The sequence below is a fragment of the Sus scrofa genome, chromosome 1, assembly GCF_000003025.6.
Source record: "Sus scrofa isolate TJ Tabasco breed Duroc chromosome 1, Sscrofa11.1, whole genome shotgun sequence".
Taxonomy (NCBI): domain Eukaryota; kingdom Metazoa; phylum Chordata; class Mammalia; order Artiodactyla; family Suidae; genus Sus; species Sus scrofa.
Window position 1 is genome coordinate 99,257,917 of NC_010443.5, and position 71,400 is coordinate 99,329,316.

The 71,400-nt window shown below is 42.1% G+C and overlaps 1 protein-coding gene and 1 long non-coding RNA gene across 4 annotated transcripts; one reads left to right on the forward strand and one right to left on the reverse strand.

Moving 5' to 3' along the window:
* ACAA2 (acetyl-CoA acyltransferase 2) lies at positions 26,551 to 52,843 on the reverse strand. Its single transcript, NM_001167638.1, has 10 exons — positions 52,828 to 52,843; positions 49,667 to 49,833; positions 46,661 to 46,789; positions 43,715 to 43,831; positions 36,977 to 37,124; positions 34,912 to 35,087; positions 34,235 to 34,364; positions 31,057 to 31,127; positions 28,110 to 28,264; positions 26,551 to 26,635 (listed from the first exon to the last, which is right to left on the reverse strand). The coding sequence occupies exons 1-10, from the start codon at positions 52,841 to 52,843 to the stop codon at positions 26,551 to 26,553; spliced, it is 1,194 nt and encodes a 397-aa protein (NP_001161110.1).
* On the forward strand, positions 53,418 to 56,166 carry LOC102158467. Of its 3 annotated transcripts, none has more exons than XR_002344322.1 (3): positions 53,418 to 53,514; positions 54,915 to 55,136; positions 56,124 to 56,166. It is a non-coding gene; the product is annotated as an uncharacterized LOC102158467 (long non-coding RNA). The 3 variants fall into 3 exon arrangements; XR_300883.3 differs by having other exon boundaries at positions 53,428 to 53,770; XR_001306122.2 differs by lacking the exon at positions 56,124 to 56,166 and adding an exon at positions 55,231 to 55,268 and having other exon boundaries at positions 53,428 to 53,770.

Below are 71,400 nucleotides of genomic sequence, written 5' to 3' on the forward strand. Positions count from 1 at the left end.
TTCCCAGGCTAGGGGTTGAATCAGAGCTGTAGCTGTCGGCCTAGGCCACAGCCACAGCAAACACAGGATCCTTAACCCACTGAGCAAGGCCAGGGATTGAACCTGCGCCCACTTGGATACTAGTCAGGCTTGTTACTGCTGAGCCACAACAGAACTCCAGCTGGCATTTCTAAAGTGTTGATTGCTAGTGCTGTGGTTATGACTGTCGTTATCAACATTATTATGGAGCTGTTCCTCTCCCCTGACTTCAACATGAAAAACTTCAGGAGTTCATTCTGATTGGCCCAGCTTGAGTCATGTGCTCACTCCTGTGGTCAAGGGGGTGGGGAATCATGATGGGTGGCTCCACTGGATACAAATGGATGGTTGGATGTGGGGTGTTGGTGCCTGAATGAAGGAAAGTCTGCTTCTGGAAGAAGGAAGGGTGGGATAATGGGGACTAACAGGAGGTGTCCCCTCCAGGGAATGAGGTCAGTGGATAAAGAAAGGGACTGGAATCTTCACTACCTGTTCCTCTCATTTTGACAGCTGCATACTTTCATACATTCTGCTTAAGTGAATTTGACATGAGGATTTCCTAAAGGCAGGGATCTGGTGTCTGCAGAATCTATTATAGGTCCTATTTGATGACTTAGGTGCCACATGGAGAGGCAGCAGGACCCAGGGTGGCCAGTTGTCAAGGTTGGCTGGCTGGGCAGAGTGCACAGCCAACATCATAGGGTGCCATGTGCTTCTTCTTCTTCTTCATTTTTTTTTTTTTTTTTTTTTTTTTTTTTGCTTTTTAGGGCTGCACCTTTGGCATATGGAGGTTCCCAGGCTAGGGGTCTAATCAGAGCTATAGCGGCCGACCTATGTCACAGCCATAGCAACACCATATTGGAGCCGCATCTGTGACCTACACCACAGCTCACAGCAATGCCAGATCCTTAACCCACTGAGTGAGGCCAGGGTTCGAACGTGCAACCTCATGTTCCTAGTCCTATTTGTTAACCACTGAGCCACGATGGGAACTCCTGCCATGTGCTTCTTAAGCAATTTCTTCAGGCTTTGGCCCACAGTGCCACTCTTCTTCCCAGCACCCACAGAAAAGTCCATGGTCCTCTGGGAGGGATCAGCTGTGCAGGTCTGACGCTGAACCTGTCTTATCCGTGAAAGTGGCACAGTGGAGAGGCCAGTTTCATGCTGTTTCTATTCTAATAATGATTGCACCACCTCTGCTGGAATAAGGCCCATCTGTAGAGCTCTGGCTGACACACGGCATGTTTACTTTCCCTTCCCACCAATCTCAGTCCAGATGTGTATGATTTCACATCTCCGCAGACATCCACATTTACGCGCCACACCTTTGGACAAAGGTCAGATAACAATGGGCAGAGCAAACACCACTATAGCCCTCACCATGTGCCAGGCACTCTGATGCAGAAAGCAGGCACTGAGCCTTGCTGAGTTGGAGTCTGGTGTTTTTCATTCCTGTGGAAGATTTGAGACCCAAAGAGGGGAGATTGTGTGTTTAATATCTAGAAGCCAGGAGCTGAAGAGGAGTGGCTTTTATAGGCAGCTCACAGTAAAGAAGGGAACACAGCGAACAGCTCATTAGAGGGTGTTGTGATAGATGCTGCAAGAGGGAAAGGAGTCGACCCGTGGCTGCTCAGAAGAGGGAGGTGTTCATTTTGTCCCTGGGGAGAGAGCCAGCTGGGATGAGGGGATGGGCTGGAAGGTGTTGACACACTGAAGAAGGTCTGGGGTTTGAGTAGGATTCTACCACATGTTATGGGTTAAACTGTAAATTCATATATTGAAGTCCTCACCCTCAAGACCTCAGAATTTGACTGTATTAGGAGAAAAGGTCTTTCAAGAGTTAACTGGGAGTTTCTGCTCTGGCACAATGGGATTGGCAGCATCTTGGGAGCTCTGGGATATAGGTTTGATCCCTGGCCTGGCACAGTGGATTAAGGATTCAGCATTGCTGCTGAGATATGGCTTAGGTCATGCCTGTGGCTTGGATCTGATCCCTGGCCCAGGAACTCCGTATGCTATGGGGCGGCCAAAAATGAAAAAATAAACAAACAAATAAAAATAATAAAGACGAAACTGAATTGAAATGAGGTCATTAGGGTGGGCCCTGGTTCAATATAACTAGAGTACCAATAGGAAGAAGAAGGTAGAATGTGGACAAACACCAGGGAGATCCTGGAAGACACTGGGAGAAGATGGCTGTCTACATCAAGAGAAGAGGCTTCAGAAGAAACCCACCCTGCTGGCACTTTGACCTTGGGTTTCCAGCCTCAAGCACTGGGAGAAAATAAGTGTATTGTTTGGCCACCCCGTCAGCATTACTTTGCTGTGGCTGCCTAAGCAGATTAATGCAGAGGTTGAAGAGGATGAATCTGGTGGAGGGCTCAGTTCAAATATGGTCCCAGAGAGCAGAGACCCCACGGCTGCTTGGGGGCTCTGCAATGAGACTCAGGTAGTGGGACAGGGAGCCAGGGCTGGAACACCAAGGGGCTTGAGTCCCAGGAGGCAGGCATGTGATATAACTTGACTCATGTTCTAGCAAGTTGGAGGATGGATCAGTGGTGGGTGGGAAGGGGCAGCCTTCATTAAGGAGCACATTCCTGACATCCAGTCTGTCCTCAGCCGAGTTCATCTTTCAAACTGCCTTGGATTCCTTTTCTTTGTACCCCCTCTCCCCTCATGCAGCTCTGGGCCTATCAGCAGCACCTGAGTTGTCACCTCTCTACTCTGGCCCCAGGCTGGTCCCCAGGCTCCAGGTCCTCCTTGCCCAGCTTGGAGAAGGGCCTGGTTCTTGAGCTGGATAGCAGTATGGTTTTGCAACCACTCGGCACTGGGGCCCTGGAGCACTGTGAGGCTGGGGGCCGCTGCTTCTGAGTAAAAATGAATAGTAATGAAAGGAAAATTTTTACAGACTGTGGAAGCCAACTGGGAAGATAATCCCCAAAGTGCAGTTTTGAAATTGCTCTTAGCAGAAACACTGCTATTAGGGAAAAAAAAAAAAAAAAAAAAAAAGAAGTAATCCATCAGGGAGAAAACACACATTTGGGGTAGTAAATCTTCAGATGCTTGTTTCAAAATTCAGTATTGGGAGTTCCTGTTATGGCTCAGTGCTTAACGAACCCGACTAGCATCCATGAGGACACAAGTTTGACCCCTGGCCTCTCTCGGTGGGTTAAGAATCCATCATCGCCTTGAGCTGTGGTGTAGGTTGCAGAGGTGCATCGGATCTGGCATTGCTGTGCTGTGGCATAGGCCAGCGGCTATAGCTCTGATTGGACCCCTAGCCTGGGAACCTCCATATGCTGCAGGTGCGGCCCTAAAAAGACATAAATTCTGTATCATCATAAGTTTATTCTGAGTCTTGTGAAGTGGTCAATAACAGAAAGTCAATTTAAAGAAAGGACAGTGAGCTATGAAGACATTAAAATAGAAAAGACATTTGACTGGTCAGAGACAACTGGATCAATGGAACAGAATAGCAAGTCCAGAAACAAACTCACTTACATATGGGAATTTAATATATGCTGGGTTTCCTAAGAGGTCCTCAGTGTGCATGTATGCCCCGGGGCAGACTGCAGGTACAGCCCAACATCACTACAGCATTCCAGGCCTGGATTAATAAGACACAGGTAGATAAATACTGAGAACACTGCACAAGAATCAGAGGTGGTGGAAGGCTAAGAGCTGGGTGGAACAGTCTCGATGGGTGTCAGGGCGTACCCAGAAGCCAGGGAAGGAGCTAGGAGGCCAGCATTCCAGCTCCATCAGCACCATTATTTACAAGTGAAAATCTGACCCTATGGGTAAAAAATGGGAGCCCCTAAAAAAAGAAAAAAGAAAAAAAGAAAAGAAAAAGACAGGAGTACCAGTTGTGTCTTAGTAGTAAGGAACCCACCTAGTATCCAAGAGGATGCTCAGTAGGTTAAGGATCCAGTAGGTTAAGTAGGTTAAGGATCAGTAGGTTAAGGATCCAGTGTTGCCATGAGCTCTGGTGTAGGTTGCAGACGCGGGTTGGATCCTGCATTGCTGTGGCTGTGGTGTAGGCTGGCAGCTGCAGCTCTGATTCAACCCCTAGCCTGGGAACTTCCATAAGCCCAGCGGGTGCGCCCTAAAAAGAAAAAAAGAAAAAAAAAAAAAGTTGGGAGCCCTTCATAGGTAAAGGGAGGCAGCAGTTCTGACCACCCCTAAGGTTGGCGGGTGATGTTAAGCCTTTGGGGGGACTGACCTGGTTAACTTTCGGGGTTTCTGGTTTCGGCAGCCAGAAGAAGTCAGACAATGAAGCACCTCGGGGGAGGGGGGGGGTGCTGCTGAGGGGAACGAGGGTGGAAGTACAGAGAGGAGCCACTAGGCGGTGTCAGACAGCTGCAGGGCGTGGGGAGGCTGCAGGAGGCCCTGGCTTCAGTCTAGCGCCGCCTCCAGTCCCCGCTGCCTTCCCTGTGACTCAGGTTGCTGGGGGTGAGCGGTGGTCCGAGGCCCGGCGGCTAATCTGTGCTCTGCTCCGCTCCATCTCCTCTCGCGAGCCTCTGGGCCCTCCTCCCTTCTTTCCCCTCCCTGCCCTCGCCAGCCCCTTCTGCACCCGCTTTTCTCCGCATCTCTCTTCCTCCCCCATTTCCAGGAGCTCCAGCAAGGAAACTTAAGACCCAATGTTTTTTTGTCTTTGATCTCTTTTCGCGGAGGGCAGATTTAACCACTTCCCCAGGGGATGGCCTCGGGATATGGGCAACCACTCGCCACTGGGACCCTGGAGCACGGTGGGGCTGGGGACCGCTGCTTCTGAGTGGCTTTTAACCCAGCTCTTCAGGACCCCCCCCCCGCCCCCCACCCCCGGTGACGTGAATGTGACATACCCTGAATGAGCCACCACAAAGAGACATCCACATAAGCTCAGGTTCTGCCGGGCTTTACAGATACAGGGCTGACTTTCTGAGAAGAGCAGGACCCGTCTTGTGCGGAAGTAGACGGACCTAGTTCGAGTTCTTAATGCCATTAAGTCTGGAGTCAGGATGTTTGGGAGAGGGGTGTCCGGTATTGGAACGACTATGGAGGAGAGTCCTGGGAGGTTTTAGGAGTGAGGTCTCTAGATTCCTTTGGAGCTCTATTTCGGCTTATTTTGTTCCGCGATAAAAGGCACTCAGGGAGGTCAGCGGATGAGCTTAGAGAATTTACAAAACAACAAGAGAAAGAGATAAAACGCCACCCGGGTGGGGCTTGACCTCTGCAAAGGCATCCAGTGCCGGACCCCCATGCCTGCAGCCAGCAAGCCAGGGCAACTGCTTTCTGCCATCTCAGCTGTTGATGATCGTGGGCCAACCATTTCCATCTTTGGGTCTCAGAGTTCCATCCAGGTAGGGTGAGGTTAGGCCTTCCTGGCTTCCAGAGATGGGATCTGTGTGCACTGCAAATGGGGGGGGAGGATCTCTACACACCCGTCTTGGCCAATCACAGCCTCTGCATCTGTGTACACTTTTTTTTTTTCCTTTCTTTCTTTGGAATTAACTTAACTCATAGGAATGTTACTGATAAGTATGCCTCTTCTCCCCTTTTTTAAAAATTGTTATTTGAAGATGCTAAGTGCCTGGGGAATGAGGCCTGGATATTCAGGACTTGGAGGGTTGGATTCAGTGTTGGAGAAAAAGCATAGAGTGCCTCCTCCCATCACCTGGCCTGAGTTTTCCAAAAAGTTCTGCCTCCTTCCCTGGTTCTCCCCAGGGCAGGCACCCAAGCCCTGGAAGATGCCCCTGGCTGGGAGGGGGCAGAGAATGGTTGCTAAGACCTGCACCGTCCAGACCCCCTATAAGTGGGGCAGTCTAGAAGCAGAAGAGGTAGGCTCATGCTGGAGGCCTCAGCTGAGAAGCGCAGCTGCCATATTGGGCACAGCATCCCAAGCAGGAGATAAAGCTTTAATGATCGTGGGCAGCAGGTACCACTCTAATTCTTTGAGGTCCATCTCAGAGCCCATGTCCTCCATGCAAACCTCTTTGCAAGCAAAAAAAGAAAAAAGAAAAAGAGAAAACAAACAAAGACAGCATTTCCTCAGTTCTCAGCATGACTGGAACTCTCTTTTCTCTGACGTTTTAGTCCAGATAACCTATGATTCTCTACCTTCTTGCTTTTAATCATTTCAGGGTTTTTTCCATGGGTCCCAGATAGGATAGGATCCCTCTGGGGACCATCATATCCCCTACCTGTAGAAGCAAAGGAGCCCCTTTCAGAAGTGCTGAGGGTTGTGCCCGTGGATTTGATGGTTACAGGAGTGCACTCCCCACCGAGCCACACCCCATGCCAGCTCTGTCCATTCAGTAGACTTGTGTGTTCTGCCCACCTCGAATTTTCTCTCTCCATTCAATTGTTCTCAGTACTTGCATTTTCCTCGTGCCAGTTGCTTTTTCTCACCTCTGCCAGCCTCTGAAAGGAAATTAAACACTTGTTGCTTAATTTCATTGTTGCTTCCTCCCAGCACTGCTGTTCGCTGCTTGTCATAAGGACACTGAGACCCCTGGAAGATCCCAGGGGCTGCTGATGGTCAAACATTCAAACAAGCAAATTTTGTTTTGTTTTGTTTTTTTAGGGCCGCACCCATGGCACATGGGGGTTCTCAGGCTAGGGGTCTAATCAGAGCTGTAGCTGCCGGCCTACGCCACAGCCACAGCCATGTGGGATCCGAGCCCCATCTGTGATCTACACTACAGCTCATGGCAACGCAGGATCCCCAACCCACGCAGGATCCCCAACCCACTGAACGAGACCAGGGATCGAACCCCAACCTCATGGTTCCTAGTCGATTCGTTAACCACTGAGCCACGACGGGAACTCCCAAACAAGCAATTTTAATTTTCAGTACATTTTATTGCTTTCTGGTGCTTAATAAAATTAGAGGCACCCTAGTTCACTGATTGGCAGATGGTTATTCTCCTAGTGTCTCTGAAGCTGGGACGTGCCTTTTTTTTTTTTCTCTTTAGGTGCTCCCAAGGCATGTGGAAGTTCCCTGGGCTAAGGGCCCAGTCAGAGCTGCAGCTGCTGGCCTCTGCCACAGCCACAGCAATGCCAGATCCAAGCAACTCCGGATCCTTAACCCACTGAGTGAGGCCAGGGATTGAACCCGCAAACTCATGGTTCCTAGTTGGATTCGTTAACCACTGAGCAACGATGAAAACTCCTCCTGGGATGCCTCTTATTGAAGGCAGGCTCTTCCAGAGACGGCTGCTCTCACCTCTCTTGGTACCTGGAAACCAATTTTGAGTCTTGGCTTTAGGGTTGTTTTCTGGACCACGAGGGTATGTGAATTCAGACTGCAATCCTGTGTGAAGAGGAGCCTGTGGCTTAATTTTCAGACTTCCTTCTCTTCCCCACTCAGTGCTGAGGTGAACGTGAAGTCTTGCTGTCCCTCTGAGAGATGTGGTTGTCCCTTATCACTGGTACACTGAGCCCTCTAGTGTCTCTAAGAGATTCTTCATCTGGGTTCATTTTCTTTCTTTTTTTTTTTTCTTTCTTTTATTTATTTATTTTTTATTTTTCCACTGTACAGCAAGGGGGTCAGGTTATCCTTACATGTATACATTACAATTACAGTTTTTCCCCCACCCTTTGTTCTGTTGCAACATGAGTATCTAGACATAGTTCTCAATGCTATTCAGCAGGATCTGCTTGTAAATCTATTCTAAGTAGTGTCTGATAAGCCCAAGCTCCCGATCCCTCCCACTCCCTCCCCGTCCCATCAGGCAACCACAAGTCTCTTCTCCAAGTCTATGATTTTCTTTTTTGAGGAGATGTTCATTTGTGCTGGATATTAGATCACAGTTATAAGTGATATCCTATGGTATTTGTCTTTGTCTTTCTGGCTCATTTCACTCAGGATGAGAGTCTCTAGTTCCATCCATGTTGCTGCAAATGGCATTATGTCATTCTTTTTTATGGCTGAGTAGTATTCCATTGTGTATAAATATCACACCTTCCGAATCCAATCATCTGTCGATGGACATTTGGGTTGTTTCCATGTTCTGGCTATTGTGAATAGTGCTGCAATGAACATGCGGGTGCATGTGTCTCTTTTAAGTAGAGTTTTGTCCGGATAGATGCCCAAGAGTGGGATTGTGGGGTCATATGGAAGTTCTATGTATAGATTTCTAAGGTATCTCCAAACTGTTCTTCATAGTGGCTGTACCAGTTTATATTCCCACCAACAGTGCAGGAGGGTTCCCGTTTCTCCACAGCCCCTCCAGCACTTGTTATTTGTGGATTTATTCATGATGGCCATTCTGACTGGTGTGAGGTGGTATCTCATGGTAGTTTTGATTTGCATTTCTCTTATAATCAGCGATGTTGAGCATTTTTTCATGTGTTTGTTGGCCATCTGTATATCTTCTTTGGAGAAATGTCTATTCAGGTCTTTTGCCCATTTTTCCATTGCTTGATTGGTTTTTTTGCTGTTGGGTTGTATAAGTTGCTTATATATTCTAGAGATTACACCCTTGTCAGTTGCATCATTTGAAACTATTTTCTCCCATTCTGAAAGTAGTCTTTTTGTTTTCTTTTTGGTTTCCTTTGCTGTGCAAAAGCTTTTCAGTTTGATGAGGTCCCATGGGTTCATTTTTGCTCTAATTTCTATTGCTTTGGGAGACTGCCCTGAGAAAATATTCATGATGTTGATGTCAGAGAGTGTTTTGCCTATGTTTTCTTCTAGGAGTTTGATGGTGTCCTGTCGTATATTTAAGTCTTTCAGCCATTTGGAGTTTATTTTTGTGCATGGTGTGATGGTGTGTTCTAGTTTCATTGCTTGGCATGCAGCTGTCCAGGTTTCCCAGCAATGCTTGCTGAATAGACTTTCTTTTTCCCATTTTATGTTCTTGCCTCCCTTGTCAAAGATTAATTGACCATAGGTGTCAGGGTTTATTTCCGGATTCTCTATTCTGTTCCATTGGTCTGTCTGTCTGTTTTGGTACCAGTACCACACTGTTTTGATGACTGTGGCTTTGTAGTATTTCTTGAAGTCTGGGAGAGTTATGCCTCCTGCTTGGTTTTTGTTTCTCAGGATTGCTTTGGCAATTCTGGGTCTTTTGTTGTTCCATATAAATGTTTGGATTGTTTGTTCTAGTTCTGTGAACAATGTCCTGGGTAATTTGATAGGGATTGCATTGAATCTGTGGATTGCTTTGGGTAGGATGGCCATTTTTACAATATTGATTTTCCCAATCCAGGAACATGGAATATCTTTGCATTTCTTTACATCTTCTTTGATTTCTTTGATTAAAGTTTTATAGTTCTCGGCATATAGGTCCTTTACCTCTTTGGTCAGGTGTATTCCGAGGTATTTGATTTTGTGAGGTGCCATTTTACAAGGTATCGTATTTTTGTATTCCTTTTCTAATGTTTCATTGCTGGTATACAGAAATGCAACTGACTTCTGAATGTTAATCTTATATCCTGCTACTTTGCTGAATTTATTAATCAGTTCAGGTAGTTTTTGGATTGAGTCCTTAGGGTTTTCTATGTATAGTATCATGTCATCTGCATACAGTGACAGTTTGATCTCTTCTCTTCCTATATGGATGCCTTTTATTTCTTTTTTTTGTCTAATTGCTGTGGCTAGGACTTTCAAAACTATGTTGAAGAGCAGTGGTGAGAGTGGGCATCCCTGTCGTGTTCCAGATTTGAGTGAGAAGGCTTTCAGTTTTTCCCCATTGAGGATTATATTTGCTGTGGGTTTATCATAAATGGCTTTGATTATATTCAGGAGTGTTCCCTCTATACCCACTTTGGCAAGGGTCTTGATCATGAATGGATGTTGAACCTTGTCAAATGCTTTTTCTGTGTCTATTGAGATGATCATATGATTTTTGACTTTTCTTTTGTCAATGTAGTGTATGATGCTGATTGATTTGCGTATGTTGAACCATTCTTGTGAACCTGGGATGAACCCAACCTGGTCATGGTGTATAATTTTTTTGGTATGTTGTTGGATTCGGTTGGCTAAGATGTTGTTGAGAATTTTTGCATCTATATTCATCAATGATATTGGGCGATAGTTTTCTTTTTTGGTGGTATCTCTGTCTGGTTTTGGAATGAGGGTGATGGTGGCCTCATAGAATGTCTTTGGGAGTATTCCTTCTTCTTCAACCTTTTGAAAGAGTTTAAGGAGGATGGGCACCAACTCCTCCTTATATGTTTGATAGAATTCACCTGTGAAGCCATCTGGTCCTGGACTTTTATTTGTAGGGAGGGTTTTTATGACCTCTTCAATTTCATTTCTAGTGATCGGTCTGTTCAGTTGGTCTGTTTCTACTTGATTCAGTTTTGGCAGGCTGTAAGATTCTAGAAAATTGTCCATTTCTTTCAGATTGTCAAACTTGTTGTCATACAGTTGTTCATAGTATTCTCTTATGGTTTTTTGTATTTCTGATGTATCCGTTGTGATTTCTCCTTTTTCATTTATCATTTTGGTTATTTGGGTTCTTTCTCTCCTCTTTTTAGTGAGTCTGGCCAGGGGTTTGTCAATTTTGTTCACCTTTTCAAAGAACCAGCTCTTGGTTTTATTAATTTTCTCTATTGTTTTTGGAGTCTCTATTTTATTGATTTCTTCTTTGATCTTTATAATTTCCTTCCTTCTGCTGACTTTAGGACTTTTTTGTTCTTCTTTTTCTAATTCATCTAGGTGGAGGGTTAAGTTGTCAATTTGGGATCTTTCTTCTTTTTTGAGAAAAGCCTGTATTGCTATAAATTTCCCTCTGAGCACTGCTTTCGCAGCATCCCATAGGTTTTGAGAGGTTGTGTCTTCATTATCATTTGTTTCAAGGTAGTTTTTAATTTCCTTCTTGATTTCCTCATTGACCCATTGGTTTTTTAGTAGCATGTTGTTTAGTCTCCATGTAGTAGGTTTTTTCTCTTTGCTTTTCCCATGGTTGATTTCTAATTTCATGGCCTTGTGGTCAGAGAAGATACTTGAGATAATTTCTACGCTCCTAAATTTATTGAGATTCGCTTTGTGTCCCAATATGTGGTCAATTCTTGAGAATGTTCCATGAGCATTTGAGAAGAATGTGTATTCTGCTTTTTTTGGATGTAGTGTCCTGAAGATATCAATTAAGCCTAACTTTTCTATTGTTTCCTTTAGGATCTCTGTTGCTTTATTGGTTTTCTGTCTAGAGGATCTGTCCATTGATGTGAGGGGGGTATTAAGGTCTCCTACTATGATTGTATTCTCATCAATATCTCCCTTTATGTCTGTTACTATTTGTTGTATGTATCCTTGTGCTCCTATATTTGGGGCATATATGTTGACGGTAGTAACATCCTCTCCTTGGATGGATCCCTTAATCATTAAATAGTGTCCTTCTTTGTCTTTCTTTATGTCTTTTGTTTTAAAGTCTATTTTGTCTGATATGAGCGCTGCGACTCCTGCTTTTCTGTCATGTCTATTGGCATGAAATATTTTTCCCCATCCTTTCACTTTCAATCTATATGTATCTTTTGTCCTGAGGTGAGTTTGTTGTAGGCAGCATATTAAAGGTTTTTGCCTTTTTACCCACTCAGCCACTCTGTGTCTTTTGATTGGGGCATTCAGCCCATTGACATTTAAGATGATAATTGATAGATGATTATTTATTGCCATTTGAACCTCGTGTTCCAGGTGATTCTATGATTCTCCATTCTTCCTTTCTTTTTTCTTTTTTTTTTTTATTTTTGGTTGCATGGTCTCCTGTTATTATCTGCTTGAGTGTATTTTTTTTTTTCATTTTTTGCAGATGCAATATTTGGTTTTGGCTTGTGGTTGCCCTGTTTTTTAAGTATGCTAACCCCGTCCCATAATTGTGTGTTTTAGCCTGATGGTCCTGTAAGTTCAAACACTTCATTACTATATTAAAATTAAGAAGAGAAACGTACAAACAAACAAACAAACAAAAAGGGTTATTTACTTCCTAACATCCCTTGCCCACATTTTATGGTTTTGATGACTCTTTTTTATTTTTTTCTTTTTAATTTTATTTTGTTTGAAGCATGTTCATGATTAAATCTGTATGCTGGCTTATTTGAGTGACTGCTCTCTGATTGCGGTTTCCTCAGTCCTAGTTCTTCCTCTTCTTCTTCTTTTTTTTTCTTTTTTCTTCCCTTTCCTTCCTTTCTTTTTGGTTTAGAGAAGCCCTTTCAATATTTCCTTTAACCTGGGTTTTGTGTTGCTGTATTCTTTAAGTTTTTGTTTGTTGGGAAAAATTTTTATTTCCCCTTCTATTTTAAATGATATTCTTGCTGGATAGAGTATTCTAGGTTGCATATTTTTTCCTTTGAGCACTTTAAATATCTCTTGCCATTCCCTCCTGGCCTGTAGTGTTTCTGTAGAGAAATCGGCTGATATTCTTATGGGGGTTCCCTTGTAGGTAACATTCTGTTTTTCTCTTGCTGCCTTGAGGATCCTCTCTTTATCACTAACTTTTGCCATTTTTATTATGATGTGTCTTGGTGTGGGTCTGTTTGGGTTCAGTTTGTTTGGGGCCCTCTGTGCTTCTTATATCTTGAATCCAGTATCCTTTAGATTTGGGAAGTTTCCAGCGATAATTTCTTCAAATATATTTCCATCCCCTTATCTTTTTCTACTCCTTCTGGAATTCCTATTATGCGTAGATTGGCCCGCTTTATATTATCCCATAGGTCTCTTATATTGCTTTCCAGTTTTTTGATTTGGTTTTCTGTCTGTTGACCGGTTTGAGTGATTTCCATTATTCTATCTTCCATATCACTGATTCGTTCTTCTGCATTATTCATTCTGGTTTTTACTGCCCCTAGTTCAGTTTGCATCTCTGCAAATGAATGTTCTAGTTTTTCTTGGCTCCTCCTTATATTTTCTAGTTCCTTTCTGAGGGCGTCTGCATTACTGTTCATATCTTCTCTTAATTCCTTCAGTATTTTCACTATTTCTCTTTTGAACTCCAGGTCTGTCTGACTGCAGAGATCTGTTTCATTGTTGACTGTTTTAGGTGAGTTCTCCTGTTGGTTTGACTTGGGGTGGTTTCTCAGCTTCTTCCTCTTGCTTGTTGTTTTCTTTCTTCTGAGGGAGTTGTACTCTCCGTGATTGGGCAGTGTTTGCCTTGTCACTGCCATGGACTATTTCCTGAGGGCTGGCGTTGTTGGTCAATCTTTTTTGAGGCAGTGTGGCTTTTCTGGAGTGTTGATGGGGCTAACAGGGTTTCTTTGAAGCAAAGGAGGGCTTCCTGAGGGCAGACAGGACTGGGAGGTCCACACCACGATGGTAGCAGATTTCACTTGGTCATGCAGAGCTTGCTCTGGTGTGTTTAGGCTGTGGGGTTCTTGCAGGGGGTTGGCGGTGTTGGGCAGCTGTTCCTCAGGAATGCAGCACCCCCTGGGGGCTGGAGCAGCTATCTGGGTCACTGAGAACCTAAGAGGCTCTTCCCTAGGGCAGCCCTACTCAGAAGGACAGCCTGAGAATGTAGGCGGATCTTTTCACAGTCCGGCCAAGCTTGTTGCAGCTTTTCTGGGCTGCAGGGGCTCTTCCAGGGGGCTGGTGGTGCTGAGCAGCTATTCTGTGGGAGTGGGGCGCCCCCTGGGGGCTTGGGCGGGTAGCAGGGCCACTGGAAATCCAAGAGGCTCCTCCCCAGGGCAGCCCAACTCAGAAAAACTGTCTGAGATCTTTTCCCCACTCGGCCAGGCTTGTTGCAGCTTTTCTGGGCTGCAGGAGGTCCTGCCTGGAGCTGGCAGTCCTATGCAGCTGATCCACTAGGGCACCCCCTGGGGGTTTGGGCAGGAGCAGGGCCGCTGGAAATCCAAGAGGCTCCTCCCCGGGGCAGCCCGACTCAGAAAAACTGTCTGAGATCTTTTCCCGACTCGGCCAGGCTTGTTGCAGCTTTTCTGGGCTGCAGGAGGTCCTTCTTGGAGCTGGCAGTCCTATGCAGCTGGTCCACTAGAGCATCCCCTGGGGGCTTGGGCGGGTAGCAGGGCCGCTGGAAATCCAAGAGGCTCCTCCCTGGGGCAACCCGACTCAGAAAAACCGTCCGAGAATTAGGCCGATCTATTCATGGCCTGGCTAAGCTTGTTCTAGCTTTTCTGGGCTGCAGGCCTTTTCTCGGAGGCTGGTGGTGTTTGGTGCTGCTCTGGGGAAGTGTAGCCCCTCCAAAGGGCAAGCAGGCCTGTGCAGGGACAGCCCCTGCGGTGGTAGGCTTCAGGCAATTGTTGAGGCCAGCCCTCCTGGATGGCAGGCAGCCCCAGGTCCATTGAGACCGTAGGGGGTGGCGGGGGTGGGGGGTGGGGATGCACTGGGAAGTACAGCTTTCAGCTAGCTAGCGGGCCTGTACACTTGCTGTGGCATGGGGGGTATTCTATGGGGACCCACCCCTTCTTCTTTCCCCTCCCCAGCACGGGCGCAGACCAGGCTCTTCTCCTAGGTTCCCTCTGATGCGGCTTTCCACTTCCCCGCCCCTAGAGTATTGTTTCCTTCCTCTGCGACAGCTTTGTTTTCTAGTCTCCCAGGCAGTCTCTGCCCCGTCAAATGGTTTCTAGACCTCCCAAGCAGTTTCCGCTCTGCCCCGCCCCCCCAGCCCAGGGACTAACCTCTGGAGCCGAGGTCTCGGTGCCCAGGCCCCACCCAGGCGTCCTCCGGCCCTTTCTCAGGGACTAACCTCTGGAGCCGAGGATTCGGTGCCCAGCCCCCACCCAGGCGTCTCAATTTTTGGTGACTGTGCCCGTAGTTTAGATGGTCCGTTGGGTTCTTGATCGGCTTTTCCGTACTCCAACTTACTGCTACACTCTTCTCTGCATCTGGAGATTCTTCTGGTTTGTTTGATCTTTCCCCCGTGTAGGTGACTTTCCAGGGTGCGGGATCCCTTTCTCCTCTGCAGTTCCCTTTCGGGAGCGCCCATCCAGCTCGGATTCACCTTCTCTCACTCTCCTCTTTTCTTGCGTTCTGCCCAGTAATGTCATGAACTTCTTGCCGTTATTGGAGTTTAGGTTCCTCTGCCAGCGATTGGTTGCTGTTCTGTGCGAGTCATTTATTCTGTAGATGTGCTTTTTTTGTTGTGTTTGTGGGAGAGGGCGAGCGTGTCCCCCTACTCCTCCACCATCTTGTCCTCTCTCTCTGGGTTCATTTTCTTTCTCTCTTTTTTTCTTTTTTCTTTGTGTGTGTGTGTGTGTGTGTGTGTGTGTGTGTGTGTGTGTGTGTGTGTGTGTATGTCTTTTTAGGGTCCTACCCCAGGCATTTGGAAGGTCCCAGGCTAGGGGTCAAATTGGAGCTACTGCTGCCGGCCTATACCACAGCCACAGCAATGTAGGATCCCTGCCGCATCTGTGACCTACACCACAGCTCACGGCAATGCTGGATCCTTAACCCACTGAGCAGGAACCCGAGCCCTCATGGATGCTAGTCAGGTTCGTTACTGTGAGCCATGACAGGAACTTCTAGGTTCATTTTCTTTCTCAGGGATACATGAAATAATGTTTATCTTACAGTTCCAGATAGCTTTGGTTTGAAAAAATATGGCCTGTGGTTTCTCTACTAGCCAGCATTCCCCATCCTCTGGCAATTCTGGGGAGCAGGATTGTTACTCTGCTAGTAAACTCCAGCATGGCTGGGGTCACTGAGAATTCTGTGGACTGGCACTCAGGTCCAAAGATTTCAAGGAGCAGCGCCAACCCAGGTATTTCCACTGGTTAAGAGTAAGCCCACCAGATAAGACTCACGAGGACTGGCCAGAGAGCCTGGCTGGGGGTGAGAGGCTGGAATTCCTGTAGCCTCAGTCCCGCCCAGAGGTGGCTCAGGATGAGGTGAACAGGATGGGTGGGGAGGGAATTCTCGTGTGTCAGGGAGTGACAAACAAGAGACTCAGCTTACCTCGGGTGATGGGGTTTGACCAAAATGGTGAGAAAGCTCTGGGAGTGATCGCAATAGCCATGCAGTCATCGGCCCAGAGGTAACCCAGCACCTTATGCTTTCAGTTCTCCTTCTTGGCTTCCACTGTCAGGACCTGCCTCCAGGAATGGCTCACAATCCAGCTCGTCAGAGCAAGAGCTGACTTTCAGGTCACTTAGTCACCATAGATGCAGAGTATCCCCACTGGGCAGGGTTCCTACACCCTACCACCCTGAGGGCACTGACTAGCCTACAGATGGCTACTTGGGCATTGGCACCAATTTTGGGCCAATCAGCTGTGATCTGGGTCACAGGATACTTAGCATGGAACCTCCTGGAACCACTTTTTCTCAGGAAGGGGCAGTATTACTGCTCAGGAAATGTATTCACCCTGAGGTATGTATATGAAACCCTGGCAATTTCACATGTCACCCTCCCTTGGAGTTCTGAATTTTAATTAGAGGTGTGGAGTTCACTGTGCTAACTTTTTGAACATTTATTTTTTCCTTTAAAAAAAATTGAAGGGTTCCTATTGTGGCTCAGCAGTAATGAACCCAACTAGTATTCATGAGGATGTGGGTTTGATCCCTGGCCCTACTCAGTGGGTTAAGGATCCAGTGTTGCCGTGAACAGTGGTGTAGGTCGCAGATATAGCTTGGATCCTGCATCACTGTGGCTGTGGCTGTGGCTGTGGCAGGCAGCTGCAGCTCCAATTCAACCCCTAGCCTGGGAACTTCCATATGTCATGGGTGCAGCCCTAAAAAGAAAAAAAAATTGAGATGCAATTGACACATAATGTAATATTAGTTTCAGACTATAACATAATGATTCAATACTTGTATATATGGTACATGTATGAAACATGATGACTATCCTTGTTCAACTCTCCTTTTCTTAGAGCTCTTAAGCCCTCTCAGCTGTGACCCAACACTTTTGTAAATTCCATGGTGCCCACTGCCAAGAGTATCTTCATCATTTTGAAAAATGACACAAATGGTACTGTCGTGAATCCACTGTATTAGGTGGCCCCTGATCCATGCAGAAATAATTCTGTTCAAAGGAGGGATGCCGAGATATGTGCCAGGAAAGGCCTGGTAAGCCATGGATGTTAACCCACAGTCTCCTCAAATATCACTTCAAGTGCCCTGGGTGATTTTAATCATCTATTCATATTCTATCAGACATACACTTATCTGTATATTTCTTGAACATACATCTCTTAAAATATGATATTTTTTAATAATATGAGAAACAGACATAAACTTTTGGAAAATAGAATAGAAAAATCACCACTTGTATACAACTATTTGACGGTATTTTTTTAAAAAATTAGTATAACAGGGAGTTCCTTTGTGACTCAGCAGGTTAAGAACCCAACATGGTGTCCGTGCAGGTGTGGGTTCAATCCCTGGCCTCATTCATGGGTTAAGGATCTGGCACTGACACAAGCTCTGGCATAGGTTGCAGATGCAGCTCGTATCTGGCATTGCTGTGGTTGTGGCATAGGCCTGCAGCTAAAGCTCTGATTCGACTCCTCGCCTGGAAACTTCCATAAGCTGCAGGTGTGGCCAGAAAAAGAAAAAAAAATGTTAAATAAAATATGTGTGACAAATACAGTGAATTATACAAGCCTTGAAGCATAGAGCTCAGTGACATTTTACGTGTGTATACATCTGTGTTACCACCACCCTGTAGGTAGGATGTTCCTAGCACCCTAGTGTTGGAGACCACTGACACTGCTGAACTTTGCAGTAAACAAATTTGGTGCATGTGCAAAAGCACAACCACTAAGAGGTAGTTTTATCATGACCTGTACTTGATTTTGCTCATTAACCTTCCCTAATAAAAGTCACATGGGCTAAAGCCTAGGAGCCTTTGTTCTGCGGAACAGAGTGCCTCCTGGTTCTCCACTTGTAGATGTCAAAGAGTCTTGTGTGTTTTGCTAGCCATGAGAGCCCTCTTTGAGGATCCCCCGTTGCCCTGCAGTGCTGGCCTTGGCAGAGTGGCGCCCAATGTGGGGCTGGAAGAGAAGGTCTGCCATGAGCGGAGAAAAGAAAAATTAAGGTCTGCCATGAGTGGAGAAAAAGAGAAGGTCTGCCACAAGCAGCAAAAGGTGAAACTATAGATGGTGGAAATGGTAGTCTCTGGCTTGACAGAGTCGTGACTGTGAGTGGGCAAGGAGAAACTTTCAACTAGGATAACAATGGGGCAGAAGAAATCACGAGAAACTAACCATATCCAGTTGCTTAAATGTATGTTGAAACAGCCAGGGGCTTGGGTAACAGAGTCTAAGATAGAGGAATTGTTAGAAGCCATGGTCAAATGTAATCCTTGGTTTCCAGGCGAAGGTACTCTGGACCTGGAATGTTGGGATCATGTAGGAAAAAATTTAAAGCGCGCCCATCAGTCTGGGGCCTCTATTTCTGTTTCTGTTTTTCTATGTGGGGAGTAGTAAGGCATGTTTTGGAACCCTTGCAGGAGCATAAATTTGAATCCAATCTCTCTTGTAACTGACAGGTTTTACACAGATGTACCTTATACATGGCTAAAACTCTGAAGGGGGAAATATGAGGCCTCTGTTTTGCTTGTTTGTATCTTTGTGTGTACTGTGCGTGTATGGCATTGCCAAAATGAATTTATAAAAGAGCTCTACTTAGTTGGCTTAAAGGAACTTAAGCGCTTACATAAATCCTCAGGAGATCTAAGGTGGATTAATTTTTAGTTCACGTGAACTGCAAAGCATTCAGTATTTGATATTTATTATTAGATGTTAAAGTTTGTTGATCTAGCTAATATAGACATATCTTTAGAGTCATGTCTTTAGAGTCGTCAACCTTAAGTACAATACCTTATTGTATTTGGGTTTACTGGAGGAATGTAATTGCAGTTTATTAAGGGAAAAGAAAGTATGCCTGTCTTATAGCTTGTTATTTTGAATGGAAAGATAGGGGACAGAGTAAGACGGATACAGAAAGTGATGGAGAGTTTGTGGGAAGTGGACAATGAGAAAAGAATTTTGTACATGGTTGGGACCGACTAAGTTTAAATTTTCAGTAAACTAATTTTAAAAGTAAGCTAGTGCAAAACTTGAATTTGGATACCGTCTCTGTTAAAAGAAGGTTTTCTTAAGTCAGGGCTATGGGAAATCCAAGACGGCAGCTTGGTTCTTCCCAGCTCCCTGGCAATCCCAATAATGAAAAAGAAAGGGTTAGAAAGGTGTTTTCCATTTGGGGTAAACTTTCTACAGTCCTAATTTGGCTATATTTGGTAAAAATGAGGGCAATTTTAAAGAAAAAGACTGTTTTGATTCATATCCTAGTTTTGCGTATTGAGATGAATGCTTACTGTCTAAAACTCACCTCCCAAAAAATTCTTTGCCACTGTTACATTATTATAAACTTCAACTGAGTTATTAAGAAAAATCATCTAAGCTTTTTCTGAATCTGATGTTGTAATCTGTCTCTGGGCGAATATCAGGTGTCCCTTGATAACCAGGAGAATATACATACATTCTGGAAAAGTATCATTTAAAGGGTTGTCTTCAGCCTAGATAAAAAGTTTCTTGTCAGGAATTCTTAAGTGCCATATGCACAAAGAAAGTGAAGAAAATTAACCCTTAAATTCATATTTCTCACTTAAGAAGGGCCTATACATTGGGCTGGTCTGTAGGGAGAATTACTGACTTCAAACTCACCCTAAAACAAGGCTCTAATAAGAAAAACACCAATGCATGGGCAAAAAGAAAACATCAGAAGTAGACCACTATCCCAAGATGGTCACACCTGACTCATTTGGTTGTTTGTTTTACTTCTGATTTACCCTGATGGGTTTCTCCCCTCCAAGGCTCTTATTATTGATATTACTAGGTGGGATCCCCCTCATCTGGCCACTTAATACCTGCTCTGACCCAGGCCATAAATATGTTTTCTTCTAATGTTACCCAAGGTCAATCAGCAACAATGAAGACTTCAGCCAAGGGATGTAACTTTGCTAGGCTATATTAATTTAAATCTAAAGGCCTTTATATTGGGAACAATTAAACCATCTAGGGATAACCAGCCTAATAATACTAGAGAATTAGGCTGAATGGACAAAGCCAGTATAAAATTTCCTTTAAAGATAAGAAACGACTAAGCCAGCTGAACAGGGTGAAAGCTCTTAACTTAAATTTTTGTTTATGACTTTATTAATACTGCTATATTTTTATTAACTGTTTTCACAACATTGCTATTTCTTGCATTGCCAAATTTGTAACTGAGTCTCTGGTAAAATGATGTACCGTTCCATATGAGGTCAATGATCTCTAGGTATGGGAAAATGCAACAAGAGGGAATATTTTCCTGACCATAACAGACTAGAAAGATAGGTGGTCCAGAGACGTTTGGCTACTGTTAATAAGGCCTAGTCCAATAATAGCCCATTGAGTTGCCCATTGGCAAAATCTTTGCCAGATCTAGGAATATTCATTGGGATGAAATGGTCATGAAATGCCTCTCAAAACTATGGTTGAATTTACGACCATGGGGAAACACTGTTACCTGAGGTTTGGCACTTGCCATCAGCCTCTACATGGAGTAAAACATGAGCCACAGCAGCTGCCAACCCGCAGCACCCCCTGAGCAGAGCTCAGCATGGGGATCAGGAGTGAGGCACTTGGTGCTCTGGGAAAACTGACAGGACAGGCCTTTGGATAGTTAGATTTCAGGTAAGGATTTTAATAGGCCCTAATTCTTGCATCTTCTATCTAGAAAAACAAATCATTAACAGTGGCATCTGCACTGGCCAGTAGAGATAAAAGCCAGAATAGAGTAGCTGTGGGTCAGACATCCAAGGTAATACTAGGAAATATTATGGGAGTAACTTTAGACAGGTCTTTGTATTGCTAAGAACTTTAAGGTTTATGTGCCCTGTCAGACTTGATGCCACTAGCTATTCTCGAAGTAGCATCAGCTGGCATCTGCAACCTTACATTTTCAAGGTCTCCTCTTATAACAACAGAAGAGAGGACTGTCGCCTCTATCCTATATAACAAAAGGCTGGAATGACAAGTTCCCAGGAGGATGAAGACAGACCCCTGCCTCCCAAAAATGACTGTTCAGCCTGAGACCTGCAGCGGAGATGGTCTGCAGAATTGGTTTGATCCATAGAAACCAGGTGAATGCTCCGCAGTCAAAACGTACTGGGACTGCTCTTACGCAAAAAATAAAAATGGGAGATGTTGGAGACCACTGCAACTGCTGAACTTTGCAGTAAACAAACTTGGCGCATGTGCAAAAGCACAACCACTAAAAGGTAGTTTTATCATTACCTCTACCTCATTAACCTTCCCTAATAAAAGTCAAGAGGACTAAAGCCTAGGGGCTTTTGTTCTGCAGAACAGAGTGCCCCTTGGTTCCCCACTTTGTATATGTGAAAGAGTCTTGTGTTTTGTTATGCCTTACTGGCCCTCTTTCAGGATCTCCCATTGCCCTGCAGCGCTGGCCTCAGCATCCTAGCATGCACCCTTGTGTCCCTCTCAGGAGATATCCCCCAAAGGGAACCACATTCTGACCTCCATCATGGATTAGTTTGACCTGTTGTCTGAACATCATATACATGGAATCATATAGGATGTAGTTTGATGTCTTTTTTCAAAAACATACCTGTGAGATTCATCCATGGCTATAGTAGTTTGTTTTCACTGCTGCACAGTATTCTACTGTATATATTTCATAATTCCACTACCTTAATATGAACACATTAGCCTTTTAATGGAATTGTCTTTCTTCTGCATGTGTATTTTTATTTATTTTTTTCTTTTTATAGCTGTACATGTAGCATATGGAAGTTCCCAGGCAAGGGGTCAAATTGGAGCTGTAGCTGCAGGTCTATACCACAGGCACAGCAAAACCAGATCCAAGCTGTATCTTCAACATACACAACAGCTTGTGGCAACACTGGATCCTTAACCCACTGAGCAAAGCCAAGGATTGAACCCACATCCTCATGGACACTGTTGGTTTTTTTTTTTTTTTTTTTTTCCTGCCTTTTTAGGCCCATACCTCTGTTATGAAGGGTCCCAGGCTAGGGTCGAATCAGAGCTGTAGCTGCCAGCCTATGCTGCAGCCACAGCAATGCCAGATCTGAGCCACATCTGTGACCTACACCACAGCTCACAGCAGTGCCAGATCCTTAACCCACTGAGCACGGCCAGGGATTGAACCTGAGTCCTCATGGATACTAGTCAGATTCGTTTCCTCTGAGTCACAATGGGAACTCCCCACTGTTGAGTCTGTAACCCAGTGAGCCACAATGGGAACTCCTGCATGTGTATTTTAAAACATAGTTTTAGGAGTTCCCGTCATGGCTCAGTGGTTAACGAATCAGACTAGGAACCATGAGGTTGTGGGTTCGATCCCTGGCCTTGCTGAGTGGGTTAAGGATCTGGCGTTGCCCTGAGCTGTGGTATAGGTTGCAGACATGGCTTGGATTCCGCATTGCTGTGGCTGTGGCGTAGGCCGGCAGCTACAGCTCCGATTCGACCCCTAGCCTGGGAACCTCCATATGCCATGGAAGTGGCCCTAGAAAAGGCAAAAAGACAAAAACAAACCCCCCAAAACATAGTTTTAAAGCAGTGTACTCCAGTTTACAGTCATTTTTGGTCTCCTTAAGCTTAACATTTCTGGTCTTAAGAATATTTCTCTTCTCACCTCATACTGTGTCTTAAAGAAAAGTTGCTTGAATTACTTTGTATATATGTAAGGACTTGGTCCTATTTCTTCTGAAATCGCCACTTAGAAAGCTCAAAGGGGCTAAACACCATGGTATCCTTCATAACTTGGGGTGTCCTTACTCAGCCATTGCCTTTCCAAATGGAAGTCTTGTTTCGTCCATGCACTGGTGGGCCCAGACCCATATCTGGGAGCTCATGTCCATGATGAACACCCAGAAGCCTGTGGAACAGAGTTTTTCTCACTTGGCAGAATTGCCTCTTCTTAGGGCTGGGCCAATCTGCATGGTCTTAGCCTCTGAGCCACCTTTAGGGACCAGGGAATAAGCTGGAAAATAACCAATGAGTACTGTTGGTCCATGGCAAGGCTGGGAAGCTGCTTAGGTGCCAGATGCTGCTGGTTCTCCGTGAAGATGCAGGCTTAGCGCCCTGGGGAATGGTTTGACTGCAGTTCTAGCTCCCACATCCCCTTGTTTCCTGGCACCAGGCACATGACACACCAGGCACAAATTGAAAGGCTGGCTGGGTTGTGAGTTCTATTTCATCTGCTTGGGCCTCAGCTCCTGAGGACTTGGCTTCAAATGCAACCTGTGTGTGTGTGTGTGGATAGCCAGCATAGCTTGCTCTTTGCTCTTGATATCAGCATGTTCCCTCAGTCTGTAATTTGTGATTTTATCTTGTCCTGTGTTTCTAAAAGGCTCTGGAGGAATGGCATGTTCAAAGCCCAAGTCTGGCTGTCACTTACCCTGCCAGAGCCCCTTATTTCTACAACAGCTTCAGGCCTTTCAAGTGTGTCTGCTTATTGGCTGTGCTAAAATGGGGCCAAAGCATGGCTTTGGAAGACCCCATTTTATTACCTTCCTTTGCTCTCACATGTTGGAATATTGTTGAACTGTGGGGAGAGCGGACATTGCTGAGCACAGGCAGAAGGGGCCTTGTCCTCCCCTGGCCGTGTCCTGAGAAGTATAATATCCATTTTGTTTCCTTACTGAGGCTCCTGCAGCAGAGGCACTGGAATATACGTGGAGTGATCTAAGGCAGTGTGCCTGTCCCTGGGGAATCGAGGCCAAGGCTCAGGACATGGATCTCCCCGCTTGTCTGCTCTATTTCTGAGCTGTGCCCCAAAGCCCTCAGACCTCCCTGGTTATGGCCCCTGAGTCAGCTCCTGTCCATAAATGTATCTCCCAGCAGCCCTCGTTCTTATGGCAAGGAAAGGTTGGGGGCAGATGGGACTTTCAATACAGGGTCCAGAGTGGATGAGGAGCCCCTGGGCTCCATGTGTCCATGACAGTGAAGCCTGTTGCCCTATCTTCTCTGCTGCTCCAGACTGTCCCAGCCTCTCTCCCTATGCCCTCACCTGCAAGGCCTGGGGCTTAGTGCCTGTGGTCTGTTACAAGCAGATCGGAGGCACTTAACTCTGGACTCCTAGGGTCTGGGCCTTTGCATCTGCTGTATTTTCATTTTGGAGAAATAAAGGGCGGTGTCCTTGGTCAGAGGGACCTAGCGCATTAGCCAGCAGGAGGTAGGACAGAACTTCATGGTTCCTAGTTGGATTCGTTTCCACTGCACCACAATGAGAACTCCTGTTATTGTGTTCTTTTTTTTTTTTTTTTTTTTTTTTTTGGCTTTTTGCCTTTTCTTGGGTTGCTTGCCACGGCATATGGAGGTTCCCAGGCTAGGGGTCTAATTGGAGTTGTAGCCCCCAGCCTACGCCACAGCCACAGCAACAAAGGATCTGAGCCGTGTCTGCGACCTACACCACAACTCGTGGCAACTCTGGATCCTTAACCCACTGAGCAATGCCAGGGATCAAACCTGCGACCTCATGGTTCCTCGTCAGATTCATTAACCACTGCGCCACAATGGGAACTCCTATTGTGTTCTTTTTGATGATAGCCATTCTGACAGGTGTGAAGTGGTAGCTCTTTGTGGTTTTGATTTGCATTTCTTTGATGATTAACCATGTTGAGCATTTTTACATGTTTCTGTTGGCTGCTTGAATGTCTTTGGAAAAATGCTCATTCAAGTCTTCTGCTTATTTTTTAACCAGGTTGTAAGGTTGAATTGTCTGAACTATTTATATATTTTGGATATTAACCCTTTATCAGTCGTATCATTTGGAAATATTTTCTGCCTTTAAGTTGACTTTTTTTGTCAATGGTGAGGCCAGTAGTTCTTGATCAAATCCCATTTTTATGCCAATGACTCTCATATCTAGGTCCATTCCAAAGCCAGACCCCTTCCCCAAATGCCTGCTCAGCATGTCTGAACTGAATTACTGAACCGCCCCCCAAAACTGCTTCACCTACAGCCTTCCCATCTCAGTGGCTGAGACGAAAAGCCCAGGAGCCATCCTTGACATTTCGGGCCTGGTAATTCTTTGTTGTGAGGGCTGCCCCGTGTGTTGCAGGATGCTCAGCAGCATCCCTGGCCTCTAGCCCCTAGATGCCAGTAGCACCCCCTTCCTAGTCATGACAACCAACACATCTCCAAATGTTGCCAAGTGTCCCCTGGGTAGGGGTGTGCAGGACAGGGCATAATTTAGGTAAACTGGCAAAGTTAAAGAGGAGGGATGAAATCCAGGCAAAACTTTGATCTCTTCAGTCTGTGGGTTCTCGAAATTTTGGCATAAGCACACTGATTTATAAGAGTAACTTTCGGAGTTCCTGTCGTGGTACAGTGGTTAACGAATCTGACTGGGAACCATGAGGTTGCGGGTTCGATCCCTGTCCTTGCTCAGTGAGTTGAGGAACCGGTGTTGCCGTGAGCTGTGGTGTAGGTCACAGACGCAGCTTGGATCCCACATTGCTGTGGCTCTGGTGTAGGCCGGTGGCTACAGCTCTGATTAGACACCTAGCCTGGGAACCTCCATATGCCGCAGGAAGCGGCCCTAGAAAAGGCTAAAAGACATTTGTGCAATAATAGTGGGAGTGAAAAATGGTACGAATGCTATGGAAAACAGTATGGCAATTCCTTGAAATATTAAAAATAGAATTATATAATTCAGGGATCCCACTTGTTTTTTTTTTTTTTTTAGGGCTGCACCCATAGCATATGGAAGTTCTAGGTTGAATCAGAGCTGCAGCTGCTGGCCTACGTTACAGACACAGCAATGCCAGATCCAAGCTGCGTCTGTGACTTAGACCACAGCTCATGGCAATGCTGGATCCTTAACCCACTGAGTGAAGCTGAGGGATTGAACCCACAACCTCATGCTTCCTAGTCTGCTTCGTTTCTGCTGTGCCACAACGGGAACTCCAGAAAGAAGAAAATTCTGATACATGCTACGATATGGATGAATCTTGAGAACACTATGCTAGGTACAATAAGCCAGTCACAAAAGGACCAATGCTTTATGCTTCCACTTGTATGAAGTACCTATCGGAATCAAATTCATAGAGACAGAAAGTGGAATGGTGGTTGCTTCAGAGAGGGAGGAATTGGGAGTGGTTGTTTAATGGGAGTAAAGTTTCAATTTTACAAGATGAAGAGTTCTGGAGGTGGACTGTGGTGATGGTTGCTCAACAATGTGATGTATTTAGGACCACTGAACTGTACACTTACAAATGGTTGAGATGGTCAATTTTATGTTTTTGTGTATTTTACCTCAATTAAAAATTTTTAAAAATACAAGAAATGACAGGTAAGGATTAGCTGAGATTAAGGCAGTATTTATTCCATTTCCTTACAATATTATCATTTAAGGCATAAGCAGTGGTTATTTGGCAAGGATACAATTCCTTTTAAGGCCTTCTACAGTGGATTTTAGTTCAGCAATGCATCCTACTTGGTACAAATCTGAGAGAATTTATTCTGGCGTGGGCTCTGGTTTACGATAAATGCATCTTTGCCTCATCATCCCTTGATCAAACGCAGTCACTCTCAGTGCAGGGCATGGTTGGTTTCACAGCTGCTCTGAAGGTCACCTTGGCCTGGCCAAGTCAGCTGAGAGGGGGCCAGGACAGATTCCCTGCTCTCCTCAGGCTGTGTTCTCAATGATGATGGCAATTCCTTGGCCCCCTCCAATGCAGGCTGATCCCACAGCATATTTTTTACCCCGGCGCCTAAGAAAGAAAATAGTGGCTGAAACTTACTTGCATGAAGAATTAACAGAATTAATTAGATAATTAATTAAATGGAATTCATAATGGTCACATCTGCATTATTCATTCTCCTGCAGCTCATCAGTTCAATCTTTTCTGTAGTTCTCAATATTGGGGAAAAGAGGAGAAAGAATGTGGAAACTGGAATATTTTTACTAAAACAAGAAAGCAATAACATAGAAGAGGAAGGCTGTAACAAATGTAAAAACGTAGGTCGCTGTGAGAACAGAGTGAGAAGACAAGGAATTTGGCATGAACCAGAAATTGAAAAGGGAAGAAAATATTCAGCCCCTTTGATTTACTGGTTTTAGATTTTTTATGGCATCTTAGAATAAATAAGTATACTGAAGTTTTTATGGCATCTTAGAATAAGGAATTATACTGAAGTTTGTCCATATGAAAGGCTGATAATTTAGAAACATTCCATGTCATTTTCATAAAAATTAGACTCCTTTAAAGTACCATCTGCTCTAATTCTTCAGTCCTGATAGAATGACCTTGAGAAAACCATCCAGGAATTATTTATGTGTATATCAATCACTCATTTTTTTTGTGTGTGTGTCTTTTTTGTCTTTGTAGGGCCACACCTGCAGCATATGGAAGTTCCCAGGCTAGGGGTCAAATTGGAGTGGTAGCTGCCAGACTACACCACAGCCACAGCAATGCTGGATCCAAGCCACATCTGCGACCTACACCACGGCCCATGGCAACGCCGGATCCTTAACCCACTGAGCAAGGCCAGGGATCAAACCTGTGTCCTCATGGATCTTAGGTTCATTACCACCGAACCATACGGGAACTCCCCAATCACTCATTTCAACTTAATCATTAAATGAAATAGTCCCATGTACCTTAGCCTCACAGGGAGCGAGAGTGATTTTCTGGCCTGACATTTGGTTTGTTTACAATTTTCTTACTAACAGAGAAAAATGGCCCAAAATATAAAGTACAGAAGGAAGAGCTCTTCTATTAAAAATGAAAAGTATCAAAAACACAGAAGGCTCCTTCTGGAACCTGGAAACAGTAAAGGAAAATCTTAGCTCAGATCCAAACTGTCCGTTTGCTTTGGCATCTTGAATGACAGCATCTAGATCAGCAGTTTGTTTTCTTAAATAACAATATCTGAGTCCTGTGACTGGCACTAGAATGCATGAGAACCAGGGCCCCATTGTGGCTGGTGAACACGTGCTGAGTGGCCACACTGCAAACATGAGGAAGGGTGAGCATCCTGAGAGCAGAGGCACCAACAAGTCATCTGAGTCATTTATCAGGTCAGCTGAAAGGGCGCCCCAATAACCTGTTCCTGCCGAGAAGCAGTGCATGGCGTAGGGAGAAGAATGAAAAGTGCTGCTTTGTTCTGGGGTGGCCTAAATCCATGTATTATGCATTGCCACAAAAGACGGCAAATCTGAAATGTAAAATTTCTATTAAGTACCTTAATTCATGAACCAGGTGTGAGGTAATTCTTGCTCCAGATCCTCCCAATGGGTGACCCAATGCAATGGCTCCCCCGTTCACGTTGGTTTTACTTGGGTCAAGATCCAAACTCTTTTCAACTGCCAAGTACTGCGGAGCAAAAGCTTCATTCACCTTTAAAACAATCAAAATACAAATAAAAAGCCTGATTCACAAACTGATTTTTAACTGAGAATTGTCCAGTCCAACTGCCTTTTTTTTCTTTTTTTCTTTTTGTTTATATTACTTTGCAAGGTTAGTATCTTCAATCATTCATTATAAATAATAACAGGTTTGAAAATGGGTATATTGACTAAGTGATGCTTTAAGTGTAATATATCCCTTAGAGAAAATAAATCCTCAGTGTGATATTATAAGTGCATATGGGACTAGAGGCCGTGGGATACTGGAGAAAGCCCAAATATTCTGGAGCTAGATGGACAGTTCAAATCTTGGCTGTATGCATATTCCTTAAACTCCTTTGACATGCAAATTTCTTCAATGGTAAGATGTGACTGTAGTATTATTTTAAGAGTTATTATTAAGGTTAAATGAAATCACAGGTATTAAGTGTTTGGTATGTTACCTGGCATAAGCAAGTGTTCAGTAAATAGTTGCTACTATTATTATTAACATTACCCAGTAGTGGAGTTCCCATTGTGATGCAGTGGAAACGAATCCGACTAGGAACCATGAGGTTGCAGGTTCGATCCCTGGCCTCGCTCAGCGGGTTAAGGATCTGGCATTGTTGTGAACTGTGGTGTAGGTCAGCAACTACATCTCCAATTAGACCCCTAGCCTGGGAACCTCCGTTATACCTTGGGTGCAGCCTTCAAAAAGACAAAAGACAAAAATAATAATAATAATAATACCCAGTACTACCAGCCATACTTCCAAGAAGAAACTGATAGACAACAAAGAATAAACCTTCAGAGAGAGATACATAAGATGAATGGTTACTAGGTTGAAATGTGGCCAGTACTAAAAAGTAACATATTGTTGTATTATACTTAAAAAGGCTTGCTTTGGAGTTCCCATCGTGGCTCAGTGGTTAAGGAATCCGACTAGGAACCATAAGGTTGTGGGTTCTATCCCGGGCCTTGCTCAGTGGGTTAAGGATCTGGTGTTGCTGTAAGCTGTGGTGTAGGTTGCAGACGTGGCTTGGATCCTGAGTTGCTGAGGCTGTGGTGTAGGCCGGTGGCTACAGCTCCAATTAGATCCCTAGACTGGGAACCTCCATATGCCTCGGGTGTGGCCCTAAAAGGACAAAAAGATCCCCCCCCCCAAAAAAAAGGCTTGCTTTCAGGATTACCTTAGTTCATGTTTATAGCGCTCTATTTTCATAGGATCTTAGCTAGGGAATTTTAGAGATGAGAAAACTGATTTTAAGAAAGCTAACTTTTACAGGGATGGGGTAAAAATCTAGTCTTCTTTCCTACTAGATCTGTGCTCTCCCACGATGGTGTTTTATTTGTCCTTAGATCAAACATCATTTTTCCACTTTATATGGTCACGCTTAAGGAGGTACTATAGATCTAGAATATGTCATGAAACTAGGCTTTTGAACCTAGAAAAATTACTGCACGATCATCAAAATTCCCAAAGACAATCATATCAGGGTGTTTAGAGCAAGGTCCCTGAGTAATTGTACCTTAATGAATGATTATGAACAGCTTTGCAGAGCTGACATATTTCAGTAGTTTTAAATGTGAAATCTAAAGTCAGAAATTTAGTGTAACTCATTTGCTAATACAAATGTGGTAATTAAACAGCCCCTAGGAAGGTCTGCACTGTGCTGATGGCCTGAGAATGGAAGAAGAGATTTAAGGATAAACCATTTGTCTGAAACCATGGTTTCCCAGGTGAGAGATTACCACAGAGGACACCATGTATGTGCCTAGTGTGAAAAGGCCCTTTCTCAATTTAAAGAGAAATCCTCTGTCATATTAGCTATTTCAATGTCAAGCAGCCTATACTTAATTACCTAAAATTTTCAATATTCCCCGAATATAGAATGCATACAATCTATCTTGAATCATTTTCTTAACCCCTTCTTTTAATTGTACTAGACATTTTTAACAAGTCTTTGTTCTAAACCAATAGTAAAGAAATCACTCTATCAATAAATTTAAATTTCCAACACTAAAAACTATGATAGGTGCATTCCAAATCAAGCTACAACTACGATGTAAAGGCCAAAGGTAAGCCTGAGGCAGGGGTCGGAGGGGGGGAGGGGGGTGGGCTCTTACCTTGGTGGAAAGTACAGGAAACACACTGGGGATCAGATTATTGTTTTTCTACTAGGACAACTTTTTTACCGGTATATTTCACTTTAATCCGTAAAATAGGTTTAAAGTTACTTATTTCAATAGGCACATTAATAGTCTAAAATGTAATAGAATCTTACAAGGGCATAAAAAGTTTCCAAGAAATTATACTTCAGTAGAAGAAATCAGGCTGTTCTAAATGTTTTATTTTTATTTGAATAATTAGGAGTTCCCATAGTGGCGCAGTGGAAATGAATCTGACTAGTAACCACAAAGTTGCGGGTTTGATCCCTGGCCTTGGTCAGTGGCTTAAGGATCCGGCATTGCCATGGGCTGTGGTGTAGGTCGCAGATGCGGCTCGGATCCCGAGTTGCTGTGCTGTAGTCTGGCAGCTACCGCTCCAATTTGACCCCTAGCCTGGGAACTTCCATATGCCATGGGTGTGGCCCTAAAAAAATAAATAAAACATTTTAATCAGGTAGGGCCTGACTGCATGCCAACACAGGTATGTAATAAAAGTGATACTGATTTAGATTCACATCATTTCAGGAGTTTAATGGTACTAAAACAGAAAGAGCTATTAAAACCAAACTAAAGCCATTTATGCTGTAGAAGTTAGTGGTTTATACATGTTGTTAAAAAAAAAAATAGAACACTTACTTCTACCAAATCCATGTCCTTAAGACTTAGTCCTGCTTTCTTCAGTGCCCCAGTGATAGCAGGGACAGGACCTAGATAAGAACAAAAATCAGTTTAATCTTAGAAGTATCAAATTACTTGTTCTTCACTAAACAGGTAAAGAAGGAGGAAATAAGGGGACAGCTAATAGCCAAAAATCTTGTCATCCTGATAGCACACTAGTAAACGATGTGACAATAAATAAATAGAAAAATGGGACCAAGGTGAAAACTGTTTATGTAGCCAAATTGTAGATGAGAGACTAACATGAAAAGTCCTATCATAAATGGCTTTAAGAGTTCAAATAACCAAAGAGGTCATATCCGGGGTTTTGCATAGATCATTTTTATTGTATTTTATTTTATTTTTGTCTTTTTTTAGGGCCGCACCTGCAGTATATGGAGGTTCCCAGGCTAGGGATCTAATCGGAGCTGTAGCCACCAGCCTACACCACAGCGACAGCAACACGGGATCTGAGCAGCGTCTGCGACCTACACCACAGCTCACAGTAACGCCAGATCCTTAACCCACTGAGCAAGGCCAGGGACAACCTTACAGTTCCTAGTCGGATTTGTTTCAGCTTTGCCACGACGGGAATTCCTAGATCATTCTTAACATCAAATGATAAGGCAGACTTAGTGCTTTCCCAGGACATAAATCATATGCATTCCCAGTATAGAAGTGACTGTGACTACACGCTGAATTTTCAGGCTCATTTGTACAAAAGGCAGGAAATAGCAGTATCTCCATATGGGGATTGCAAGGGAGGAAGCCTACCAGGCACTCCAGCGAAAAGATATCTGAAGCAAGGAGATGTTTATCATTCCAATGGTAAGCAGAGAATCAAAATAAAATATAACTCCTACTGGAGAAATGCAAATCCACCAAAAAACCTTTTTAAATAAACTTTTGCGCCTAGATTTCTGATGATCACCAATGACAGTTTCATATTGCTCATAATTTTAAAGCGATATTTTTTCCCAAAAGGTAAAAAATTTGGCTAGAAATGATGACCTACTTCTCTGTCCTTAGAGAATGAAATTGCCAAATGTCTTAAAAGAAAAACACGTAGTATGTTCTATGGAATTTAAGTAGTCAAATATTCGGTAACAAGTTTCACAAATGCACCGAAGGTAAAATGGGAAATCAGTCTTTAGAAGAAAAGCATAACACGATCTAAATATAACAATTTGTTTTGTTGCCTAGTCAAAAATTTCCTTGGACAAGAGTCTTCTGATTGGTAGGGCCATCTAGTTAACATTTTTCAATTTAAAGTGTCAATTCTGTACTGGCTGCTGACTTAATAAAGAATCTAATTCCAGATTCTCTTTGTATCTGTATGACATGAAAACGGGGTGGACAGTCAACAGCAGAGCATCAGTTACCTGGCGTGGTCAGAAGATGAAGTATCCTACACACGTGAAAGGCACACAGAATTAAAAGCTGAGGGCATGAAGCTGCTGTATATACTGCCCTTGTCTCCATAACCACAGTCAGCATGGCTAAGTGTGTTCATTTTAACTTAGAATTGTTACAGTCAATTGCACCGATATGTGAGGCCATAAGCTGATTTTTAAAGAACTATTTCCATACCACTCTGCTATTTCCTGGGACTCAGAAAGGTATAGGATTCTTGTTGGGAAAAGGGTACCCTCTTTCTAGTGCTGGCTCCCACCACTAATAGCTATGTAACCTTGGGTACATTTGGGGGCTATAAGTTTCTCATCAGAAGTGCTTTCAGCTGGTTTTTAACCCCTTTCTTTCTTTTGCCATTTCTTTCTAAACACTGGTATTTTTTCTACATATGAAGCCCAGTAATAGCTACCCCAGCTGCAGAGGCTCAGAACTCCACCTACCAACCTTTGTCACCCCTGGGAGTTCCAGGGAGCACTGTCTCTCCAGAACTGTGTCCTTCCTTGGAGCCATTACTGCTCTTCTCAAGTCTGGCTCCCACCAACCCCTTTCTGGATCTGCATTTCCTCTGCAGGGCTAAGCATTGCTATATGTTGGATAACGGCATAACTGGTGAACAGCTCTTCTTAGAAGTTGGATTGATGAATCAATCCCCACCAGGTACTCAACAGTCCATCTTCCTGTGTTTATTCATCTAGAGCACTTCATGTGGTCACCTTGTTTAGCCCCGTGCTAGAACCAACAGATGAGCTCTCTAGGTGAGGGGGGCTTCTGAAAGTGTGGGACATCTGACACACATAGTTCTGCTCAAACCCTGAGGAAAAACAGAAAATCTCCTACAATAACATTTATTGTACTACAGGCCCCAGAAGAGAAGAAAGGAAAACTTCATTTTCTTGCTTACTATGTTTACATATCAGAACCTTTTTTTTTTTTTTTTTGCTGCACCCATGGCATGTGAAAGTTCTAGGGCCAGGGATCGAACACATGCTACAGCAGCACCCCAAGGTGCTGCAGTGACAATGCTGGATCCTTAACCTGCTGCTCCACAAGCATTTTCTCATTCACAAAGAAGTCTCACTAGAGTTGTGGGAAGATTAAATGAGATCTATTAACGATCTCATGTAAAACACTCAGCAGGGTGTGTATCTTCTCTACCTCACCCCATGATTTCTCCCATCTCACTTTTTTTTTTTTTTTTGGTCTTTCCCAGGGCCACACCTGGGGCGTATGGAGGTTCCCAGATTGGGGGTCTAATCAGAGCTACACTGCCAGCCTACACCTGAGCCACAGCAACGCAGGATCCGAGCTGCGTCTGCGACCTACAGCACAGCTCATGGCAACACCGGATCCTTAACCCACTGAGCAAGGCCAGGGATCGAACCCAAAACCTCATGGTTCCTAGTTGGATTCGTTAACCACTGAGCCACGGCGGGAACCCCCCATCTCACATTTTCCACTATCTTGTCCATTCCTTGAAATTCTTCTCTGTCGTTTACTGTATGTTAATGTTTATACATCTTAAAGGGACAATAGGACATGATTATTGTTCATAGGGAGTCGACCTGGTCTTGGTCTTCCTTTTGTGCCTGACACAGTTTTTCATAAAGATGAGTTGTTTAAATGACTGATGACCCCTCTCCTTTTCTCTGCAAGTGACCTTGATTTGGCTACTGTCTCAGGAATCTGAATGCTAAAAAAGACTTATCTCTAGAAATAGAACAGGTTTGTTTCACTACAAACTTACCAATACCCATGATAGAGGGATCACATCCAGACGCAAAATAGCCCACGATTCTTGCCAGTGGTGTGAAGTTATGTTTTTTAACAGCATCTTCACTAGCTATGATAACAGCTCCAGCACCATCGCTAATTCCCTTGGAAACAAAAACAGATGATTAACTAGACGGTAAAATATAGTTAATCAAAGTTTGAACTGATGGAATGGTATTAGGATCATGACAACATACAGGAAGTGGTGCCAGAATTAGAGATTCCACAAGTAGTAGTAGAGGTACACTGCTGGATTCAAGAGATTGTTTTAGGCCCAGAATACAACCTCACTAAGGGAAAATAGGAAAGAGTGTCAAGAAAAAGCTTATATCCAGATGTGGGCAGATGTAAGAAGAGATCTGATGACTTATGTACATGAGGGAAAAAAACCTAAAATAATAAACCAGGTAGATTTCCTTTTAACATTCTGGAAAGACTTAAGAAATTGGAAGAGTGTTATATAAGGGCCCCTGGCTCACATTTTTTATCCTGGACTATGAAAAATGAAAACCCAAATTAATGGAGGATGACCTCTACTAGCTTAAGCTAAATAACCAAAGACTACCATGAAAGGCATCTAAAAGGTACCACATGATTATCTGGTGCTGACCACATCCAGAAGAGTACGGAATAATCCGTAGCGCTACCTACCGACGCGTTCCCTGCGGTAACAGTCCCTTCTTTCTTGAACACTGGAGGGAGTTTACTCAACTGCTCCAGGGTGGTCTGGGGCCGAGCATGTTCATCTACTTGCATGGTCTGTTTTCCTTTCTTTGTCTTCACTTCGATTGGTGCCATTTCATTATTAAAGTAGCCAGCATCATTAGCTGAAAGAGTAGAAATAAGAATTGGGGCAAGAAAAAAAAGAAACCAGAAAAACAAAATCAAACATATCCTTCAGTTTAATTTGTGTTCTTTCCTCTCAGTCTACTATAATATAAGTCTTTATTACTCAAATAATTTCCCTTGCCTATTGGAGGATTTAATAGACTGTCATTCATGCAGATGCATTCTGTACCTTTTTAAAATTACAACTTTGATTTTTTTTTAACCACAATTTTTCTTTTACAAGGTACTACTAGACTTATTAGTGCTTGTTACCTACAGATGTAATGGCACTGGATGGATTTAATGGCCTTTTTTTAACTTCTCTGGGTGAGATATAAAGTAATTAAAAAGTAGTTTTACCTCCACTCAACAATAATGTACACCTAAAATTCTATTAATAGAGCTCATGTTCAATATTCTTACCACAATAAGAAAAAAGTTACTAAGTCGTTTATGTCACCAAATAACCTATGACTGAAATTTAATGACAGGCAGCCTGAAGAAATTATATGAGCTATTACTGACACAGTCTTAAGTAAAACAGCTTATCTATGTCCACCTCCACTGACTGGAGTAGACTATTAGTAACCTAAAGTGTCAGAAATAGACTAAGTCAGGAATAATATCACCTTAATTTTTAAATCACTTTATAGCGGGCTAAAACCTTCCTTATTTGGTTCTCACAACAATTCTGTTAGAAAAAAGGAAGGCAAATATTTTTATCCCTATTATTAGCTCAGTGAATAAATACTCAGTGAACAAACGACTTGGCTAAAGTCCATCTGTATGTGGCAAAACTAAAAATAGACGGATAACTCTTGACCTCTAGACCAATCTATACCCTTTCATTTAAACGTGTAACTAAAAAACAGACTGCGAGTTGGATCAGCTCCATTCCACTTAACCCCTCTGAAATACTAAGATGAACTTTATCCTCACTATTCCAAGTAATTAATACCCCTAAGTAAGAGTTTCCACTCATTTATATTAGTTTAGTTTTTAAAAACCCTTTTCAGAGGACTAACAAATTTCTTCAACATGCCATGTTGATGAAAGAATGGCTGTCACCTTGCTCACCTTGGATTGGCTCACCAGCAGTGGGCAGTGTCACAGAGGGCACCATAGCTAGGGCCTGGGACTAGTTCTGAATCTCTGAGTCAGGTACAATGATTTTGAATTGGGAATGGAAGAGAAGAGTCCTAAGAGGATACCCAGTGGGTCTTTCCCAAACATCCATCCCCTTTTCTTGTGAGTATGATATGCCCCTTGGGAGAGGACACCCTCTCTGTCTCAGCTGCCCAAGCAAGCTATCATCTCTGATGGAGTGTATCACAGCCCTCAGCATATTCTACTGAACAGTTTGGGGCAAAATTCAAGTGTCCAGATAGGGCCAATTAACCATACTACTTTTTAAGTAGTATTAACATACTTCAAAAGAAAAATTCCCAGTTAATCTGCAGTCATTAACAGAATATTTAATCATTAAAAATAATGAAAAAATGTGATTTTCAAATGGGATAATTTTAAACTATTTTTTTTTTTTTTTTTTTTTTTTTTGGTCTTTTTAAGACTGTACCCTCGGCATATGGAGGTTCCCAGGCTTGGGGTGAATCGCAGCTACAGCTGTCAGCCTACACCACAGCCACAGCAATGCAGGATCTGAGCTGCATCTGCGATCTACACTACAGCTCATGGCAACACCAGATCCTTAACCCACTGAGTGAGGCCAGGGATCAAAGCTGCAACCTCATGGTTTCTAGTCGGATTTGTTTCCGCTGTGCCACAACGGGAGCTCCTAAACTAATATTATATGATCTTTGTAACCTGAAATGACAAGAATCTTTCTTATAGTTTTCTTTTCATAGATATTTATAATAAGCAATCTTACCAGCTTTCCACCTCTGTTGTGACTGTAGGGCGTACTTGTCACATTCTTCTCTGCTTATCTTATGTTTTGCAGCAAGATTCTCTGCAGTAATTGCCATCGGGATTTGGATATGCTGATCTGTTAATCCTGTCCACAAACTATCTTCTAGCTATTAAAGACATTAATAAAGTGATTTGTAAAGTGTGCTTTGGAAAGTAACATTATCACTTCTTTAAATAATCAACAGTTCCAATAAAAAGTAAAATTAGAGACTTCTTTTTTTTTTCCCCAGGTTTTTAGGGCCAAACCCACAGCATATGAAAAGTTCCCAGGCTAGGGGTCAAATCAGAGCTATAGCTTCTGGTCTATACCACAGCCACAGAAACACCAAATCTGAGTGGCATACATAGCTCACAGCAATGCTGGATCCTTAACCCACCATGTGAGGCCAGGGATTGAACCCACATCCTCATGGATACCAATCGGTTTCCTTAACACTGAGCGAAGATGGGAACTCCCTGAGACTTTTTTTTTTTTTTGCCTTTTCTAGGGCCGCTTCCTGCAGCATATGGAGGTTCCAGGCTGGGGTTGAATCGGAGCTGTAGCTGCTGGCCTACGCCAGAGCCACAGCAACACGGGATCCAAGCTGCATCTGCGACCTACACCACAGCTCACGGCAACACCGGATCCTTAACCCACTGAGCAAGGCCAGGGATCAAACCCGAAACCTCATGGTTCCTAGTTGGATTCATTAACCACTGCGCCATGATGGGAACTCCTCCCTGAGACATTTTTAAAAAGAATCCAACACTATAATATAATACACACATTCCTTTCTCTCTCTAAGTATATGGCTCAAAAGAGTGCCAACAGGGAGTTCCCATGGTGGTGCAGGGTAAACAAATCCAACTAGTATCCAAGAGAGTATGGGTTTGATCCCTGGCCTTGCTCAGTGGATGGAGGATCTGGCATTGTGAGCTGTGGGGTAGGCAGGCAGCTGCAGCTCCATTTTGACTCCTAGCCTGAGAACTTCCACAAGTTTTTTTTTGCTTTTTGTGTGGCCCTAAAAAGCAAAAAAAAAAAAAAAAAAAAAAAAAGTTCCAGCAGTGCTAAATGTGCATGGTGAGAACCACAAAGTCATCCTAAAATCACAACTTAAACCATTGAGGTTCCATTTTGGAAGAAACTTCAGAGACTTCATGCAATGTTTATCTGCAGCCACCTTTGTAAAGCAGTTCCGAGCTCCTTAAGAAAGAGTACGGGGGTGGGGATGATGGTCTGGGGGTTTGGGATGGAAATGTAAAATTAGGTTGTGATGATGGATGTACAACTGTAAATATAATAAAATTCACCGAGTTTCAAAAAAACAAACAAACAAAAAGTACAGCTATGCTCTTTTTCCATCCCATGTCTTCAGCAGTGGCAACAGCTAGTTCTATCAATCATCATGAGATTGAAAAGAGCCGGGGACAGGTACCTTGAGTAACAGTTGCTATCTATTATACAATTAGTTAGTCTTTGATAAGTGTACCCGACCTGTTTCTTCTAGACTGCCTTGTCACCTTTTGGGTCACTGATCTGTTTTTCCAAAGGTTTTCTCAAATATGCTGTGTGTCTTAAATCTTATCTCGTATTTTCTAAGTCTTGTTCCTTATAGCTTTCAAGACAGCCAGGTGAGAAACTGGGAGAACAGGATAAGTCAATGATTATTACCACTGGGAAATTCTAAGAATATACAATGTCATCAGCCTATTGACATAGGAAAAACAGCATACTATCATTCTTTTTTTTAAACTCAATGCATTTTATTACATTTATACTTGTCATCACAACCAAATTTTACAGCATTTCCATCCCAAACCCCCAGCCCACCCCCCCTACCTGTCTCCTTTGGAAACCATAAGTTTTTCAAAGTCTGTGAGTCAGTATCTGTTCTGCAAAGAAGTTCATTGTGTCCTTTTTTTAGATTCCATATGTTATAGAATATGACATTGGTGTCTGTCTAACTTCACTTAGCATGATAATTTCTAGGTCCATCCATGCTACTGCAAATGTCATTATTTCTTTCCTTTTAAGGCTGAGTAATATTACATGGTGTATATGTACCACATCTTCTTTATCCACTTCTCTGTCGATGGACATTTAGGTTGTTTCGATATCTTGGCTATTGCATATAACTGCTGCAATGAACACTGAAGTACATCTATCTTTTTGAGTCATGGTTTTCTCTGGATAGATGCCAGGAGTGGGACTGCTGGGTCATACAGTAATTCTATTTTTAGCTTTCTGAGGAATCTCCATACTGTTTTCCACAGTGGTTGCACCAATTTATATTCCCACCAACAATGTAATAGGGTTCCCCTTTCTCCACACCCTCTCCAGCATTTATTGTTTGACGACAGCCGTTCTGGCCAGTGTAAGGTGGTACCTCATAGTGGTATTGATTTGCATTTCTCTAATAATTAGTGACGTTGAACATCTTTTCATGTGTTTTTTGGTCATTTGTATGTCTTCTTCGGAGAAATGTCTGTTTAGATCTTGTGCCCATTTTTTAACGGGGTTTTTTTTTTTTTTGGTATTGAACTGCAGGAGGTGTTAAAAAATTTTGGAGATTAATCCCTTGTCAGTTGCTTCATTTGCAAAGATTTCTTCCCATTCTGTGGGTTGACTTTTCATTTTGTTTAGGGTTTCCTTTGCTGTGCAGAAACTTTTGTTTGTTTTTGTTTTTATTGTCATTACTCTAGGAGGTGGATCTGAGAAGATATTGCTGTGGTTAGGTTGAGAGTGTTCTCTAAGAGTTTTATACTAGTCGGTCTTATATTTAGGTCTTTAATCCATTTTGAGTTTATTTCTGTGTATAGTGTTAGGAAGTCTTCTATTCATTCTTTTACATGTAGCTGTCCAGTTTTCCCAGCTTATGGAAGGGGCTATCTTTTCTCCATTGTATATTCTTGCCTCCTTTGTTACAGATTAGTTGATTGTAGGTGCATGGGTTTAATTCTGGGCTTTTTATCCTGTTCCACTGCTCTATATTTCTGGTTTTGTGCCAGTACCACACAGTTTTAATGACTATAGCTTTGTAGTATAGTCTGAGGTCAGGGAGCCTGATTCTTCCAGCTCCATTTTTCTTTCTCAGGATAGCTATTCTGGGTCTTTTGTGCTTCCAAACAAACTTTAAAATATTTTCTTCTAGTTCTGTGAAAAATGTCCTTGGTAATTTGATAGGGATTGCACTGATTGCCTTGGGTAGTATAGTCATTTTGATAATATTGATTTGTCCAGTCCAAGCACATGGTATGTCTGTTCATATGTTTGTGTCATCTTTCTTTCATCAGCATCTTATAGTTTTCAGGGTACAGGTCTTTTGTCTCTAGGTAGGTTTATTTCTAGGTATTTTATTATTTTTGTTGTGATGGTAAATGAGATTATTTCCCTAATTTCCCTTTCTGATCTTTCGTTGTTATACAGAAATGCAGTCAATTTCTGTGTTAATTTTGTATCATGTGACTTTGCCAAATTCACTGGTGACTCTAAGAGTTTTCTGATAGTGTCTTTAGGATTTTCTAGGTATAGTATCATGTCATCTGCAAACTTGATAGTTTTACTTCTTCCTTTCCAATTTGGATTCCTTTTATTTCTTTTTCTTTGAATGCCGTGGCTAAGACTTCCCAAACTATGTTGAACAGTAGTGACAACAGACATCCTTGTCTTGTTCCTGATCTCAGCAGGAATTTTTCAGCTTTTCACCATTGAGAATGATGTTAGCTGTGGGTTTGTCAAATATGGCCTTTATTATGTTGAGGTAGTTTCCCTCTAGGCCCACTTTCTAAAGGGTTTTTATTAGAAATGGGTGTTAGATTTTGTCAAAAATTTTTTCTGGGAGTTCCCATCGTGGCGCAGTGGTTAACGAATCCGACTAGGAACCATGAGGTTGTGGGTTCAGTCCCTGCCCTTGCTCAGTGGGTTAACGATCTGGCGTTGCCATGAGCTGTGGTGTAGGTTGCACACGTGGCTCGGATCCCACGTTGCTGTGGCTCTGGTGTAGGCCAGTGGCTACAGCTCCGATTAGACCCCTAGTCTGGGAACCTCCATATGCCGCAGGAGCGGCCCAAAGAAATAGCAAAAAAGACCAAAAAAAAAAATTTTTTTTTCTGCATCTATGGAGAGATCATATAGTTTTTATTCTGCAGTTTGTTAATGTAGTGTAGCACACTGATTGATTTGCAGATATTGAAGAATCCTTGCATCCCTAGGATAAATCCCACTTGATCATGATGTACAATCCTTTTAAAGTATTGTTGGGTTCCACATGCTAGTATTTCGTTGAGGATTTTTGCATCTATATTCATCAGTGATACTGGCCTATAATTTTCTTTTTTTGTGGTATCTTTATCTGGTTTTGGTATCAGGGTGATGGTGGCCTCATAGAATGAGTTTGGGAGTGTTCCTTCCTCTGCAATTTCTGCAATTGTTTCAGAAGAATAGGTGTTAGCTCTTCTCTAAATATTTAATAGAATTCGCTTGTGAAGTCCTGGACTTTTGTTTGTTGGAAGTTTTTTATTCACAGTTTCTATTTCATTACTTGTGATTGGTCCATTCATATTTTCTATTTTGTCTTGGTTTAGTCTTGGAAGATCGTACTTTTCTAAGAATTTGGCCATTTCTTCTAGGTTGTCCATTTTTTTGGCATATAGTTGCTTGTAGTAGCATCTTATGATCCTTTGTATTTCTGTGATGTCCATTGTAACTTCTCCTTTTTCTTTTCTAATTTTATTGGTTTGAGTCCTCTCTCTTTTTTTCTTGATGAGTCTGGCTAAGGGTTTATGAATTTTGTTGATCTTTTCAAAGAACCACCTTTTCTATGGTTTTCTTCATTTCTATTTCATTTATTTCTGCTCTGATCTTTATGATTTCTTTCCTTCTGCTAACTTTAGGTCTTGTCTGTTCTCTCTCTAGCTGCTTTAAATGTAAAGTTAGGTTGTTTATTTCAGCTTTTTCTTGTTTTCTGAGGTAGGCTTGTGTTGCTATAAACTTCCCTCTTTTGCTTTTGCTGCATCTCATAGGTTTTGGATTTTTGTGTCTTTGTTCTTGTTTGCTTTTAGGTATTTTTTTGATTTCCTTTTTGATTTCTTCAGTGTTCCATTGGTTGTTTAGTAGCATGTCATTTAGTCTGCATATGTTTGTGGATTTTTTTGCAGTTTTTTTTCTTGTTGATTTCCAGTTGTATAGTGTTGTGGTCAGAAAAGATGCTTGACATGATTTCAATTTTCTTAAATTTACCATTGTGGCCCAGAATGTGATCAATCCTAGAGAATATTCCATGTGCATCTGAGAAGAATGTGTATTCTGTTGCCTTTGGATGGGATGTTCTATAAATATGTATTAAGTCCATCTGGTCTAATGCATGATTTAGGGCCTGTGTTTCCTCATTGATTTTCTGTCCAGATTGCTGTAAGTGGGGTATTAAAGTCCCCTGCTATTGTGTTATTGTCAGTTTCTCCTTTTAAAGTTGTTAGCAGTTGCCTTACACATTGAGGTGATCCTATGTTGGATGGATATATATTTAAAATTGTTATATCTTCTTCTTGGATTGATTCTTTGATCATTATGTAATGTCTTTCTTTGTCTCTTACAATAATCATCAGTGTGTGTTCCTCTAGAGGTGGACATTTTAGGCCATATTTTTCCAATGACTATTCCAGAGACTTTTGCCTCTAATGTCCTCCCCCCGCAATGAGCCACGGTCACCCCCTGTTTTCTCAGGAGACTCTCCAAGAATTGCAGTCAGGTCTGATCCAGATTCCTATGGAGTCTCTGCTTTTCCCTGAGATCCAGTGCACATGAACGTCTGTGTGCACCTCTCAAGAATGGGGTCTCTGTTTCACCCATCCCATGGAGCTCCTGCACACAAGCCCCACTGGCCTTTAAAGCCAAATGCTCTGGGGCTCTTTCTCCTGGTGCCAGTTCCCCAGGGGTGCGGACCTCTTGTGGGGCTCAGAACTCTCACTCCTATAGGTGAGTCTCTATGACATAGTTACTTTCCAGTCTGTAGGCCGCCCACCTGGCAGGTATGGGGTTGTTTATATTGCATAATTGCCCCTCCTATCTCTTGATGTGGCCTCCTCTTTGTTTTCTGGAGTAGAATATCTTTTTTAATAGTTTACAGTCTATTTGGCCAAAGGTTGTTCAGCAGCTGGTTGTAATTTTGTTGCTTTTACGAGAGGAGGTGAATTCCAGTCCTTCTAATCTGCCATCTTAATCCCATCACCATACTATCATTCTTTGTCAATGCTCCTTAGGCAGTTCTTGAAGGATCATTTTTTTATCTGACTGACTTGGGACACTATAATCTACATTCAAAGATAATGTTTTCTGTCATAATGAAGAAATCTATTCAATGGAAATTTCTCCAGAAATAAAACTTCCATAAATCATGGTATAGATTTAATTATTTACTAATTATTCAATAGAGATTAATTCAAATTTTACCTGTCTTTTTAATCCACTCCATCCCTTCCTCCATCTCTCCACATGTTAATTCCTCTACCAGAGGTATGCTGAGATAAAAGTCTAATTTTATGTGAGTTAAAATGTCAAAATTACCACTATGAAATAGTTTATAAATCTCAAATCATTCACATCTTGCCAATCCCCTATTAATAAAATTGGCTTTAAAATTTGTTTTCTCTTTCCCAAAATGATGTTATTAATAGTATAATGTCATGAGGAGTAATTTTTAAAAATTTCAATGTTTCAAACCTTGAGATCCAATCCAAGCTTGGTTCCAAAACGAATATTTCTGACACAGTAAGGAGCCTGGCTCATGCTTTCAGTTCCTCCACACAAGACGACTTTAGCATCTTTAGCACAAATTTCCTATTAAAAAAGAAATGAACAACAACAACAAAATCCTTTTATTGTGACAGATGTATTAAAGAGTGTGTATTAAGCAGTAAACCAATAGTAAATCTAATAAAGTAACATACCTTACTGAATAAGTAAAACTTCCATATTATAATATCTCAAAGGGAAATCCTTTTAAAGTAATTGCAAAGAAAATGCTAAAATATCCATTCCCAAGATACAAGAAGGAAAAAAAACTAAAAGACTTCACTCATTTGTAGAGAAGTAGAAAATCCTATCTGCATTTTGAGAGTAATGGAGATTCTTTCTTTTTTTTTGGCAAGCAAGTGAAGTCTTTATTACAGGAAAGCAAAGAGCTCCCAGGACAGCTGGTAGGGGAGAGAAGAGCCCCTCCCGCCTCTTCTATTGTCTTATAGGGGTTTTTAATCATTTAAAGATGAGGGTTACCAACGTGGGTCCAGAAAGATGTGGTTTTCTCCCATTGACCTTGCCCAATTACCTATATCAGTCCTTGTCCTATTGGGGCCTTAACGGTGGAAATGTCCCGTAAGTCTCATAGTTTCTTTGCCCCTCTCTTCCCGTAGCCTGAGTCACAGGGGTTAGAGATTAATGTCTATCTGGGGGTAGGTACACTCCCTATAGTAAACAAGGCCTGTGGGGATGTTACTCCCTGGAGCCCTTAAACCTCAAATGTTAATCAATAGCCATATCAAAGGCTGTATCAAAGAAAGCATCGAAGCCCGAAGCCCACGCGCCTACACTGACTACCTGAGTTAGGAATGGAAATTCTTAATTCAACACAAACTGTGAAAATTAGTAGAGATATTAATGTCTGGCATAAATGTATAGATTGCCAGCAGATAGAATAAATTTTTTAAATAGGCAAAAGTAAAATGTACCCTATTAATGATGAATTTGAAGGAGACCACAGATTTATAACTAGGTTAACCTAGGGGACCCAGAAAAAGGAAACTATTTCATTCTTCCACCTTTTCCCACTGTTTGCATTTCTCAGAAAAACAGCAGCTAACAACCCTTCAAAAGCCCAATGTTTAAAATGATCACTAGGAAAATCATGGCTACTTCCTAAGATATATTGTTACAGAACTAAATTAAAGTGAAAGTAATTTATTCATTACAATATGTCTTGTCTTTTACATGAAGACTTTGACAAATTAGATTTCACTTTATCCCTTTTTCCAAGGGAACAAATGCATTTGCCCAACTATCCCTTGAAGAGAGGTCATACTAGTTTGTAGGTCTACCAATGGTATCATTCAGTTCCTTCTGCAATAAAATACATTTCTTATCCTCCCCTAAATTCTCCAACTCCCTTCTCACCTTACAGCCTTTATTCAGTGTTTCAAACTGCCTCACTGGGAACCCTTGCAGACCTGGTTTGAATTCTGCCTCTACAACTTAGTAAACATAATGCCTTTAACAATCAGTTTCTTTGCCTGTAAAATGGGAATAATAGTTCTAGCTTCATAGGAAGGTTGTAAAGTGAAATACTGAATGTAATCTAGCACAGTGCCTGGCACATAGGAACCACTCAATAAAAATGACAGTCATGGAGTTCCTGTTGTGGCGCAGTGGTTAATGAATTGTAGGTTTGATCCCTGGCCTCGCTCAGTGGGTTAAGGATCCGGCGTTGCCATAAGCTGTGGTGTAGGTCGCAGACATGGCTAGGATCCCGTGTTGCTGTGGCTCTGGCATAGGCCGGCAGCTACAACTCCAATTAGAGCTCTAGCCTGGGAACCTCCATATGCCATGGGTATGGCCCTAGAAAAGAAAAAAAGACAAAAAAAAAAAAAAAAAAAGACATTCATGACCATCTTTTTAAAAAATTGTTATAATCTCCTCAGAAAAGAAAATCATGGACTTGGAGAAGAGACTTGTGGCTGCCTGATGGGAGGGGGAGGGAGTGGGAGGGATCGGGAGCTTGGGCTTATCAGACACAACTTAGAATAGATTTACAAGGAGATCCTGCTGAATAGCATTGAGAACTTTGTCTAGATACTCATGTTGCAACAGAAGAAAGGGTGGGGGAAAAATATAATTGTAATGTATACATGTAAGGATAACCTGACCCCCTTGCTGTACAGTGGGAAAATAAAAAAAAAAATTAATTCATTCATTCATTCCGATTGTAGAAAATGTGGGAGATGTGGACAGTGTAAAAAAAAAAAAAAAATTGTGATAAAATACACATAACATAAAATTTACCATCTAACCAATTTTAAGCTTACAGGTCCTTAAAGACATCCACATTGTTATGCAATCAACCACCATCCATCTCCAGAAGTCTTTTCAACTTCCAAACTGAAACCCTGTATCCATCAAACACTAACTCTCCTCCCCACAGCCCCAGTAATCCCCATTTTACTTTCTGTCTCCACAAATCTAACCACTCCAGGGACCTCACATAAATGGATTAAATGGATTCATACAGTATTTGTCCTTTTTTTTTTTTTAATATTTTTTTTTTTCCACACCCACAGCATATGGAAGTTTCTAGGCCCAGGGATTGACTCCATGCCACAGCCGTGACCCAAGCTACAGCAGTGACAATACTGAATCCTTAACTGATAGGCCACCAGGGAACTCCCGTATTTGTCCTTTTGTGACTGGCTTGTTCCATTTAGCACAACGTCTTCAGGGTTCATTACTAGCTTATAAGAAACTGTTTTCTTTCTATGAATACTTTTCACGAGAAGTCAACTACTGACCTTTCCTAATAAGTACTATAAAAGAAGAAACCTACAGTGCTATACTGAAGTGGGACATTTCCTGTAATAACTATTAATATTTTCAGAGAGTTATATAAAATGTTGCCCATACCTGACATCCATTCACAATGGACTGGAAACCAGAGCCACAGAGCCTATTAACCGTGAGAGCCGGGGTCTCCTTTGGGATTCCCACACGCAAACCAACATGTCTTGCCAAGTATATAGCATCTGAAGAACTCTGGAACAGAAAGAGAAGAAAAAGAATTTCCTCTATAAATCTAGGAACTTAAAATAAGCAATGAGGTCCTGCTGTACAGCATAGGGAACTATATCCAATCGCTTGTGATAGAATATGATGGAAGATAATATGAGAAAAAGAATGCATTTGTATGTACAACCAGGTTACTATACAGCAGAAATTGACAGACCATTGTAAATCAACTATAATAAAAATTTTTTTTGAAAAAAATAAGGACAAGATATATTAAAATGTTCACAATGTTTCAAAAAATTATAAACTAAAGTAGGACACAAGGCATATAGGTACAGTATATAGTTTATATGAGTTAATGATCTGAATAAAAACTGTAATTTGCTTGATTAGTTTTTAAATAGACTAAGTATGAGAAATCCTGACATTAGGTCCTCACAGAAATCAGAAACATATAACAATTAGAGCTGTTTAAAATATAACAGACTATCTCAAAGTAGTATGTTCTTTAACTGAGGAAGCATTTGAGGTTGTGGTTCTCAACCTGGGCTGCAACTGGAATAATCAGGTAAGTGTTATAAACATACTGATGATGCTTAAGTTCCTAACCAAACCGATTAAACCAGAAAGGCTGGAAGTATCCATGGGCATCAGTCCTTACTCCAGGTGACTGTAATGTGAAAACAAGCCTGAGACCAGCTGATCTAGGAAGGGGAAAGATGAACAATGGTCAGGAGAATAAGAGTTGGGACTAGATCACTGTTTCCCAAACTTTAAAATGTACACTGACGGCATCTTGTTAAAATGTCAGTTCTCAATCAATAAGGTCTAGTACTGCCTGAAATTCTGCATTTCTCACCACTGCCCTGATGAGGCCAATGCTGCTGGTCCAAAGACTACACATGGATTAAGAAGCAATGAAATGACTTTTTTCTTTTACTGTAGAGAGAGCCAAAGCAAATTTGATAAAATGTAAAGAACTGGTCCATCAAGTTAACTTCAGAGTGTTCATTGTACTATTCGTTTAGCTTCTGAATATGTTTAAAATGTTCCAAGATAAAATTCAACACATTCAGTGAGTTCCTGCTGTGGCTCAGTGGTAATGAAACTGACTGATATCCATGAGGACGCAGGTTCGATCCCTGGCCTTGATCAGTGGGTTAAGGATCTGACCTTGAGCTATGGTGTAGGTCGCAGATGTGGCTCCAATCCCATGTCACTGCTGTGGCTGTGGCGTAGGCTAGCAGCTATAGCTCCGATTCGACCCCTTCCTAGCCTCAGAACTTCCAAAGGCCACAGGTGCGACCCTAAAAAGAAAAAAAAATTTCAACACATTCAGCCTATCTATAGGTTAGGGGTTGTGAATGAAGATGGAAGTGGGAGGGGTTCAGTATGACATCAATTAATCCACTGACTGAAATCTTCATTTGTTGATTGAGATGAAATCATCTTAATTTATAAATTAATGTCATTCAAAAGATTATTTGTCAACAGATCTTCTTTTGCCAGAGTTTTCTGTTTTGGAGTTACTTTTCTTAGAATGCTCTCTTACATCCAGCTTGGTAAAACAGGTGTTTTATAAACTCAGGCAGTAATCTGAGGTAATGGAGAGAATATTAGGCCAGGAGATAGAAGATCTGGATTAGAATCCAGAGTCTGTCATTCACGAGCAGTGGGAGCTCTGGTTTATCAGAGCTCAAGGTCCTCATCTGGGACGAGCCATCTGCAAATAGATTTACAAATGCTTCTTAATTGTATGTATATGCTGAATGCGATCCTACCTTCCAACCTTATGCATATAAGCCAGGTGACTTCTACTTTGGCCACTGTTTTCCAGAAAGTAAATGTTATTTTTCTTTTGAGATTACATCTTCCCTAAGAGCTTCCACAGAGTGATGCTAAATTCCTTTTAATCCCAAGAGACTAAGCTTTGTGGGAAGAGTTTACTTCGTACAGGAAGGAGATCATAGGCAGGAGATCTTCATTCTAGCCAGAACTGTTGCAGACTACTTGGTTCAAACTGGTCAAACCCAGTCACGACTTTGAAACTTCTCTGGATGTTTCCTCATGTTAGGAGAGGCCTGGAGTTCTACAAAATCTTTAGGGTTTCTTTGGCTCTTTAACACTTCATAAACTTTACTGAGAACTTATATTTCTAAAAGTTTCAAAATTTTTCCTTATTATATAGCTATTTTCATATATTAGAATTTCTCAGAACAGAATACATTAGTACCTTTAACACTAGGAACTTTAACGCCTCTCAAAACAGGCAGGATATATGCATGTAAGTTCAAAATATAGTCAATCCTTATTACATGTAGCTTCTATACTTGCAAATTCACCCATCTGCTAAAATTTCTTTGTAACCTCCATCCCCACCAATGAGGGCTGGGAGGAATAAGAGCTCCTACCTCTTGGCTACACTTGGAAGGAATATTCAGCTTTCAATTCCCTGCAAATGAATGATCTCTTTTATACACCATACATAGCAAGATAGAGGGTAAAGGAGCTTCTCATTCCCCACAGCAAACACTGACCAACTCTGACTGTGTATAAGAAATTATGGGAGATGGGTTGTATTGATTGGGCTTGCTTACCTTCCTTAGGTGACACACAGAGAGCTAATTAACTTCAAATAAGTCAAGGAAATTAATCCACTATTTAAGAGGCAATGAAATGTATCCCAAGTCCAGACATAATCCCAGATAGATAAATAGTTCCCAAACATTTGCTCTTTTGAATTATATATATATATACACCATTGCTTTCAGAGTTGGAGGACTGCTTATGAACATCTTTAACTATTATTAACTAGGAAAACATTATGACACGTTAAAGGAATTATTTTTTGAAACTGATGAAAGAAATCAACAGGAGGGACTATCTCCCTTCTGAGCTACTAACCTGCATGACATTGCCTACAATGACACTGTCAATAGTTTCAGGAGAGACGTTGCCAGCAGATAAGGCAGCCCTGGCAGCAAATTCAGTCAAATCAGTAGCTGTGAAGTCTTTCAGAAGACCTCCAAAAGCTCCAAAGGGTGTCCGCTTAGCAGCAACGATGAACACACCTATTGCAATGAAGAGATTAGTCAGTGTCCCTAACATGTTTTAAATAACTTCACTGTGAACCTTATTATAAAGTACAACTTTCAATTAGATAACAGAAAATCTCTGTCGCATAATAATACATAGAATGGGTCACACTTATAGAAAAGTGGTCCTAAGAGTTATCATTTTGTTTGATATCTACCTGCTAGCACCAAGAACTGCACCATATCCTATGAAGTAAATCCATTCTGGTTAGATGGCATGCTTGTCCTCTGATGATTTACAATGCTAGAGACATTTAAGATGGAAATGTTTCTTCTATTTGCTGGAATATATTGCCTAGTTATAGAATCAAAGAATCTTCCAAACTAGAGGGTCCCTTAAAGTTGTCTGAGGGACAACTCCCCCTCTAGAATATTCCTGACAAGAAGTCCTCTCTAACCTCTGCTAAAAAACCTTCCAGAAGAAGGTATGTGCCATACTGTGATGCCCATGAACGCCCATGAATGGACAACATAAACTAATGATTTTTCTCATACTGAGCAGGCACAGTTTACCAAGTCTTCTATTTACCGATTCTAGTTCTATCCAAATGCATCCCAAAGTCAGACAATATATTTCTTCTAGAATATACATTGCTTCAAATTTGAATTATATATATGCCATTGCTTCTTGAGTCAGAGGATGACTCAATTTACAAATTTCAAAGAACTTTATCTTTTCCTGTTATACTTTACTCCTAGAATAAAATGGGCAACAGCAGATCACCTTTATCACAGGTATACAAAATGGCACAGATTGGAAGAGAGTGTGGCAGTTTCTTTCACAACTAAAACTAAACATGCTCTACCCAAATGGTCCAGTCATCACTTATTTGATAAACGACTGGTATCTAAAATACACAAAGAACTCTTGAAACTCAAATAACCCAGTTTAAAAAAAAATGAGTGAAAAATTGAACAGATAGCTCACCAAAGACAATATACAAATGGCAAACAACCATATGAAAAAAATGCTTGGAATTCCCACTGTGGCACAATGGGATTGGCAGCATCTCTGCAGCACCAGGATGCAGGTTCCTGGCCTGGCACAGTGGGTTAAAGGATCTGGCACTGATGCAGCTGTGGCATGAGTTGCAACTGCAGCTTGGATCTGCTCCCTGGCCCAGGAACTCCATACGCCACAGGGTGGCCAAAAAAGTAAAAAAAAAAAAAAAAAAGGAGGCTTGATTATCTTTTATCTTATGTCATTAGGTAAATGCAAACTAAAACAATGGGATGCCATCTGACAACTATTACAGTGTCTAAAATCAAAAACACTGGCAACACCAAGTGCTGATGAGCATGTGGAACAAAGGTTCGATCACTGGCCTCACTCAGTGGGTTAAGGATCCAGTGCTGCTGTGAGCTGTGGTAAAGGTCACAGATGTGGCTCGGATCTGGCGTTGCTGTGGCTGTAGTGTAGGCCGGTGGCTACAGCTCCGATTAGACGCCTAGCCTGGGAATTTCCATATGCCGTGGGAGTGGCCCTAGAAATGGCAAAAAGACAAAAAAAAAAATAAAATAAAATAAAATAAAAAATAAAAATAGAGAAATCAACAAAAATACTATTTTCTTTTAAAGAAGATAGCTGATGATAATGCAGCTTTTACATGATTTGGGTTTTTTGCATAACTCATCTAAAAAAGTCAATATGCTGCTTTATTAAATTCAGAGTTGGAAAGAGCACTGAAAAATTAAATCCAATTATAGGAAACATTTTGTTTCGGAAATCCCATTTTTCACTTGCACTGTTCACAGGTCATTTAGGTTTTTCTGAGCCCCAGATACCCCTTTCCAACTGCCTACCTGTCATCTGCACTTGAGCGGCTCAATATTCTCTTCCAAGTTAAGTCTCCTCAGTTTTTCTCACTCTATAAGCAGTACCATCATGAACACAATTCCTCAAACATGAGACCTGAAGTCATTTTTAATATACATAAACTGTTCTATCGGAAGGTTCTTCAAAGGACACAAAATAAGCATGAGCTTTTCTTTTCTTTTGTCTTTCTGGGGCCACACTTTCAGCATATGCCCCCAGACCAGTGGTCAAATTAGAGCTGTAGCTGCCAGCCTACACCACAGCCCCAGAAATGCCAGATCCGAGCAGCCAGCAGCATCTGCTACCTACACCACAGCTCATGGGAACTCCAGATCCTTAACCCACTGAGTGAGGCCAGGGATGGAACCAAGTCCTCATGGATACTAGTCGGGTTCATGTCAGGAACTACAAGGATGAACTTTTAAAATTCCATTTACTGTGACCATTTGTTATGAAAAGCAGAGTTCATATAATTTTTTAAGTTAATAACCATAGGAGTTCCCTGGTGGCCTAATGGATAAGGACTGATCGCTGTCACTACTGTGGCTCGGGTTCCGTCCCTGGCCCAGGAATTTCTGCACGCTCTGGGTGCAGTAAAAAAACAAAAAACAAAAAACAAAAAAACCAAAACTACAGAATTTACGTCTTCAGTGATTTACACGTTTCTGGTTTCTGGAGTCACTCAAAAGAAATGGAAGGGAAAGGGGGATTAGGTCAGGTTCTCCAACAGAACGCTAACAAGCATGTTAGAGGAGACGGTCACTGCGGCAGAAATTTCCTGGACACCCCAAAAAAACATCCATACTTCCCCCAAGTCTTGCCCACGCCTTGACCAAGGCCGAGCCCACCGGGTTCATCTGAAAGGTACTCCTCTGGCCCCGGCTTACTGAGCAGGCTCCGCCGCCTCCCAGATCGCTGAACCACAGGGTGAGTCACTACCCCGCGGAGACGAAAAATGACCTTCAAGGTCGGAAGTGAGCAAACTGTCCTCTCAACTGGAAGTTGCAGAGGTTACTATAAACAGTGCCTTACAAGTATGTTTTCTCCTGAACCCAAACAATGCTTTCGGCGTTGCATTTCTTCCAAGTCCCCTTTTCTGTGCAGGCGACGCAGATTCCCTCCTAGACCAGACCACAAGGGCCGGAGGCGCTCACCTCGGAGCAGAGCCATGGTGGCTGCAGCGTAGGGTCCTCCTCGATGCAGACCGGCCGCGCGAGGTCCTGCAGACTTTAGGAGCGAGGGGGCGGTGCCAGCAGGGCCGCGCCCCTGCCTTCTCACACATTGGGCACCCAGCCAGTTATCCGCCGCTTTGGAACTCTCAGCCCTCTAAGCGCCATCCCACAGGACTGGGTGGGGGCGGAGGCACTGGGACTAGGGTCCTCGTGAGCGGATTTTTCCCTCACATCGTTTTTAGGACTTTATCTCTGTGTGGTTTTTTTTTTTTTTTTTTAGGGCCACAGCCACGTCATACGGAAGTTCCCGGGCTAGGGGGTCCAATCCGAGTTGCAGCTGCCGGCCTATCCACAGTCACAGCAACACTAGATCCTAGCCCCATTTGCTATCTATAGATCCTTAACCCACTGAGTGTGCGAGGCCAGGAATGAACCTTATCTTCATGGGCACTAGTCAGGTTCATTTCCTCAACGGAAACTCCCATTCTCTATTCCCCCAGGGGGAAAAAAAAAATAATTTGACTCTACCCTATCCATTCTCTTCCCAGCCTTTATAAACCTGCCCCACCTTCCGCAAAAGCTGAAGATCAGTTGGTGCGGCGCTGCCGGAAGTCGAATGGGCGGAGCGTGGAAGATGGCGAGGGGGGATTGGCTAAGCCCATTTTGCAGGTTGGGTAGGCCACTGCCCAGACCGCTGGCAAAGGCCTAGGCCTCTGGGCGGGGGAGGGGAAATAGGTCCCGGGAGGGGGCGGGGAGGTTTGCGCCCTAGGAGTGTAGCGACTGTTTTAGGGCGGAGGCGCCCCCTGTTCCACTTTGCAGGCCCCGAATGAAGCCGCAGTATTTTCCTTATATGATTGGGCCCCATGGCTTGGCAGCGCTGCTGCTGGCCTGGAGCCTGAGAGGATTATAATACGTGACTGGCGAGGTGGGGGCCGGGAACGGGGGTTGGGGGGAAGAGGAGGGGCAGCTGGTTAGGCTAGGGATGAGGGAGGTTAGGGATGCCTCTGCCGCTGTAACTGTGAGCCCTGGTCGATGATGACGTGACCACTGCGCAATCTGAGATCTGGGAACCAGGTGATGGAGTTTGTGCTGAGAACGATCTGAGACCAGGGTAGCAGGAGGCGATCCGGGCAGAGATGGGGCAGATTCTCAGCGCCAGGGCTTGGAGGCCGGCCAGGCTGCCTCAGGCTTCTGATAAGGGGTGGTGGGAGGCTCTGAGGTTTTCTGAGCCAACAGCGAATGCCTTCTCTTCAAACACTTTCGTGGCCCTGTCACATCGTTTGTTGTTGTGGGTTTTTTTTTTTTTTTTTTGGTTTGTTTGGGTTTGGGGTGTTTTGTTTTTGTTTTTGTTTTTTTTTTTGTTTGGGCCGCCACTCGGCATATGGAAGTTCCTGGGTCAGGGATCAGATCAGAGCTGCTCTAGCGTTTTACACCACTGGCTCCGTGTTGGGTGGGGTATCAAAACTGCATCCCGGCGCTGCAGCAAGAACTCCTATTTTTTTTAACCCAGTGTTGTTATTGTGAAAACTTTCTCGAACTTACAGAAAAGTAGAAAGAAACATAGAAAGAGCAAACACTGGTATATTCACTGACTGTATTCTACCCTTAACATTTTGCCATATTTGCTGTATCATTTCCTCTCTTCTTCCATCAAACCATCTTATTTATTTATTTACGCAGACCTTAGTACACTTCACCCCAGGAATACCTTAGTTCATGTTAGAGGTCAGTATTTGTTTACTCTTTTAAGGGAAAATTTCCATGTGTTCAGGATTGAATTGGATTCTTGTAATCCAAACCACTCAAGGCTTTCAAAATGTAATTAGAACATGTCCATAGTTACAGATGTACATCATTCATTTCCCATCCAACTCCCATTTAGCCATTGTTCCCTTTTTCTCACCAGCTATTGTAATTCGATCCTCTGGTTTATTCCTTTTCTTTTTCTGTTTCTTTCATTTGAGCAAATCCAGGAAATTGACAGTCATCGATTCAATACAGAAATTCTAAGATTATTAACATTGTATTTATTTATTTATTTATTTATTTTTGTCTTTCTGTCTTTTTAGGGTCACACCCACGGCATATTCTAGAGGATGAGCAGAGAGTGATAGTAAAATAAAACTGCCACATTTGGGAACTGTTTGTCCAGCATTGAAACAAGCACTTATGAACGCCGTTTATAATTTTTACACTCAGGCAATATGAGAATTGTACAAAACAGAAAAACATAATTCACATAACATCAGACAAATCCAAATTGAGGGACATTTTGCAACTCCATGAAATAGGTAGGGGTTTTTCCTTTCTCTCTCTCTCTTTTTTTTTTTTTTTTTTTGAACTATGACAACATTTTATTTTATTTATTTATTTTTTGCTTCTTAGGCCTGCACCTGTGGCATCTAGAAGTTCCCACCTCAGGGTTATATCTGAACTGCAGCTGCCAGCCTATGCCACAGCCACAGCAACATGGGATCTAAGGCACATCTGTGATTTGCACCACAGCTCACAGCAACACCAGATCCTTAACCCACTAAGCAAGGCCAGGGATTGAACCTGCATCCTCATGGATATTGGGATCTTAACCCAGTGAACCACAACAGGAACTCAACATTTTAGTTTTTCTAAAAAATATTTTATTGAGGTAGAGTTGATTTACAATGTTGTGTTAATTTCTACTGCATAGCAAAGTGATTTAATTAAAAATATATATTATTTTTCACATTCTTTTCCATTATAGTTTATTACAAGATATTGAATATAGTTCCCATTATAGTTTATTATAAGATATTGAGTGGGGCTCTTGAGTGTAGTCCCAACAAGTAGGGGCTTGTTGTTTATCCATCCTATATATATATAGGTTTGCATATATAATGGTTTGCATCTGCTAATCTTAAACTGTACCACAGCAGGAGCTCCTGTGTCATATTTTAGATTCCATTTATAAGTGATGTCATATTTTTCTCTCTCTGTTTCACCTCATTAGTATGATAATATCTAGGTCCATCCATGTTCCTGCAGATGGCATTATTTCATTCTTTTTTATGGCTGAGTAGTAGTCCATTGTGTGTATATACACACCACATATTCTTTATCCATTCATCAGGGCATTTATGTTCTTTCTATGTTGTGGCTATTGTAAATAGTGTGGCTATGAACATAGGGGTGTGTATATCTTTTTGAATTGTAGTTTTGTCTGGATATATGCCTAGGAGTGGGATTGCTGGATCATATGGCAACTCTAATTTTAGTTTGTTTGTTTTTTTTTTTCTTTTTAGGGCCACAGTTATGGCTTGTGGAGGTTCCCAGGCTAGGGGTCTAATCCGAGCCATAGCTGCCGGCCTACACCACAGCCACAGCAATGCCAGATCCGAGCCATGTCTGGGACCTACACCACAGCTGGCAGCAACACCGGATCCTTAACCCACTGAGCAAGGCCAGGAATCAATCCTGCATCTTCATGGTTCTGAATCAGGTTCTTAACCCACTGAGCTACAATGGGGACTCTTATTTTTACCTGGGAAACTGACCTAATAAAACATTGGTATGACTTATGTTGGAGAATGTTTTACCTATGTTCCCTCCTAGGAGTTTTATTGTGTCCTGTCTTATATTTAAGCAATTTTGAGTTATTTTTATGCATGGGGTGAGGGTGTGTTCTGACTTCATTGATCTACATGCGGCTGTCCAACTCCCCAGTATCACTTTGCTAAGGAGACTCTCTTCAATGTATATGCTCACCTCCTTTGTTGAAGATAATTGCTTGTAAGTGTATGGGTTTGGTTCTGGGCTCTCTATTCTGTTGCACTGATCCATATAGTCTGTTTTTTGTGCCAGTACCAGTTTTGATAACTGTAGCTTGTAGTATTGTCTGAAGTCTGGGAGGGTTTGATTGCCTGCTTGGTTCTTTTTCAAGATTGCTTTGGCAACTCTAGGTCTTTTATGGTTCCATATAAATTTTATGGGTAACAGGCAGTGGACACCCAGGGGGACCAGTGTCTGCAGTCACGCCCAAGGGGGCTGTCCCCAAGGCTTGCCCCAGGTGCACAGTGAATGGCACCATTGCTCCTAAAGAAAGACAGTGAAATGAGCCTCCTGTGAGGGAGGGGAGCACACAGCCTGTGCACGAGGGGCAGGGTGGGGGATGCACAGTGGGGACAGAAGAGCAGGGCCCTCTCCCTAGGCTCTGGGTGTCATCCCTTAGATGCCACCAATTGTGATCAGAAACAGTCAGCAAACATTGATGTTTCCACACGCGTTCTGCCAGATACTCAGGAGTTGCTCTATGTCCATCTGTCTGTCTACCTGTCTGTCCATCTGTCTACCCATTCCTCCCTCCACCCATCCATCCATCTACCTACCTATCTATCCACTTATCTCTCTGTCACCTGTCTACTCTTTCTATCTCTGTAACAAGTTTCAAAGAAAAGATCGTGGATGAGCAGAAGACTGGATTATTCTAGTTCTGCAAAAAGTGTAATGGCTAATTTGATAGGGATCACATTAAATCTGTAGATTGCTTTGAGTAGAATGGCCATTTTAACATTATGAATTCTTCCAATCCCAAAGCATGGAATATCTTTCCATTCCTTTGAATCATCTTCACTTTCCTTAACCCACTGAGCAAGGCCAGGGACCGAACCCACAACCTCATGGTTCCTAGTCGGATTCATTAACCACTGAGCCATGATGGGAAATCCTTCAAATATATTTTCTTTTTTTTTTTTTTTTTTTTTTGTCTTTTTTTTTTTTTTGCCATTTCTTGGGCCGCTCTCACGGCATATGGAGGTTCCCAGGCTAGGGGTCTAATCGGAGCTGTAGCCACTGGCCTACACCATAGCCACAGCAACTCGGGATCCGAGCCGCGTCTGCGACCTACACCACAGCTCACGGCAACGCCGGATCTTTAACCCACTGAGCAAGGGCAGGGATCGAGCCCGCAACCTCATGGTTCCTAGTCGGATTCGTTAACCACTGCGCCACCACGGGAACTCCCAAATATATTTTCAATCCCTTTTTTTATATATTTTATATTTTATATATATATATTTTTTTGTCTTTTTGCCATTTCTTGGGCCGCTGCTGCAGCATATGGAGGTTCCCAGGCTAGGGGTCTAATCGGAGCTGCAGCCACTGGCCTACGCCAGAGCCACAGCAACACGGGATCCGAGCCATGTCTGCAACTTACACCACAGCACACTGCAACGCCGGATCCTTAACCCACTGAGCAAGGCCAGGGACCAACCTGCAACCTCATGGTTCCTAGTCGGATTCATTAACCACTGAGCCATGACGGGAAATCCTTCAAATATATTTTCAATCCCTTTTTTTCTTTTTCCTCCTGTGCATAGTTTGGTAGACTTCATATCAATCCCATAGGTCTCATATTGCTTTCATTTTTTTTTTCCATATGGCTTCTATCTGCTGTTCTAATTGGGTGACTTCCATTATTCTGTCTTCCAGATCACTTATTCCTTCTTTTGTATTTTTCAGTCTGCTCTTTATTGCCTTACCTCAGCTTTCATTTTGGCAAATGTGTCTTCTAATTTTTCTTGGCTCTTCTTTATAATTTTCTAGTTACTTTTTAAAGGAGTCTGCATTTCTATCGATAGCCTTTCTTAATTCCTTCATTATTTTTTATTATCTCCCTTTTGAACTCAGTATCTATTAGACTGAAGAGGTCTCTTTCCTTGTTTCTTCTTTCAGGGGATTTTTTTTTTTTTGATATTTTAATTGGGAGTGGTTCCTCTGCTTCTTCATTTTACTTATATTTCTCTGACTCTATAAGTTTAGGAGAAACAATTATCTACTGTGGTCTTGGAGGGCTATTTTTATGTAAGAGTGTCCCTGTAGCCTATGTGAGTTTGATATTTTTGGTGCACTGACTGTTTTCAGTGTGAATGCCTGCCATGTCTTTCCTCGGTTTTGCTGGCCGTTATCCCCTTGATGGGGCATGTGACTGCTGTTGTGTTGATCAGAGCCTGCACTGGATATTGAGCAGGGTCTCTTCTTTGCTCTGTGGTTGTCACAGCCCTGTAAGGGGCAGGGTTTGCTCCCTAGTTGGAGTAGAAACCCCCAGATCCATTTCTGACTGTTGTATGAGGTAGGTGGCCTTGGATTGCTCCCACTGGGAGAGGAGCCACTGAGTATTTCGATGCCAGAGATGTCCACCAAGGACTGTGCTCTGTTGTGTCACCTGTCACCCATTCTGCAGGTTTACAAAGTACATTATAATTGGCACTACCCTCAGCCCTGCCTAAACCTGTGGGAATGCAAGCAGTCAGCCCTGGTGTTCATCAGGCACTGTGTTCACAGAGCTACCTGCGCAGATTCTTAGGTGTTGATCCACTGAAATCAGGTACTAGGACCACAGTGGTTGCATACCTGGACCTGCTGTGAGAGCTATGGAAGCAGCCCAGGCTCTGGCCTGGCCCAGCCTCTTTAAGCACACACCCACAAAACCCACAGCTGCTAAAGCTAGACCTGTCTCAGCTGCGAGGGCATCCATTGTCTACACAGATAGACTGTAGGTGCTGAGTTTACAAATGGGGAGAGCTCAGATTTCAGCCCTGCTTCCTAAGTTGTACTTCCCCTGGGAATCAACTCTGATTTCAGCTCTGCCTCTGTGTGTGGGCAACCTGCTGGGACTTGTCCAGTCCCAGAGCTCATAGAGGTGGCACTGAGAAAGAGACTGCTATGGTGGGCCCTGCACCTCCCTTCACACACCCCTTAACAGTGGTGCTTCAACTCTGTGGTAGACCCAGACTCCTTCCACGTACCCCCTTGGTTGTGACACATAGCACACTCCAGCCCCTTCAGGCTGTTTCTGTGTAGCCACTCCCAGTCTTCTCCCTAAGTCTGTCCTCTAAAGCCCAAGTTTTAGCACCCAGCCCCCACTCACACCAGTGGACATGTGTCTCAGGCTGGGGAGTGCAGGGCAGTGGTGAACCATCTGTGTGGGTCCTTCTCTGTTCTGCCTGCTGCAATCCACCTGCTGTGCGCTCCTCTGAGCATCTGGAGCTCCCTTTCCATCCCAGCTGGTCTCCCTACTGGTGAAAGGGCTTCCCAGGGTGCAGGTTTGTTTCATGTTTCACAGCACCGTCCTAAGGACACAGGTCCCATATCAATTCATTTTTCCCTCCTTTCATCCTACTTCATTATGTGGAGGTCTTTCTTGCAATTCTGGGTGTCTCAGATCATCTGTCAGCATTCAGTAGTTATTCTATGAGAATTGTTCCATATGTAGATGTATTTTTGATGTGTTAGTGGGAGGTGAGCTCTGCTGTCTTTTTAAAAACTGTTTAATTTATCAAAATACAGTTGATTTACAATGTTGTGTTTATTCTGACATCTTGTTTGGACTTTCTTATTTTATAAATGAGGATGCTTAGACCCAGAGAAACCAACAAAATTGCCAAGGCAAATACATCATTGTAAGGTAATGTGTCACTACTAGAAGCTCAGCTTTTTTCAACCAGGGCTTCTATAGAAAATGATTTTTAGTGACTATTTTCTTAATTCTCCCAAGGATGGTGTAGAGCTAATATCATTCTAGATGCACAAGAGTTATTACATATGATGAATACCTTAGCGCATTAGAGCCTGATTTATGTCTGAAAGCTAGTAATATCATAAAATTGAAACCAAAATGGATTCATTAGATGAGCCAAAATCAACATAGTTTGTCTCGAGCTGGCACTCAATAAAACTCAAGCCAGTCAAATGTGTGTTTTGTAATGAAGAAAATAAAAATCAGAAAACATGTGCAGTGAATTATGCCTAGTATGAGATACAGTGGTGGAGGAAATCAACCCTTCTTTAAAAGTTAAGTGTTTTTTCTTTAAAACTTTCTAATATTCAAATGCAAAGAAAGTTCTTGGTCTGAAGAACTGTTGATAAGGGTATTAGTGTTCTTCAATAAGAGAAAAAGGCAGGTTCTATTCAATTTGTCCCCCTCCCCATATATTTATTAAGAAAAGTTAAGATACCATCATTAAATATCACATTTTCCCTATAGATCACTGGCAGCAAGTCCTTTGAAACTCCCTAAATTTTCTTTAATTAAAATGTCATGAAAATGGGTGGATTTGGAAAATCATTGGGTAAAAGATTTACATATGTAAAAAACATGAGTTCCTGCTGTGTCACAGTGGGATCAGTGGCATCTTGGGAGTGCTGGGATGAAGGTTCTATCCCTGGCTCAGCACAGTGGGTTAAGGATCTGGCATTAGTGAAGCTGTGGCTTAGGTCACAATTATGGCTCAGATCTGATTCCTGGCCTGGGAACTCCATATGCTGTGGGGTAGCCAAAAAATTAAAAAATTAAAAATTAAAAAATTAAAAATTAAAAAATTAAAACATGTGAATCTATGTAAAGATATTTACACAGACTCAAAATATCATGAAAAGGAGAGGAGTTTTATGCTAGAGAAACCTCGATTACCTTAACCAAATGACAAAGCTTAACATCAATAATTCATCATCTTGATGCATTGGGAAGGACACAATTTCACTTATGTATGAGTTTGCCAAAAATGTCTTATTTGAATCTAATCATAAGGAAATAATTAAATCTAAATTGAGGGAATTCTGCAAAATAACTGACCTGAACTCTTAAAAAATTTCAATGTTGTAAAAAAAAAGAAAAAAAGCTGGGCATGAATTAGATTAAAGGAGACAAGATGTGACAGTTAAATGTAACATGGGATCTTTAATTGGAAACTGGATTTGAAAAGAACAGAATTGGGGTGGCTGGGGGAAAATTTCTGCAAATTACCTGAGATAATAGTATCAACATAACTTTTCCTGATTTTGTTAATTATATTGTAGATATGGGGGAGATTGTCCTTTGTTCTTAAGAGATAACATACTGCAGTATTTAGAGGTGAATAATCATGATGTCTGCAACTAATTACTGATTAACTCAAAAAACGCACACAAATACTTTGGCAGAGAAAGAGAGAAAGCAAACATGGCAAAATATTACCAGGTAGGGAATCCAAAGGTAGAGTACATGATTGTTGATTGTTCTATTTTTACAACTTTTCCGTAGGTATTTAACATTTCAAAATAAAAATTGAGAGGAAACGTATCTTTCAAGCAAGCTGCAAAATTACCCCAAATAAATGATGTTTTGTTTCGTGTTTAACCATATATAACCAGGAATATATTATACAGCACTAAATATCTATATCAAAATTAGTTATTTTATAATTTAAAAAATCTAGACATGGGCCTTCCTGAAATGTAAAGTTATTGTTCTAAGACATTTAGCTTTTGATATTTTTAGAAATGCCATGTAAACATTTCTTTCTGTAATTTTTTTTTTTTGGTGGGGGGGAGGAGTAGCATTAGTGTAAGACTAGAAATCAGTGAACCTATATAAAAATCTATAAATTCTGTTGAGATTTCATTAGGATTTCATAAATAATCAGCCTCGGCTCTCTCTTCTATATTTTGTGGATAATCTCCCTGTTTAAACTTCCTATAATACTAAAAATTGATGGTAGCTTAGGCAGCAATAGCTTTAGAAATTTCAGTAGCAGCAACTGGGAGACTGGTTGAGTTGGTAGGGTCTAGGACATTGTTAGCAAATGAGTACACTTGTCCCTCAGTATCTCAGGGGACTGGTTCCAGTCCAAAGTACCTTATGTAAAATGGCATAGTATTTGATCATAACGTATGCACATTCTCCCATATACTTTAAGCCTTCTCTGAATTAGTTATAATCAAATCTAATACAATGTAAATTCTATGCTAGTGCATGGAAAAATCCAAGTTTTGATTTTTGGAACATTCTGGAAAGATTTTTTTTTTCTTTTATGGTCACACCCATGGCATATGGATATTCCCAGGCCAGGGACTGAATCCAAGTTGCAACTGCAACCTACAGCACCACTGCAGCAATGCCAGATCCCTAACCTACTACACTGGGCCAGGGGTCAAACCTGTGCCACCACAGAGGCAATGCTGGATCATTAACCCACTGTACCACAATGGGAACTCCTTTTTTTGAATATTTTTGATTTGCAGTTTATTGAATCCATGAAAGCAGAACCCAAGGATAGAATTTGAATAAATGAGAATTTGAATAAATGACATTTCAAAATAAAAATTGAGAGGAAACGTGGTGCTGTAGGTTGCAGTTGCAACTTGGATTCAGTCCCTGGCCTGGGAATATCCATATGCCATGGGTGTGACCATAAAAGAAAAAAAAAATCTTTCCAGAATGTTCCAAAAATGAGTGAGTTTTCTAATCTTGAGTAGTTTGGGAAGTTATATATGTGCTCATTGTTAATTTAACTGCCTTGGTGATTACTTCAAATTTTGTTAATTAAGAGGCTAGTTATTATGTTGGATGTGGTTTTGTCTTTATAACAAATATCTACTCTTTAGAAAGCTCAAGTTGCCAAATGCACACATAAGAAATGAAATAGAGACTGAATATAATACATTTGATTTGCTGAACTTATTTTAAGTTTACCCCAGGTCTGGATGTGTTCCCAATAGCTTAAGACATTGTCACAAACTTAGGTGAGGGATATATACAGTTGACTCTTGAATAGCATGGGTTTGAACTGCAATGGGCCCATTTATGTGCAGATTTTTTTCAGTAGTAAATACTGCTGTACTATATGAGCAGAGGTTTGTTGGAACTCTAGATACAGAGAAACTGAGCATATAGAAGTCTGACTATAAATCATATGCAGACATTTGATTTTAGGGAGGTAGGCTCTCCTTCCCATCATTCAAATGTCAGTTGTATTTGTCTTTATTCCTCTTCCTCTTTTTTTTTTTTGTCTTTTTGCTATTTCTTTGGGCTGCTCCTGAGGCATATGGAGGTTCCCAGGCTAGGGGTCCAGTCGGAGCTGTAGCCACCGGCCTATGCCAGAGCCACAGCAACGCAGGATCCGAGCCGCATCTGCAACCTACACCACAGCTCACAGCAACGCCGGATCCTTAACCCACTGAGCAAGGCCAGGGACCGAACCCACAACCTCATGGTTCCTATTCGGATTCGTTAACCACCGCGCCACGACGGGAACTCCCTGTTCCTCTTCCTCTTTGAAAATAATTTGTCGTGTCTATATCCTGACCATGCCTTAGAATTTCATTTAGTAATACAGGCACACCTCATTTTATTGTGCTTCATTTTATTGCACTTTTTTTTTTTTTTACATTGAGTTTGTGGCAACCCTGTTTGGAGCAAGTCCACTGGTGCCATTTTTCCAACAACATTCACTCACTTTGTGTCTCTGTATCATATTTTGGTAATTTTCACAATATTTCAATCTTTTTCAGGGTTATTATTATTATTACTATTTTTCTTTTTTTAGGGCCACACCTGTGGCATATGGAAGTTCCCAGGCTAGGGGTTCAATCTGAGCTGCAGCTGCTGGCCTATGTCGCAGCCACAGCAATGTGGGATCTGAGCCATGTCTGCAACCTACACCAGAGATCATGGCAAAGATGGATATTTAACCCACTGAGCAAGGCCAGGGGTTGAACCCACATCCTCGTGGATATTAGTCAGGTTTATTACTGCTGAGCCACAACAGGAACTCCAGGATTATTATATTTGTTATGGTTATCTGTCATTGGTGATCTTTTCTGTTACTATTGTAATTGTTTTGGGGTGTCACAAACCATGCCCCTATAAGATTGTGAACTTAATCTATAAATATTGCATGTTCTGGCTGCTCCACTGACTGGCTGATCCTGCATCTCTCTCTCTCTCCTTGGGCTCCCTATTCCCTGAGACACAACAGGATTGGAATTAGGCCAGTTAATAACCCTACAGTGGCCTCTAAATGTTCAAGTGAAAGGAAGAGCCACACGTCTCTCACTTTACATCAAAAGCTGGAAATGATGAAGCTCAGTGAGGAAGGCACATGGAAAACAGAAACAGGCTGAAATCTAGAAATCTTACACCAAACAGCCAAGCTATGAATGCAAAGGAAAAGTTCTTGGAGGAAATCGAAAGTGCGATTCCGGTGATCACACAATGATAAGGAAGCAAAACAGCGTTATTGCTGATATGGAGAAAGTTGTAGTAGTCTGGATAGAAGATCAAGCCAGTCCCAACCTTCCCTTAAGCCAAAACCTGATCCAGAGCAAGGTCCTAACTCTCTTCACTTCTATAAAGCCTGAGAGGTGATGAAGCTGCAGAAGAAAAGTTTGAAGCTGGCAGAGGGTTGGCTTAAGGGGTTTCAGGAAAGAAGCCATCTTTATAAAAACAAACTAAAAGGTGAAGCAGCCAGTGCTGGTGTAGTAGCTGCAGCAGGTTATCCAGAATCTAGCTAAGAATATTAATGAAGTTGGTTAGAGTAACAGCGCATCTTCTTTTTTTTTAATTAATTTAAGTCCATACTTTATTCAGAATTCCTTAGTTTTTAACCTCATGTCCTTTTTTTCTGTTCTAGAATCCCATACTAATTTAATTGTCATGTCTCTTTAGGCTCTTCTGCTTTTTTTTTTTTCTTTTTTTTTCTTTTTAGGGCCACACCCACAGCAAATGGAAGTTTCCAGGATTTGGGTCAAATCAGAGTTACAGCTGCTGGCATATACCACAGCCACAGCAATGCCAGATCCAAGCCAAGTCTGTAATCTACATCATAGCTCATGGAAATGCTGGATCCTGAACCCAGTGAGCAGGGACACGGATCAAATCTTCATCCTCATGGATACTAGTCGGGTTCATTACCACTGAGCCACAATGGGAACTCCTAGTCTCCTCTCGACTGTGACTGTTTCTCCGATTTTTTTTTTGTTTTTGATGATAGTTTTGAGAAGTTCTGGCCAGGTATTTTGTAGAATGTCTCTCTATTGGGATTTGTCTCATGTCTCTCTCATGATTAGATCAGAGTTATGGGGTTTGGGAAGGCAGAACTTAGAGGTAAAGTGCCATTTTTATCACATCATAATTATCACTGTGGATGCTGACCTTGAAGCACTGTTTGTCAGGTTTCTCACTTTAAAACAAACAGACAAACAAACAAAAACTACTCTGGTAGGATTTCCCATTGTGGCGCAGTGGAAACGAATTTGACTAGGAACCATGAAGTTGCAGGTTCGATCCCTGGCCTCACTCAGTGGGTTAAAGATCCAGCATTGCCATGAGCTGTGGTGTAGGTTGAAGATGTGGCTCAGATCCTGAGTTGTTGTGGTTGTGATGTAGGCTGGCAGCTACAGCTCCGATTAGACCCCTAGCCTGGGAACATCCATATGCCACGAGTGTGGCCCTAAAAAGACAAAAGACACACACACACACACAAAAACCCAAAAATAAAAAACAAATTACTCTGGTAGCTTTAAAGTCACCCACTGTCAAGTTCTCTGTGACCTTGGGTGGCTGTTTGGGGGGAAGAAGAAGCTTAGTGCTTTGCTGCCTGTATTGAGCTGACAGCCAGGCTGCTCCTGGCTCCAGTGGAGAGAGGCAGGGGGTGCGATGGGGTCCATTTGATACAATCTACTTTATTCAGCCATGGGGAAATGTTGACCTGGGAGGACACTATGAAAATGGAGTCAGGAAGCCAGAGTTGGGATCTCTCTCTGGGCTTGGAAATTCATTTATCTCAGTCACAGATATGCTCAAGGATTCTTGGGGTATCTTTGAGAATGAAATAGAAAGAACACTCCAGAGCCAGGAAACTTGAGTTCTATTCTAAAGAGTTAATGTGCCTTGGACAAGACAGTAGCCTTCTCTTGACTTAGGGGGAGGCGATACTGAAAAATATTCATTAAACCATACACAAAATGACATAGCTCATGTCACTGAATGAGCTATGTGACTCTATGAGGTAGATATTACACCATAATAAAATAACAACCATAATGAAACCAACAACACTTAAGACTTGAACCTAGCCATAACCCAGACTGGGACTTGAACCCACAATTTTTTTTTAGTTAGAGTCACTCATATAGTGTCTGGACTTACTGAAGTTCAGGTTCTTTGTGTCTCGGTGCAGAAGGAATTCACTGAGAGACAGTGAAAGGCAAGAAATAGATTTATTAAAATAGGATGTTTGTGAGAGATGTAAGGTGGTAATCAAAGAGGCACTAAACAACAATTTTTTTTTTTTAATTTTAGGGCTGCACCACAGCATATGGAGATTCTCAGGCTAGGGGTCTAATCAGAGTTGTACCTGCTGGCCTATGCCATAGCCACAGCCACAGCAATGCAGGATCCAAGCTGCATCTATGATAGACAGCACAGCTCATGGCAACACTGGATCCTTACCCCACTGAGCAAGGTCAGGGATCGAACCTGTGTCCTCATGGACGCTAGTCAAATTCGTTAACTGCTGAGCCATGATGGGAGCTCCAATAACAAAGTTTCAATGCAGACAAAACAACCTTCTATTGTAAGAAGATGCATCTAGGACTTTCATAGCTAGAGAGAAGAAGTCAATGTCTGCTCTCAAAACTTCAGAGCACAGGCTTACTGTCTTGATAGGAGCAAATGCAACTGGTGACAAAGTTGAAGCCAATGCTCATCTATCATTTTGATAATCCTAAGGCCCTTACAAATTATGTTAAATCTACTTTTCCTGTGCTCTATGTTTGGAACAAAACCTGGATGATAGCATATCTGTTCACAGCATGGTTTTCTGAATATTTTAAGCCCATTCTTGAGAACTCCTGCTCAGAAAAGAAGATTTCTTTTAGAATATCACTGCTCATTGACAAAACACCTGGTTATCCAAGAACTCTAATGGAGATTTACAAAAATATTAATATTGTTTTCATGCTGGGTAACACAACATCCATTCTGAAGCCCATGGATCAAAGAGTCATTTTGACGTTCAAGTCTTATTATTTAAGAAATATATTTTTAAAAGTTATAACTATAACATAGGTAGTTATTGCTCTGATTGATCTGGGAAAAGTCAATTGAAAACCTCTGGAAAGGATTCACCATCCTCAATGCCATTAAGAAAGTTTGTGATTCATGGGAAGAGATAAAAATATCAACATTAGTGAGATTTTGGAAGAAATTGAATCCAACCCTTATGGATGACTTTTAGGGATTTAAGACTTCAGTGGAGGAAGTAACTGCTGATGTGGTGGAAATAGGAAGAGAACTGGAATTAGAGGTGGTATCTGAAGATGTGACTGAATTGATGCCGTCTCATGAAAAAAATTGAACAGATGAGGAGTTGCTTTTTATGAATGACAAAGAATTTGGTTTCTTGGGATGGAATCAACTTGTGATGATGGTGCTGTGAAGACTACTGAAATGACAATAAGGAATTCTAAATTCTAAATTCTAAATCAGAATATCCCGAAACTTTAGTAAAGCAGCAGTAGGGTTGGAGAAGATTGACTCCAATTTTGAAAGATGTTCTAGTGTGGGTAAAACATGATCAAATATCATCACAACATATAGAGAAATTGTTTGTGAAATGGAGGAGTACATTGATGTGGCAAACTGCTTTTCTGTCTTATTTTAAGAAATTGCCTATCACAACATTTAAATCAAACAAAAAGTTAAAAAATAAAATAAAATGCTTAGGAATGTATATATATATATACATTCCTAAGCCACCCCACCCTTCAGGAACCACCACCCTGGTCAGTCAGTAGCCATCAAAATTGAGGCAAGACGCTCCACCAGCAAGAAGACTAAAAGCTCACTAAAAGCTCAGATGATGGTTAGCACTTTCAAGCAATAAAGTATTTTTAAATTAAGGCATGTACATTGTTTTTTAAGACATAATGATATTGCACATTTCAGTATAATGAAAGCAACTTTCATATGCACAGGAAAACCAAAAAATTCTTGTTAGTTTATTGTGATACCACTTTATGCAATGGTCTTGAACCAAAACAGCAATATCTCCAAGGTTTGCCTGTATAACCTTATGTAAATCTAAATTCTGTAACCAAGCAGGACCCTTTGGGATCTTCCCTGGACAGATCCCTCCACCATGTCCTCCACCTCCTCTTGTTTGTAGAAAAGCTTTTACCTCCTAGGCCTTTCCTGAGTTCCAAAGAGCAAATTTAATCAGAGAAGTGAGAAAATGCAAAAACAAAGGAGAACAATCAAGCAGGAGAAAATAATAACAGTTTAGGCCTAAAACAAAGTCAAGGACCTTTAGTCCCTCCTCAAGGGCTATAGATAGTTTTCTGAGTCATATTCTTGAGCTTTTTTGCAGATACTGAAACCCCTACCAGGTGCAAGAAGTTAACTGCCTGCTGATCAGAAGCATGTAGACCCCAGACCAGCTGGAACTCAAAGGTTGGTGATGTTGATGCCCAATTATTCACCACCCAACAGTCAGAAAAATGTCCAGGAGCTGACCAGGTACCCTGAAACCCTCTCCTTTACCTTGTTTTTAAAAACCCTTCCCTGAAATCCATCAGGAGTTCAGGTCTTTTGAGCATCAGCCACCCAATACTCCTTGCTTGGCCTTCCAATAAATTGCACTTTCCTTCACCACAACTTGGTATTGGTAGATTGGCTTTACCGTGCATGGTGAGGACCCACATTTAGTTTGGTAACACTACCTCCTTGGTTCTAAGTTTATGCTGTAAAATGCTAATATTGATGGAAGGGACAACGCTGTGTTGATGCAAGCAACTTCAAATGCTTCCTAGCACACACCAGTACGTGAACAGGTGGGTTTAATTCTGTTGCAGCAAGGAAGCCTACACATGAAGGGCACACTTTAGGGAAGTGAGGGGCAGCTCAGTGAGAGGGTGTTGGGTGTTGGGCTTTGCCTGGGTGATTTGGGGAGCATCCAGAGAAGCAGAGCTTCTCTCTGGATTGGGTGCTGTCCTGAAGTAGGGTTAAGTATTTGATTAGATATTTCAGCATGATCCTATCTAGAAGGAGGGCAGCTTGGAGCTAGACTAAAGCTGCAGCTGGTGGAGAAGCTCCAGTCACTCATTATCAGGGAGAGGGCTGTTTGGTATTGTGTGGTTTGCACAGAGATCTTGTATTTCTTTTTAGACAAAACTCTGAAGCGGTCTTGTGTTGTCTCCCTTCATCATTCAGGGTGACCTCATTTGGTTTGGATTTGTAAGATTGTGTGAGACCACCACAGCCTAGCTGTGGGAGCACCAGACCAGTTTCTACTACCACCTGGGCCTACCTCTAAGTGTCAGACCAGGACCCAGGTGTTGAGCTGCTTTTTTCTTTCTCAGCTGTTATTAGCTAAGTGTATGTTGTCTGAAATTCAGCTCTTTGCAGACAGTTTTCGGTTGAGGCCCCAAAGAGAGGCCTAACCTCTCTGGGTATGAAGTGGAGGCTTTCCTGAAGAGAGGTTATTCTTCCACCAGCCATCCAGAAAACAGGTGAGTTCATCCTTAGGTTGAAAGTTGGGTTCCAGAGGTAATTTTTCAACTGACCAGTATGTTTTGAACACCTCTCTGTATTGTGAAATATTTGAGTAGACTTTCCTAATAATGGGTGTTTAAGAGTACCATCCCTGCAGATGTCTTTTTCTCTCCATTTGGGTGAGGTTGGTTGTATGAATTTTTTTTTTTTTTGGCTTTTGTCTTTTTAAGGCCACACCTGAGGCATATGGAGGTTCCCAGGCTAGGGGTTGAATTGGATCTGTAGCTGTTGGCCTACACCACAGTCACAGCAACACAGGATCTGAGCCACGTCTGCAACCTACACCATAGCTCACAGCAATGCTGGATCCTTAATCCACTGAGTGGGGTCAGGGATTGAACCCCGCAACCTCATGAATACTAGTTGGGTTTGTTAGCCACTGAGCCACAAAGGGAACTCCCTGGTTATGTGAATTTATTATCTGTTTATTACCTAGAGGAACACACAGTCTACCCACCTTTCCATACAGATGTTCAGTTTCTAGGCTCTCTGTACTATTGGTCTATTTTCTATCTCTGTGCTAGTTCCAACCATCTGAATTACTAAAGTTTTGTACTAAGTCTTGATGTGTGTTAGGGAAAGCTTTCCGTCTTTCTCTTAAGGAGTGTCTTCCTTATCCTTGGGGCTTTGCTCTTCCATATAAATTTTAGTTAGCTTGTCATTTTTCACCAAAAAACTACAGTGGGAATGTTTTCAATCTATAGACCAAGTTAGGGACAATTTTTGTGGTATGGAGTCCTCTTATGCATGAAATCTATTTCTCCTATTTTTTCATGGTATCGTTAATGTTTTTCACTTATATAGGTTCCTCCACATAGATCTTATAAATATTTTCCCCACTGCTTTTTAATGCCATCTTTACCATATACAAAGTTACACATATGAGTCTCTCTCTCTGGGTTCTCTGTTCTTTTCCATTAATCTGCCTCATGTAGCTGCACAAGTCCTATTTTACAAGGAAAGTTTTCCTCTATTCCTCAACTTGCAGGCTGTAATTTGTCAATCCCTTGTTTAAATGATCCTGATGCATGTTTAAATATAGCCCCCTGAATAAGTTTTCTTAAGAAAGCATTAAATAAACTTTTCAACCAATACGTAGTTGGAGTTTTCAATTTCATTTAAAAATTTCACACCACTTCATTCAAACGTATTTATTTCCACAAATTTTATCCACAGATAAATATTACAGTGACTAATACAAGCAATTTTTA

Coding starts and splice junctions, on each gene's coding strand:
- ACAA2 (NM_001167638.1), bottom strand. Junction 31,128..34,234: donor TCCCTCTATCATGGGTATTG/GTAAGTTTGTAG, acceptor GTTCTTATCTAG/GTCCTGTCCCTGCTATCACT. Junction 28,265..31,056: donor AGGACATGGATTTGGTAGAA/GTAAGTGTTCTA, acceptor ATTGTTTTAAAG/GTGAATGAAGCTTTTGCTCC.